The following is a 72,089-nucleotide window of genomic DNA, read 5'->3' as shown; positions in this document are numbered from 1 at the left end:
ATGTTTGCTCTCTACATCTGTGTCTCTATTTCTGCCCTGCAAACCGGTTCATCTGTACCATTTTTCTAGGTTCCACATATATGTGTTAATATATGATATTTGTTGTCCTCTTTCTGACTTACTTCACTCTGTATGACAGTCTCTAGATACATCCACGTCTCTACACATGACCCAATTTTGTTCCTTTTTATGGCTGAGCAATATTCCACTGTATATATGTACCATATCTTCTTTATCCATTCGTCTGTCGGTGGGCATTTAGGTTGCTTCCATGACCTGGCTATTGTAAATAGTGCTGCAATGAACATTGTGGTACATGTCTCTTTTTGAATTATGGTTTTCTCAGGGTATATGCCCAGTAGTGGGATTGCTGGGTCATATGGTAATTGTATTTTTGGTTTTTTAAGGAACCTCCATACTGTTCTCCATAGTGGCTGTATCCATTTACATTTCCACCAACAGTGCAAGAGGGTTCCCTTTTCTCCACACCCTCTCCAGCATTTGTTGTTTGTACATTTTCTGATGATGCCCATTCTAACTGGTGTGAGGTGATACCTCATTGTAGTTTTGATTTGCATTTCTCTAACAATTAGTGATGTAGAGCAGCTTTTCATGTGCTTCTTGGTCACCTGTATGTCTTCTTTGGAGAAATGTCTATTTAGGTCTTCTGCCCATTTTTAGATTGGGTTGTTTGGATTTTTAATATGGAGCTGCATGAGGCTGATTATATATTTTGGAGATTAATCCTTTGTCCATTGATTCGTTTGCAAATATTTTCTGCCATTCTGAGGGTTGTCTTTTCATCTTGTTTATGGTTTCCTTTGAGGTGCAAAAGCTTTTAAGTTTCATTCGGTCCCATTTGTTTATTTTTGTTTTTATTTCCATTACTCTAGGAGGTGGGTCAAAAAAGATCTTGCTGTGATTTATGTCAAAGAGTGTTCTTCCTATGTTTTCCTCTAAGGGTTTTATAGTGTCCGGTCTTAAATCCATTTTGAGTTTATCTTTGTGTATGGTGTTAGGGAGTGTTCTAATTTCATTCTTTTACATGTAGCTGTCCAGTTTTCCCAGAACCACTTATTGTGTATGGTGTTAGGGAGTGTTCTAATTTCATTCTTTTACATGTAGCTGTCCAGTTTTCCCAGCACCACTTATTGAAGAGGCTGTCTTTTCTCCATTGTATATCCTTTCCTCCTTTGTCATAGATTAGTTAACCACAGGTACATGGGTTTATCTCTGGGCTTTCTATCCTGTTCCATTCATGTATATTTCTGTTTTCCTGCCAGTACCATATTGTCTTGATTACTGTAGCTTTGTAGTATAGTCTGAATTCAGAGCGTCTGATTCCTCCAGCTCTGTTTTATTCCCTCAAGACCGCTTTGGCTATTCGGGTTCTTTTGTGTCTCCATGCAAATTTTAAGATTTTCTGTTCTAGTTCTGTAAAAAATGCCATTGGTAATTTGATAGGGATTGCATTGAATTTGTAGACTGCTTTGGGTAGTATAGTCATTTTCACAATGTTGATTCTTCCAATCCAAGAACATGGTATATCTCTCCATCTGTTTGTATCATCTTTAATTTCTTTCATCAGTGTCTTATAGTTTCTGCATACAGGTCTTCTGCCTCCTTAGGTAGGTTTATTCCTAGATATTTTATTCTTTTTATTGCAGTGGTAAATGAGAGTGTTACCTTAATTTCTCTTTCTGATTTTTCACCATTAGTGTATAGGAATACAAGAGATTTCTGTGCATTAATTTTGTATCCTGCAACTTTACCAGATTCATTGATTAGTTCTAGTAGTTTCCTGGTGGATATTTAGGATTCTTTATGTATAGTATCATGTCATCTGCAAACAGTGACAGTTTTACTTCTTCTTTCCCAATTTGTATTCCTTTTATTTCTTTTTCTTCTCTGATTGCCGTGGCTAGGACTTCCAAAACTATGTTGAATAATAGTGGCGAGAGTGGACATCCTTGTCTTTTTCCTGATCTTAGAGGAAATGCTTTCAGTTTTTCATCATTGAGAATGATGTTTGCTGTGGGTTTGTCATATATGGCCTTTATTATGTTGAGGTAGGTTCCCTCTATGCCCACTTTCTGGAGACTTTTTATCATAAATGGGTGTTGAACTTTGTCAAAAGCTTTTTCTACATCTATTGAGACGATCATATTGTTTTTATTCTTCAATTTGTTAATATGGTGTATCACATTGATTGATTTGCATATATTGAAGAATCCTTTCATTCCTGGGATAAATCCCACTTGATCATGATGCATGATCCTTTTAATGTGTTGTTAGATTCTGTTGCTAATATTTTGTTGAGGATTTTTGCATCTATATTCATCAGTGATATTGGTCTGTAATTTTCTTTTTTTATAGTACATTTGTCTGGTTTTGGTATCAGGGTGATGGTGGCCTCATAGAATGAGCTTGGGAGTGGTCCTTCCTCTGCAGTTTTTGGGAAGAGTTTGAGAAGGATCGGTGTTAGCTCTTCTCTAAATGTTTGATAGAATTCACCTGTGAAGCCATCTGGTCCTGGACTTTTGAGTTTTGGAAGATTTTAAATCACAGTTTCAATTTCATTACTTGTGATTGGTCTGTTCATATTTTCTATTTCTTCCTGGTTCAGGAAGTTGGAGAGTTATACCTTTCTAAGAATTTGTCCATGTCTTCCCGGTTGTCCATTTTATTGTCATAGAGTTGCTTGTAGTAGTCTCTTATGATGCTTTGTATTTCTGAGGTGTCTGTTGTAACTTCTCCTTTTTCACTTCTAATTTTATTGATTTGAGTCCTCTCCCTCTTTTTCTTGATGAGTCTGGCTAATGGTTTATCAATTTTGTTTATCTTCTCAAAGAACCAGCTTTTAGTTTTATTGATCTTTGCTATTGTTTTCTTTGTTTCTATTTCATTTATTTCTGCTCTGATCTTCATGATTTCTTTCCTTCTACTAACTTTGGTTTTGTTTGTTCTTCTTTCTCTAGTTCCTATAGGTGTAAGGTTAGACTATTTATTTGAGATTTTTCTTGTTTCTTGAGGTAGGCTTGTATTGCTATAAATTTCCCTCCTAAAACTGCTTTTGCTGTATCCCATAGGTTTTGGATCATCGTGTTTTTGTTGTCATTTGTCTCTAGGTATTTTTTGATTTCCTCTTTGATTTCTTCAGTGATCTCTTTGTTATTTAGTAACATATTCTTTAGCCCCATGTGTTTGTGTTTTTTACGTTTTTTCCCCTGTAATTGATATCTAGTCTCATAACACTGTGGTCAGAAAAGATGCTTGATACGATTTCAATTTTCTTAAATTTACTGAGGTTTGATTTGTGACCCAAGATGTGATCTATCCTGGAGAACGTTCTGTGCACACTTGAGAAGATGGTGTAATCTGCTGTTTTTGGATGGAATGTCCTATAAATATCAATTAAATCTATCTGCTCTGTTGTGTCATTTAAAGCTTGTGTTTCCTTATTAATTTTCTGTTTGGATGATCTGTCCATTGGTGTAAGTGAGGTGTTATAAAGTCCCCCACTATTATCGTGTTACTGTCTATTTCCTCTTTTATAGCTGTTAGCTGTTGCCTTATATATTGAGGTGCTCCTATGTTGGGTGCATATATATTTATAATTGTTATATCTTCTTCTTGGATTGATCCCTTGACCATTATGTAGTGTCCTTCCTTGTCTCTTGTAACATTCTTTATTTTAAAGTTTATTTTATCTGATATGAGTATTGCTACTCCAGCTTTCTTTTGATTTCCATTTGCATGGAAAATCTTTTTCCATTCCCTCACTTTCAGTCTGTATGTGTCCCTAGGTCTGAAGTGGGTCTCTTTTAGACAGCATATACATGGGTCTTGTTTTTGTATCCATTCAGCGAGGCTGTGTCTTTTGGTTGGAGCATTTAATCCATTCACGTTTAAGGTAATTATTGATATGTATGTTCCTATTACCATTTTCTTAATTGTTATGGGTTTGTTTTTGTACATCCTTTTCTTCTCTTGTGTTTCCCACTGAGAGAAGTTTCTTTAGCATTTGTTGTAGAGCTGGTTTGGTGGTGCTGAATTCTCTTAGCTTTTGCTTGTCTGCAAAGCTTTTGATTTCTCCATCGAATCTGAACTTACTCATTTTCAGTGGAAGTGGTGTTGGTGTTGGTGCTTTCCCATTACCCGTTGCACCTTTGTCTCATGGTCAATATGCCAACAAACTAAACTAGATATCAGAAAATTGTTTGGTGATCATGGAATAAAGGCAAAGGCTGTGAATAGCCTCGAAAGGCATTTTTCTAGGGAGTGTGAAAGTTGCTCCAGTACCAAGTACCACTCTGTTGTGATGAGAATACCATCTCTGCCAGATGGCATCTGTTGCACAATATACTGTTGTGTGTTCCATGCCCCACCTATTTTCCACTTTCGCCAGGTGCTTCCACGTACATCCACCTGTGAGCCCTAAGCTAGCCTCTCTGCCTAGGCTGTGAATCCCCGAGGGGAGAAGAGGCTTACTCATATTTGTACCTGGATGACACTAAGTCTCGTAATTTCTAGTGACCAGAGGGGCAGATGGAAGGATAGATGGACTGGGTGGATGCATGAATGAAAAGAAATTCCAGTTGCTCAGGCTCTGCCTGGGTTTCCAGAATCTAAGCTCCTGACCCCATTTGGGAGATGTTAAGGGTCTCACTCTGAATCATTACTAATTTGTTCTTTAGCTTTTATTTAATTTCTTTGCATTCAAAACTGGGTGTGTCTGTTACCACTGATACTACTTTCTTCCTCTCAAATAATGATTATAAAGAAAAATATACATTTGAAAAGGTAGTATATTATCTATTCTGTTAATTTAAAGTCAGTATTTATCAAGGGGGAGATGGTTGGGGGAGGGATGGAGTGGGAGGTTGGGGTTAGCAGATGTAAGCTATTATATACAGAATGGATAAACAACAAGGTCCTACTGTATAGCACAGGGAACTATATTCAATATCCTATGATAAACCATAATGGAAAAGAATATTTAAAAAAAGAATGTATAACTGAATCACTTTGCTGTACAGCAGAAATTAACACAACGTTGTAAATCAAATATAATTCAATAAAGAAAAGAATTGGGAAAAAATAAAATCAGTATTTATAATGTGTAGTCTATAAATCTCTTTTTAACTATATAGGGGATCACTCTACAAAGTTCAATGGCTTCCCATATTACACAGAGTAAAAGCCAGAGTCTTTGCAAGACAAAGCTGTCTACACTGCATCGCCATTTACCTCTGACCTCCTTTCCTACCACTCTCCCTTCCATCCTTCAGCACCAGCTCTGGGTCACCCGCTGCTCCACCCACTCTCACACCTCTGGACCTTTGCCCTTGGAAGGTCCCTCACCCCATTCAACTATCACTTCCAGTGAAGCCAGTCCTAATTACTCTATACACAAATTCACCGTCCCTAACACCAACCCTAAATCCAGGCCCCTTCATTTGTCTCCATAGCATGGATCATCCTCTGAGACGCTCTCTTCACCTCTGGCCCCCTCCTGTGAATTTAATTTCCATGAGGGCAGAAATTTAGGGGTTTTTTTTCTGTTTTTTTTGGGGGGGTGCTTACTGCTGTATCCCCAGTGCCTACAACAAGGTCTGGCACACACTTAAAGTATTTATAAATATTGTGGATAAATGAATGAATGAATGAGTGAGTGAATGAATGAATGAATGTGTAGAACATCAAATATCCTACAAGACTCATACTAAACAATAGCAGTCCCTGGCCTCCCCACTCCTGAATCTTCCTCTCCAAAATCATTTAACTATTTCTGGTATTAACCTGTACATTTCTAAAGAACATGCTTGTACTGCTATTTCTTGATTATGCAACTTAAGATATTAGAGACCCAAATTCCTATTGTGTAAGATGATACAGGATTCTTATACAACCCGAGACCCCCAGTCCCCACTTCTTCACCTTCCTAGTAGAATTATATCACATTATCTTACAATTTACTTATATGTCTCTTGTCTATATCCCTCTAGATGCAATGATACAATTGGATGTATCAATACAATTGATTGATACAATACAATCCCTCTAGATACAATTCTAGCTAGAATGAGGCTCCATAAACAGAAATTTGTGTCTGTTTTGCTCGCTGAAGTATCCTTATGACCTAGAACAATGTCACACTCGTAGTAGGTACTGAATAAATATTTGTGGAATAAGTGAATTATTTCTCAGCTTTACAGTATGTGACTTGCCCACAAGTCACTCATTACTGCATTCTCAGGATGCACTGGCTGTCCCCCACGTCCCTTTGGGTTGCCTGGCTGGTTGGGCACTGCACTGGCATGTGGCCACCACCAGATAACATCTAATAACTCCCTTTCATCCAGTTGTACTTGGGAATCTCTCCTCTATATCCTGAACTTTTCATTAACACTTACACTGACTGATTTATAATTACTGACATTAATCAGCTTCTCCAACTAGGCTACAGCCTCCTTGGCATCATGGAGTGTCTTGGTCATCTCTGAGCCCCATTGTCTTTCACAGCATCAGACCTATCGTAATAGATTCTCAAGAAGTTCTGAATGAAGGACACACAGCCCTGCTTGCCACTTTGAAGCAAGAGAGAAACAACTTCCTGTCCCAGGGGAGCCCTTATGACAAGACACTCTCACTATTTACAGAAATAAAGTGATGATCAACTGATTTTCCTCTCACTATACACTTCCCAGGGCTAACTAATGCCAGGTCATTTCATTCACTTCATTTTTCAACCATTTCGCTTCTTTCTATTCCTTTTTCTTGCTCAAGTCTCCATCAAAAATAAAAATAAAACGTGGGTTTCCCTGGTGGTGCAGTGGTTAAGAATCCACCTGCCAATGCAGGGGACACAGGATCAAGCCCTGCTCCGGCAAGATCCCACATGCCACGGAGCAACTAAGTCCGTGCGCCGCAGCTACTGAGCCTGCACTCTAGAACCCGCGAGCCACAACTACTGAACCCCGCATGCCTAGAGCCCATGCTCCACAACAAGAGAAACCACCACAATGAAAAGCTGGCACACTGCAACAAAGGGTAGGCCCTGCTCGCCACAACTAGAGAAAGCCCACACGCAGCAACAAGGACCCAATGCAGCCATAAATAAATAAATAAATAAAAGTTAAAAAATAAACATAAATTTCAACTAAGAGTTAAATCAGTCAGAGTACCATGGCTTCTTTCAAAGTTAGAAATGTTGTCTTTCTGAAATGTCTGATTCAACATTAAGCTCTGTAGGCATGGCGGCGTTTGCGGATTTGGACCTGTGGGAGGGTTCCAACCTGAAGGCGCTGGGCTCGTGGAGAATGCCGCTCACCTGGGCTATTCAGTTGTTGCCATCAATCATGTTGTTGAATTTAAGGAAACGAAACAGGAAATTGAAAAACCAGTAGCTGTTTCTGAACTCTTTACAACTTTGCTAATTGTACAGGGAAAATCAAAACCGATTTTAAGATTTTAACTAGACTGACAATTATCATTTCAGATCCATCTCACTGTAATGTTTTTGTTTTTGTTTTTGTTTTGTTTTTTTTGGTGGTACGTGGGCCTCTCACTGTTGTGGCCTCTCCCGTTGCGGAGCACAGGCTCCGGACACGCAGGCTCAGCAGCCATAGCTCACGGGCCCAGCCACTCCACGGCATGTGGGATCTTCCCGGACCGGGGCACGAACCCATGTCCCCTAGCATCGGCAGGCGGACTCTCAACCACTGCGCCACCAGGGAAGCCCCACTGCAATGTTTTGAGAGCAACTTCTTCAAGAGTCCGGCTGTACGATACCGTTGCAGTTTTTTGAAGACAGAAAACCTTTTTCATATTGCTTGTACACATTTAGATGTGGATTTAGTCTGCATAACTGTAACACAGAAGCTACCATTTTACTTCAAAAGACCCCCTATTAAAGTGGCAATTGAGTGAGGTGTGGGCTTTGAACTTGTCTATAGCCCCCCTGTCAAAGACTCCACAATGAGAAGGTACACAGTTTCCAACGCCCTCAATTTGATGCAGGTCTGCAAAGGAAAGAATGTAATTATATCTAGTGCTGCTGAAAGGCCTTTAGAAATAAGAGGCCCATACGATGTGGCAAACGTACAGTTGTTGTTTGGGCTGTTGGAAAGTGACACCAAGGCTGCAGTGTCCACCAACTGCCAAGCGGTGCTTCTGCATGGAGGGAGAAGCTAGAAAAACTGCTTTTGGAATTATTTTCACGGTGAAGAAGTCTCGGACATCAGAAGTAGATGATGAAAAAAATAATAATAATAAATAAATAAATAAAAGAAGTAGATGATGATTCTCTTCCAGCCTGCAAGAAAGCCAAGTGTGAGGACTGAAACGAGTCCCCCTTCTCTGTCAGCACTCCCTTCTGCCATCTGAGAACCCATCAGCCACAACAGAATAGGAACCTCCTTATGATTCACTATTTTCACTTAGATATCAGTGGTCTGTAAAAGCAGTCTTATATTTAAGCCATTAAAATAACAAAACCTGAGAGATTAAGATGGCGAAGTAGAAGGACGTGCTCTCACTCCCTCTTGCGAGAGCACCGGAATCACAACTAACTGCCGAGTAGTCATCGACAGGAAGACACTGGAACTCACCAAGGAGGATACCCCACAGCCAGAGACAGAGGAGAAGCCACAATGAGATGGTAGGAGGAGCGTAATCACAATAGAATCAAATCTCATAACTGCCGGGTGGGTGACTCACAAACTGGAGAACGCTTATACCACAGAAGTCCACCCACTGGAGTGAAGGCTCTGAGCCCCACGTCAGGCTTCCCAACCCAGGGGTACAGCAATGGGAGGAGGAATTCCTAGAGAATTAGACTTTGAAGGCTAGCGGGATTTAACTGCAGGACTTCGACAGGACTGGGGGAAACAGAGACTCCACTCTTGGAGGGCACACACAAAGTAGTGTGTGCGTCGGGACCCAGCGGAAGGAGCAGTGACCCCATAGGACTGAACCAGGCCTACCTGCTGGTGTTGGAGGGTCTCCCGCAGAGGTGGGGGGTGGCTGTGTCTCACCAAGAGGACAAGGACACTGGCAGCAGAAGTTCTGGGAAGTACTCCTTGGCGTGAGCCCTCCCAGAGTCTGCCATTATCCCCACCAAGGAGCCCGGGTAGGCTCCAGTGTTGAGTCGCCTCAGGTCAAACAACCAACAGGGAGGGAACCCAGCCCCAACCATCAGCAGACAAGGGGGTTAAAGCTTTACTGAGCTCTGCTAACCAGAGTAAAAGCCAGCTCTACCCACCACCAGTCCCTCCCATCAGGAAACTTGCACAAGCCTCTTAGATAGCCACATCCACCAGAGGGCAGACAGCAGAAGCAAGAAGAACTACAATCCTGCAGCCTGTGGAACAAAAACCACATTGACAGAAAGATAGACAAGATGAAAAGGCAGAGGGCTATGTACCAGATGAAGGAACAAGATAAAACCCCCAAAAAACAACTAAAGTGGAGATAGGTAATCTTCCAGAAAAAGAATTCAGAATAATGATAGTGAAGATGATCCAGGACCTTGGAAAAAGAATGGAGGCAAAGATAGAGAAGATGCAAGAAATGTTTAACGAAGACCTAGAAGAATTAAATAACAAACAAACAGACATGAACAATACAATAACTGAAATGAAAAATACACTAGAAGGAATCAATAGCAGAATAACTGAGGCAGAAGAACGGATAAGTGACCTGGAAGACAGAATGGTGGAATTCACTGCTGTGGAACAGAATAAAGAAAAAAGAATGAAAAGAAATGAAGACAGCCTAAGAGACCTCTGGGACAACATGAAACACAACAACATTTGCATTTATAGGGGTCCCAGAAGGAGAAGAGAGAGAGAAAGGACCTGAGAAAATATTTGAAGAGATTATAGTCGAAAACACCCCTATCATGGGAAAGTCCATGAAGCACAGAGAGTCCCATACGGGATAAACCCAAGGAGAAACACGCCGAGACACAAAGTAATCAAATTGGCAAAAATTATAGACAAAAATTATAGAAAGCAATGAGGGGAAAATGACAAATAATATACAAGGGAACTCCCATAAGGTTAACAGCTGATTTCTCAGCAGAAACTCTATGAGCCAGAAGGGGGTGGCACAGTATACTTAAAGAGATGAAAGGGAAGAACCTACAGCCAAGGTTACTCTACCCGGAAGGATCTCATTCAGTTTCGACGGAGAAATCAAAAGCTTTGTAGACAAGCAAAAGCTAAGAGAATTCAACACCAACAAAACCAGCTCTACAACAAATGCTAAAGGAACTTCTCTAAGTGGGAAACACAAGAGAAGAAAAGGACGTACAAAAAAACCCCCATAACAATTAGGAAAATGGTAATAGGAACATACGTATCGATAATTACCTTAAATGGGAATGGATTAAATGCTCCAACCAAAAGACACAGGCTCACTGAATGGATACAAAAACAAGACCCATATATATGCAGTCTAAAAGAGACCCACTTCAGGGCTTCCCTGGTGGCGCAGTGGTTGAGAGTCCGCCTGCTGATGCAGAGGATACGGGTTCGTGCCCCGTTCCGGGAAGATCCCACATGCTGCGGAGTGGTTGGGCCCGTGAGCCATGGCCGCTGAGCCTGCGCGTCCGGAGCCTGTGCTCCGCAACAGGAGAGGCCACAACAGTGAGATGCCCGCGTACACCAAAAAAAAAAAAAAAGCACAGCATAAAAGTCAGTAACTCAATATTCTTTCATTCAGTCACAGGATCTTAAAATGTTATTCAAAGCAAAAAAGAAAGATATCATCTACCAAGCAATCAGTAAATTGAACAGAGTGGAAGGTTTTTTTGCCGCACCTGGCAGCTTGCAGGATCTTAGTTCCCCAACCAGGGATTGAACCCGGCCCCAGCAGTGAAAGCACCTAGTCCTAATCACTGGACCGCCAGGAAATTCCAGTGAAAGGTCTGTCTTTAAGAGACAGAACTCAGGAGGAAAATCCTGCAAACGAAGACCAGGAAACTAACCAATCTGACATGAGAAGATGAGCACATGTTTTACTTAATAAAAATCTAGAGATTTACAAATGCCATATAAATAATAATCCTCATTTTGAATATTCTCTAAACCCTACAGAAATGGAAGATGTAATTCTTTTGAACAGTCACCCAAGTTGTAGTCGTATTCCTCTGTGCCTCAACTTACGTAATCATTTTGCCAACAAGCCCATTTTATACATTCCCACCTTCCTGTATTTTTACAGCTGTCAAAGGAATTTACTTTCACTTCCAAAAACTCTAAAATAGAGGCTTAATTATTTAGCTTAGCCTTCCCTCCCCCCACAAAAAGAAGCCACTGAAGAAGGAATATTTCTCTTTTCAACTTCTGAAGTTGCTCCCCATTCATAATTGGATTCAGAATAAATCTTGGTCAAAGCATACCAGTAAATTAGAGCAAAGTCATTTTCAAATGAAATGAATTTTAAATGACACATTCAAATACATTAAGGATTAAGTCCTTTCAAGTGAAGTAACTCTAAGCGTGCAAGAATGAAGTTTAGCCAAATACTAGGCTAAGACTCAGGATAAAAAATGAAGTAGACATAGCCCTTGCCTGAGAAGCCTACAGTCTACGATAATATATATGTATAGAAACACGAAGGTATAATGTGTAAACATAATGTATAGATATTGAACAAGATTATTTAAAATTTACATAGAAGCATTAGAGTTGGAAAGTATACATTTCAGCACTAAATTGATTCCAAGTTCAAAAATTCAAGTTAATCATATTCCCATATTATGTGATATCACGGAGTTACAATTCTGAATTTGGCACATTCCTTCTGACTCTGTAAGCAAGTAATAGTCTGTTTTCATTTCTAGGGCAATAAAATGGGTTCACCCTGTCTCAGGGGGTTGCTACTTGTGAGTGACTAATAATTTACACCCATAATGTCAAGTTGCTGGGTGGGAAGTGCAAGTTTAACTAGTACTTCATAAGATCTCTGGAGATGCGGTTACATGTCAAAAAGTATAACTAAAAACACATTTGCCTATAGGTTCCCAAGATTTCATTTGTGATGCCATTTCTGATAAACCATGAAGAGTAGATCACCAGGTCTCAGGCTGTACACTGAGAAATGAAATTCAAAGAGAAAGCTTTTTTGAAAAGGAAAGAGCTAAAACTCCTGGTTGATGTGCAGGGCAGAAACCCAGTCTCATGATTTGGGGGTCAGAGCGACCCTCTGTCCTTTTTGTTTTCACTGTAAGCAGCAGGGTTGTGTTGTGTATAGAAGGCACTGCAGACCCAGATCCTATCTTGGCCATCTCCTGGCTGTGTAGCCTTGAATAAGTCACTTAACATCCTCACCCTCCGATTGCTCTTCTGTAAAACGGGATAAAAATATTCACTTTAAGAAGTTGCCACAAAGGTTAAAAATAATGTCTGTAGTTCAACTGCCCAATGTCTAGAACATATTAAGTACACAATAACTACTAATGATTCAAACAAGGACAAGATCAGAAAAAAACGCTTGTAACGCCGGTGATAGTTTAAAGGAATCCGTATAATGCTGGGGCCCCTGGCATTTCCACTTAACAAGTTTCCATTCTCTCAAGGAATGGAACAAATGGATGGATCATGGCCCCTCTCTTCAAGCTGAGTCTGCATTGGATGGCTGCTTCCTCTCTATATCTATTGTGAATGAGAATATGTAAATTCTGCAAATTTCTTGCTTAAAAACCCCTTTATTTAGACATCCCACTTGCTTGCTCTTTGTGAAGTGTATAAGTTAGGAGAAAATATGTCCCTTGGCCTATCTCCCTTCTATGAAAAGGTAAAAGGAAGTTGTAGTTGGATTTCACTCTGAGTTCATCATTCCTGTTCCTAGGAAAGTGATAAAAAAAAAAAAGGGTCACAAGATCCTCCCATTTGCCAGAACTGATACTCTAGAGGTCTGACATGGGCTTCAAGTGCAACCTCTCTGCATTTGCCCCCAAATCACCAGTGGGCACAGCTGGCTCTAGCAGTTCACAGGACTATCCACAGAATTGAAGAACCTCACCTTCAGGGAGGCTGGAGTCAGAGCAGATAATATCTGGATATTTGGGGGTTAAGGGGTTGAGGATACGAGCACTGATACAATTTCCATAAACAAAAAGATCAATTGTTTTTTGATACACTAGCAAAGTTGGCGGTAGAGTAATGAACTACCAGACAAGGCTCCTGATTTCATGGAGTTTACTAGGAAGGTCAAACTTCATGTAAAGGAAGACCTGCTGGAAATACTATCATAGTCTACTCAAAAATAGCATTTTTCAATGTTTAAGAGGTCTTCTTTCTGAATCAGAAAAAGAGAAACTGGGCTTCCCTGGTGGCGCAGTGGTTGGGAGTCCGCCTGCCGATGCAGGGGACACGGGTTCGTGCCGCGGTCCGGGAGGATCCCGCGTGCCCGGAGCGGCTGGGCCCGTGAGCCATGGCCGCTGAGCCTGCGCGTCCGGAGCCTGCGCTCCGCAACGGGAGAGGCCAACCGCAGAAAAAAAAAAAAGAAAAAGAGAAACCATGCAACAACCTAATGACAAGACTTTCAAATCTTTGAAAATTTAAATTCCGGTATCAATCTGGAAAATGTGTTTGTTCCCCACCTTCCACCAGTGCGTTTCACAACAGTTTCGGAAACGATATTCTGCCAGAAGATACACTACATCATGATCAGATGGTTTATACTGAGTTTTCGAAAGGAAACAGGTAGGAAATATGAGTGAACTTTAAGAAGCTTAAGACTTAGAAAGAAATATTCATTACTTTATCCATTCAGCAGTCACTCTTTGCTTTCCTAATGTGCATAAGACACTGGGCAGTGCTGAGAATACAAGCAATGGAATAATTCGGAGACGAAAAATTCCTTATGACAACCTATCTGTACTCCACCCAGATTTCTTCTTTCTATCACAAATATGTAATGGGAACAATTATTCAATTAGTTCTATACCAATGAATTGTCAATGTGCGTAAACCATTTTCTTGTTGAGCTGGCCAAAAAAGGTTGGGGGGAGGGGAGACATATTTTGAATGGAGAGAGTGAACTTTTCAACGGCAACACCCATTCGGTGACCTATAAAAGGTTAGCCTTCCTGTCTTGCTGACACTGCACCATCCCTGGCTGTGGGTCTCTCGAGAAGCACCATGTCACTCTCCGCGCACACCTCTGGGATGCCCCAGTGGCTGTCCTCCCAAAGTGTGACACTGGGCAGAGCCAGGGGCATTTCTGCCTCAAGCATTGGAAGCAGCTACGGGGGAAGTGCCTTTGGCTTTGGAGGCAGCTATGGGGGAGGCTTTACAGCTGCTTCCATGTTTGCTTCTAGTTCCGGCTTTGGTGGTGGCTCTGGAAGTTCCTTTGCAGGAGGACTGGGCGCTGGTTATGGAGGAGCCAGGGGAGGTGGCTTTGGGAGCCTGGGGATTGGATTTGGGGGAAGCCCAGGAGGGGGCTCTCTAGGGATTCTCTCTGGCAACGATGGAGGCCTTCTTTCTGGATCAGAAAAGGAAACTATGCAAAATCTTAATGACAGATTGGCTTCCTACCTGGATAAGGTTCGAGCTCTAGAAGAGGCTAACGCTGACCTTGAAAACAAAATTCGAGAATGGTACGAAATACGAGGATCTGGAGACCCACCGAATGATTATAGTAAATATCAACTGTTGATCGAAGACCTCAGGAATAAGGTAACAAAATGGCTTTTTAGAGGGGCTTTGGGAATTATGTTTTACTTTTCTTTTTTGCTATTTCAATATTTTACAGTCATAAATCACCTAAAACTTAGATATCTTTCCATTCAACTGTATTTGGAATAATTTCTCATCTTAAGATATTTAGTTTCATTTTATCATTTACCATAAAGTGATTGTTTTTTACACTACCCTTTCTGGGGGAAATGTATGTTTCTTAATTTTTAAATAATATTCTCTATACATATTTTCTTTTAAAAGTTAACTGCCTTAAACCCTTAATAAAATAGCATTATAACATCACCTAAAATTTTCCTGTCAAAGATATATTTGCAGAACACTGTCTTGTACGACCTCACTTTGTGTGTCTTCCCCTGTTTGGCCAGATCATTTCTGAGAGCACTGCAAACGCCCAGCTGCTCTTGCAGATCGACAATGCGAGACTGGCTGCCGAAGACTTCAGAATGAAGTGAGTAGACTAAAAGAAAGACTGATGATGGTTGACAGGCCCCAGGATCTCTTCTTTTTCTCTATTTTCCTGCCTTCATTGACGGCAAATATTTCCAACCTTCTGCAGTTCACATGCTCCATGCATTTAATGTTTTGGTAAATTCACATTGGGCATTCTATCAGAAAGTAACGAGATTCAAACACAACTCACATTACACGTCCTTAGTTGTAAAGTACTTAAACCCAAGGCTACGGATTTTCATATTCGACATTTGTTATTGACTCATGTTGCGACATGATAATTCCACCAGAGTCCTAAACCTCAGTCTTCCATGCATCCAAATGAATGAATAATGTTTTTGCCTGGGCGCTAAATGAAGTGACCTTTTTCCCGATGACACATACAACTAAAGCATTAACCAGGCATTTATTTTTATATTGCCTCCTCCTTTCCCATACACCACCGTCAGACATAAGGAGAGAATACTAACGTCCTTTTTGCTCTGCAAAATTTCCTCACAGGATGTTGCAGTGGTGATGATCCTGAACCTTAGTACGAGTCACTAAAGAAGTATCACTGTTTTTAAATTAAACCATGAATAAAGGTTAAGCAAGATGACTAATTATTATCTAATTTTCAACCGCTTTTAGGATTCCATCAGAAACTCCACCTAGAGAGGGGCTGCTACTTACTGTTCATAGCCAAGGCAGCCAGCCAGACGGGAAGAGGTAGCCTGGGATGCGGTGCTACTGCGGTTCATCGCTGGTAGAAAAGTATCACTTCCTAATTTTTTCACTTCTCTCCCACTGAGTAGCAACCTGTCATTTAAAAAAAGGAAAAGAAAAAGTTAGAAAAGCAAAAACAGTCTCATGCATTACAATGCTGCTAAATTTATATGCAAAACAGCCCTGAAGATCGCAGGGGGCTTATTCAAATGGGTGTGTTGATTCCCTGGACTGTTTTGCACTTGGTTTTCAGATACGAAAATGAGCTGGCCCTGTGCCAGAACGTGGAGGCTGACATCAACGGTCTGCGCAAGGTGCTGGACGAGATGACCCTGGCCAGAGCCGACCTGGAGATGCAGATCGAGACCCTGAATGAGGAGCTGGCCTACCGGAAGAAGAATCACGAAGAGGTGAGCCAGAAAGCACAGTTCTCTAAGCTGCTTTTTTCTACCAGACTCAAAAATTACAATTTCAAATTTATAAACCTGGAGTTAGAAGAGATATGCATGATACACTATCCCCCTGTTAAGATGACCATTTGTTTTGAAGTTGTGGTGGTGGTTTCTGTTAAAGTTTCACACGTGAGAGGCACTTTTTGTCATTTTCATCATTTGGTAAGGACAATCAGAATTTTAATTGTCCTGATTTAGTGATTTCTTAAAATATAGTATTTTTATTCATTAGCTGGGGAAAAAATGTTAAAAGGCTGACTTTGCGCTATCTAGTGAAAAACGCTCTGGAAGGATTGAAGAATTAATCTTTTAGTCATAGAAAATAAAAGGAGATACTTATCAAGAAAAAGATATAGTATTTTTAAAGTTCAAAAATAAAAGTCTACCAATAATACAGACTGTTATATATGTTAGAGAAATGAATTATACCCAGTGTAATACACACATGGAACTCTGATATATCGCAATGTATATAAGTAATCATGCATGACCCTGGCACTAGGCTCCTAAAAAGCTTTCCACTGTAAAGCAATGACTATGGTACAAACAGTGGGCAAGCCCAGGGACCGTCTGCAGCCCTCGGTTTGGCAGCTGTAGTTGAAAACCCCGGGTACCTTTCCACCAGGCCTTCCCTTCTTGTAAAGGTTGTGGAGCCCCAAGAAGCGGGGCCAACTCATCCATCAGGCATGGTAGGCACGGCACCCAGGACCCGTGGTGAGTTTAGGGGCCCGTGAAAGTGTCTTAAGTTCTTTCAAAATCAGAATAAAAATACGAATTTTAGGTTAAAAATGTTTGAATATATTATATTGATAGGTTTGTCTTTATACCAACTATGTTTAGTGGAAGAAGAGGCCCACGAAAGTGACAATGGGCCCCTGTGCCCCTCTCTCTCACTCGCTGTCCCCAGGAGCTCCAAAGCTTCCGGGCCGGCGGCCCAGGCGAGGTCAGCGTAGAAATGGACGCTGCCCCCGGAGTGGACCTCACGAGCCTCCTTAACGACATGCGGGGGCAGTATGAAGCCGTAGCCCAGCAGAATCGGGAGGATGCGGAAGCCTGGTTCATTGAAAAGGTACCACTAACAAAGACAAAAGGCGTTGATACACTTGCATTAAAGACCGGGGAGAGGCGCAGGGCTGGCTCACGTCCCCTCCCCCCTCTTTGCTGTGGCAGAGCGCCGAGCTCAGGAAGGAGATCAGCAGCAACACCGAGGAGCTTCAGTCCAGCAAGAGCGTGGTCACCGACCTGCGGCGCGTGCTTCAAACCCTGGAGATCGAGCTCCAGTCCCAGCTCGCCACGGTACGGCGCGCGCCAAAAGACGCGGCTTCCTTTCGCCTTGCAAAGGAAATGTTGCATCCAAATTAGTAAGGCCATTGGCTGCCTTCCGCATTTCGGTCCCCTCCATTGTTACGTCTGTGCCATTTCCCTCCCCCGTGCAGAAGAAATCCCTGGACGACTCGCTGGCCGAAACCGAGGGCGACTACTACAGCCAGCTGTCCCAGGTGCGGCAGCTCATCGGCAACGTGGAGGAGCAGCTGCTGCAAGTGCGCGGTGACGCCGAGCGCCAGAGCGCCGACTACCAGCTGTTGCTGAACATCAAGGCCCATCTGGAGCTGGAGATCGAGACCTACCGCCGCCTGCTGGACGGAGAAGCCCAAAGGTGAATAGATAACTGAGGCTGAAAATAACCTCAATGGCTGACGGCCCGTGGACACTGATGCAGTCTGGGGGCAATAGAAGTGGGAAGGGTTCTTTAGTTGACAGAAAATAACACATCTAGTAAAGACATGCCTTAGATTTGTTAAATGCTCTACATTGTGCAAAGTGTTGTCACCCGTTATCTTCCCTGATAAAAGTTAATAAAATGCTGGGATGGACAATGGCATCGCAGACAGAGGCATACTGCAGATGAGTATTAGAAAAATCAACCGTCTGAGTTCTGATGTTAATGCCCCGATGCTGAGAATGACATCAAATCACAGCCACGCAATCACCTCAGACCTACTGTAGCGAACTTTCCAGAAGTAATAACAGCCCGCACTAGTGGGAAGAATTCAGGACTGTAAATCAGGAAACCAGATCTTCCATTAGTGGCCAGTTTGCTTCACTTTAAGAGCCCATTTTAGGCAGGGTTGGAAAGCAAAGGTGCACTGCACCAGCTGATTACTCTCAGGGTGCATCGTTCCATCATTCTTAATCAAGAAATGTATAATACTTTCTCCAGTTGGTCATTTTTTAAGCTCAAATAGCAAATTCCTTATTCCCTCTCGTTCCAGAAAGCATCATGTGATATCAACTCCCTTGTTTTCTTTACAGTGACTGTTTGGATGAAAGTTCCTCTGGGACAGCCTCCAACTCTCAAGCACCGTCAACTGATTCCTCCAAAGGTAGGCAGATTCCCTAAGAAGCACTTGGAATAAGTCAGAATCACATCTGTTGATGACCAAAACTGTAAGATCTCATTGAATATTGCAGTGTTATTAACTAATTTAAACTTAAAGTATATTTGTATTCAGAGCAAAGAAAAAATATTTATGCATTCCTGCAGAAAAATGAGTAGTCTGTTCTGTGGTAAAACTTTTGGCAAGCTCAGGAAGGAAAAAAAAATCTACAAAGTATTATGAGAACCATAAACACTTTTTAAATTTTAAGTAGAAAAATATTTTCATTTGTGCACAACACTGAATACATTTTATTAAATAAAATGCATTTCGTTTAGAATGCAAAAGTCACTTTTGAAAGTTGAAATTTGATGGACTGTATCAGTCAATACCTAATTTAGAAGCTTAAGTTAAACAACCAATTGTAGATGAGTATTTGAAACACTAACTTTTGCCCTCTTTGTTCCATTTTTATCTTTAGACCCTACCAGAGCCCGAAAAATCAAGACAATTGTGCAGGAAGTGGTGAATGGTGAGGTGGTCTCCTCCCAAGTTCAGGAAATTGAAGAAATAATATAAAATTTCACAAGATCTGCCCCATGATTGTTTCCTTAGGAACAAGAAATTTACAAGTAGAAATTATTCCTTTTAGAGCAAGATGATACTGCTCTAGATGATACCGGTCACAAAAGCATTCAATCTCGATTTCTGTTTGTTTGATTTTCTTTGGATTCCCTATTCACTTTGAGCCTTTTTTGGCCTTCTGAAACAAAATTTAATTACAAATAGTTGTGGAAATGTTGGTCTTTATAACAAATCAAAATTGCCTTACCTCTTCCTGGACCTAGAGTAGTCTTTTAATAAACTTTCTTCTAGTGACCTGGAACATATTTTTAATCACCGGACTTTGATCAAGTAGCATGTTTTTAAAAAGTTAATCTTAATAAAAGATGAATGGTAATAATGTGAAGTGTGTACCTCCTTGACTCCAACAATAGTGTCAAGGGCATAGAGAGAGGTTTGTGAAATACTGATTATTAGTATTAGATAAACACTGAGATAAAGATGTTGAAGTGGGAGATTAAGTTAAGAAGATTCTTTTAGAAGTTCTTTCCTTTTTACATCAGCCCATCAAGGTTACAAAAAAAAATTGTACTGTGCACTACACGGGATAACATTTGTCCTGTTCTTTTCCTAGCACTTTCTTTCATTCAATCAAGAAACACTAATGAACTCCCATAGTGTGCCCAACTCAAGCCTCGAAGGTGAATAAAGATATGGTCCTTGCCTGGAGGAGTTCCCAATTGAGGGCAGAGATAGACATCTACTGGGAACAGTGATACAGTGAGATAGGGCGGATGGAAGTTCAAAGGACGCTTGGAGGAAGAAAAATTTGTGAGGAGGCAACCAAATGCTTCATACAGAAACCAACCAGGCAGAGAAGGGAGAAAGGGAACAGAGGAAGCACATAAGAAAGGACACAGGGGCGTAAACAAACACTGCTTTGACGGCCTTCCTCCTATTGGGCACCAGCAAGGCCCAGGGTGGGGTTTCTATTGGGGTGGGGTAGACCCACAAGTCGATAACAGATGTCATGTTCTGGGTTGGGGCAGAAGGTGGCCAAAGTCTAAGCCTGAGTAGACTGTGGTTCAATCTGGGTTGCCAAATTCAAAACCCTAAAAGGAAAACGAAAGCAAGATTTAACAATTAAGAGCCTGATCTCTGAAGCCAGACTGGGTTCAAATTCTGACCCTAATACTTAATAGCAAGTAACTCAACCTCTTGCCTGCTTCTGTTTCCTGATCTTTAAAGTGGGGTGAGTTTGTGAAGCTTAAGTGAGGTAACATACGTAAAACAGTAGGAACGGTCCCTGGCACTTAGAAGTACTCAATATTTGTGTCCTATTATTATTTACTGTGTGTAACCAAAATGTTTTGGAGAAACCAGGGGAACTGATGAGCAAGGAGCGTCAAAGGAGCAGAATGGAGAGGAGAGAGTCAGGCAAACCTGGAGGCATTCCAGCACTGGGTGCAAAAGCCCACAGAAGATTATTATGTCATTTTCAGCTGACTTGCTTCCGTATGCAGCTTTCTGAAGTCACACTTCTTTTTAAATTTGCTAGTGATCTCAGATGCTCCATTCATCTTACTTTATTATGCACGGCAATTCAGCTCTCTGTCTAGACCTCACCTTCCAGAACTGATGCTAGGAGAACCTTACCTTTCAGACCTAAAGAGATTATCAAGGTCTTTTCCCGCACAAGCTCCACAGCCCCCAAGTAATAAATGATGCCACTTCCTGGTACTCAAAAGTGGCTGCAAATAGTTACTGCTTTAAACTGCCTCTGTTTTCCTTACATCTGAATTGTGTGAAACTCCAAGGAGAAAGGAATTTTGCACATGTGTAAAGTCGGTGGTCATTTCTTAGCTATTATCCTAGTTTCTCAGCCTTCCCTTCTTTTGGGAATATTTTCTCTACTGGTCTCCCAAAGGCATCACCTCACTGGAAGCTTTTTCTCAGACTCTTCTTTGTGACTTCTAAATGTTGACTTAATCCTATTGTCTTCTCTCTCTACACTCGCTCCCTAGGCGGCCTCATCTAATCCCATGGCTTTAAAGTAACCATCTATGGATGGCTGTTACCTAGACTCATTGTGGTGACCATTTCCCAATGCATACAAATATTAAATCATTACGTTGTATACCCAACACTACTAATATAATGGTATATGTCAATTATACCTCAATGAAATAAATAGATAAAGTAACCACTCCTTGTGGTAACCTCCAAGATGGTCCAATGAGCCTCACCTCCTGGTACTCATGCCCCTGAGCATGGTTCCCTTCCACAAGGAGTAAAGCAGACCTACTGAAGGAGTGACAGCGTGTGAATTCCAAGGTTAGGTCACAAAAGCATTTCTGTCTGGCTTGGTCTCTTGGATTGCTCATTCTGGGGGAAATTGGCTGCCCTTAAGTTATACTGTGGGAGAAAAACGTATTTTAAAAAAATCAGTGATTTCACAAAATTTCCCACTGAAGAACCAATAGCTAGCATCTCCTGGAATAGCCAGCAAGTTAAAAATCACAGTCCTATTCTGATAAAATCTTAGAATATTCTACAGTCTTCAGTTGGCAAAGGAAGCATTAGATTTCTTATTATTTAAGTTCTCTTTACCCTACTCTCACTGCCAGGAAATGCAGTTAGCATAGAATCCTTGTCATGAAAGTCTAGGCCTCATTCACTACACCACAAGCCGTAATTCAACACAGATGTAAAAGGTCCTTTCAGACTCAGCAATTAATGAATTGCAGAAATGAGAGGTCTGTCTTGAAGGAAAATAACTCATAAGAAAAAACCCAGGTACAGGATCAGAAAACAAAGACAAGCATATCATTATGATTATTTTAAAATCTAAAATTTTATTAATTTAAATTTTAACATTTATCTGCATTTACTGTGCGGGTAGGCTAGAGAAAGTTCTGGAAAATATTGTATATACTAAATTGTTAGAGTGGTTATCTCTTGGAAATTAATCAAGGTGTTTGAAGAATATTTTTTCTTTTGTACATTTTTTAAATGCTTAACAAACACTATATGCAACTCTGACAATTAGAGGGAAAATGAACTTTAGTTATCCAGAACAAATGGGTTTGCAAGTAGGTCACAGTAAAAAGGGAACCATCTAGAAAACGATCACGCATTGCCAAAGCAGTCAAATCTTCAGGCTTTGTAAGAGTGCCACCTACTGGAATCTCAGGATACGAACCTTAAAAAAAATTAACCCTGCTTTTTAAGCCACTTGAGATATGCTGGATACTACAAAATGGGTTCGGGATTTGTTTGTTTGTTTGTTTGTTTTAAGAAAGAGAGAAAGAAAAGAGAAGAAAAAAGCAAACCTGTTTAAAAGTATCAACTTAATAAATTAACACTTTCTTATTTAAATAAGTGGTATTAGTTTCCAGAAAGTCCACCAGTAAAGAGGCAAGTTCTATAAGGCATAAAGTAAAAAAGAAAGCTAGTAGTTATTTACAGTGTAGAGAACCAGACAGACAGTCTGAACTACCTAGCCTTTTAAAAATATACTCAAACATCAAATGAAAAAAATGTATTCATATACCTAAGTAAATGGCTTTTTAATGGGGTAGTAAATGTTTCTTAAATCTTGGTACTGGATCTAAGATTAAAATGTCATTGTTTAATATTAGTATCATAAACTCAGTATCAAACTAAAAACCATCAGTTTCCTAATTAAATGTATCCTCTCCATCACTACAACTTTTTAATAAAAGCTGTGGCTGCAACATTCAGCAACATATTTATAAAAGGATTTTTTATCTAAAATATATCTCCTTTTTTAAAATAAAATAAACCAGCCCACACAACTCTGTGAATATACTAAAAACTACTGAATTGTACACTTTAAATGGGTGAGTTTTATGGTATGTGAATTATATCTCAATAAAGTTATTAAAGTTTAAAAAATATATATGCAACTCCTGACTTGACAATTTCGCAAGACATACTGATACAAATCGTATTGCTCAGTACACTGTTGCTGATGACTCAGTCAAAAGTGATCTTCAGTTTCAATAAGCAGTCATTTAATACATGACTTTTTCTTAAGCAAATTAACCTGAGGACTTTTTCCCATCTATCTAAAGAGTACTAGGAGTTGTTTTCACAAAATAGAGTAACTTGATTTCTGTGCAGTCTTTATAAGGAAAAAAATGAGTCCGTTAATGTTTATTTGTAGAAGCAACCTCAGAATCCTCGTATTCATCATTAGAGGGTGGTTTGTGCGCAGGCAATCAACTAACTATGGATACAAAGCAGTTCTCTTGAACCAACTGATAGAAGACTGGCTTTCCATGAAAAAAAAATTAAGTCTAAAATCTTAATACTCCTGGCAATCTAGACCAAAATAGAACTTGTTCCCCCTTATTTAACCAAGGTGTTCTATCTAAAATAGTCTTTTCTTTCAATCGAACTAATATTTATTGGGCATTACGGAAACAACAGTGAGCAAACATACACATATATGCAAATAAACTTACCTTGAGGTATAAAGAGACGTACCTATGAGAGAAAGTGCAGATGAGGGACCAGAGAAGGTTGGAAAAGGGAGAGAATACACAGGGCTGGGGCATGAGGACCAGGGCCACTCTTTTGGCGGAAGAAGCATTTGAGCAGAGCCTAGATGAGTACATAACATCTCCACGTGTGGTGTTAAGTGGGAGTGGGTAGGCAGAAACAGGAGCAAAGAGCAACTCCCCTGGGATGCTTCCCCACAAGACTAAGAGGCCTTCTTCTGAGAACCCTATGTTCTTTGGCCATGGTGGTCTGAACTTTATTTTTGGATGAGTTCATGTGCCTGATTCCTCTTCAAAGGCTGGACCATGTATCTTTGGCCAACCAGAAATAAATTCCCAGGACTAATGCAGCGTCTGGCAGAATGTAGGTATGCCAAATACATGTTGGTTGAAGTGCTGCTTGGAAACATCACACTCAGTTTACACATTGTCAAAATGATTGAAAAATTCGTGGGAAAGTATTAGATAAAATCCAGTTAAAACTATTAATCAGGGCTTCCCTGGTGGCGCAGTGGTTGAGAGTCCGCCTGCCGATGCAGGGGACACGGGTTCGTGCCCTGGTCCGGGAAGATCCCACGTGCCGTGGAGTGGCTGGGCCCGTGAGCCATGGCCGCTGAGCCTGCGCGTCCGGAGCCTGTGCTCCGCAATGGGAGAGGCCACAACAGCGAGAGGCCCGCGTACCGCAAAAAAAACCCACAACAATTAATCAAGCCTATCATTTGGCACAGTTTAAAATAAAAGCATATGTTGATTGAATATTTCATTGGCACCAGTTATGCTGTCACATCAGTATGGTCCTAGTTCACGAGTCTCTCGAAATTCTCTAAGCTGGAAATAATAATAGAGTGTATTTTAATCACTATATAACAGCAAGTGAGGACACAGGAAAACAGAAAAAAGCAATACTGCAAAGTGCCCACTGATCGATCTTTATCAGGAAGAATGTCCTCCTCAGTACCTAACAATCTGGAAGAAAAAAGCATCTATTGTCAGGGGAAGCTGCTTAGAGGGAAATAAAGATCCAACGCGTATTATTCGATTTTGCAATAGCTCATGTTGTAATATAAAAATGTAATTTTAATTGAAGGAGGAAGATAATTACAGCTTAGGAGCCAACTCGTTAATCACCACCACAATCACAACTATCTGAGGGACAAGCCTTTGGTCCCACACCCAAGACAAGAGGGTGAACCCAAAAAGTGACTAAAACAAGTTTCTATTAAAATATGTTCAAGGCACCTGAGCCATTCTGAAAGCAAGCCCTGAAACCAAGAGAAGAGGAGAATTTTGTTACTAATGATTAGTTATTAAGTTTAAATAATTTCTATCGAATTAATAGGAAAACAAGAAATTCTGCACTGCATCATATCTCCAGAAGTAATATTATGCTGGAGGGTGATGCATTGGAATAAAACACAGTTAGCATGCATTGCTTAAATGAGTAAATACATATATATATATATATATATATATATATATATATTCCTTGAACTAATACTAGAGACAGAAAAAAAAGAGGCCAGATAAATCCTGCAAATTTGGAAGTGATCCAAGTTATGGCAACCTAGGTCATAACAGAAGTGTCATCTAAGGAACAACTGAATAAACTGGTGACCCTTTTGCTTAGAAAATAAAAGATTTAGAAGGACAAAGTATCCCTCTTCAAATATCTAAAAGACTCCAAAGCTAAGTTCCATGTGGCGTAATGCAAGCTATATTGTGTGGCAGATTTCAGTTCAATATAAAGACAAACTTTTTAGTAATTAGAGCAGCTCAAAAGCTCAAAAGATAAACCATCCTTTAGGTCCTTTCCAGCTGACTTCTGTAATTTTGATGGCCAGAATCCCTAACAACCCATCTAAACTAGACAGGGCAGAGTTTTACCTCACAAGGATCCAGTCTAGGCCACGGGTTGTGACTTCCTGCATTAACGTCATTAAGAAAAGTCCTAGAGTCAGTCTAGGCTCAGCGGCACAGAGTGTCACTACCACGACAGAAGAGTGGTAGCAAGCATGCTTTGTGCTTGTCATCTCTAATCTACACATTTCCTAAAACTATTCTTCATCATCAGTTCTTGAGCCTGTACAAGCTCTATCTTCTTTACCAACTAACTGTTGAAAGTAATGCTTACTGACAGTATTCCTAATGGAGGATACGGGAATACATGAGGCAGACAGAAGGCTGCCCACAAGACTGATTATCAAGAGGGTTTTTTAAAAATATAGATTAGAATGACTTTGAAAAACTTTCTACAGCCTAGAATCGGTCCCTCTCAGCCTTGCATGTCCAGAAACTTGACTTTACCAGTATACCCAAAGGTGACCTGGCACTTGACGACAGACTGACAATGATTGTATTCATACAATACTAATGTATAGATTAGAATTCCAGTTTATTAGTTAACACTAAGGGACATTTCTTTCCAGATGTTCAAGATAAACATCAGAAAGATGTTCTTTCCTGATCACTCACTTTCCTGCTAAAGGCTTACTTTGTAGGATGAATTAGGGATCGTAAAGTTGCTGCATAAGCACAGATTCAAGCAGAGGTTTGAGGAACACTTCCCCCAGATCTTACTGAGGCCAGGTGAAACATCCTTGCCCCACACTAGGCAATTCCTCTCTAGTGGCTGCATTGTCCATGTGCCCAAATTTAGCATGTCTCTGCCTAAGATGAAGCCAAAGGCACCTTCTCTGAATTCCCCTTTTGATATTCCCTGATGACCACACTCCTTACCCAGGTGTTGACTCCAGGAGATAGATTATATTTGGGTTTTATTAGTTCAGTTAGGAAGGCAACCATATTTTCCTTTTCTCCCAAGTTCACGGGGATACCTCAATGTCACATCCACATTTATAGCTGTAGCCACCTCTTTCAAGTATCACAGGGCAGCCCCTGAGTTCATGGTACAAGGAAATGAAGTCTATTATTCTAAAAGTACAAGGGAGAATGATACACACCTTCCAACTCAATGCCCATTCACCACAATGACTCTTCTAAAAAATAAAAAATTTTTTTCAGTCATTTTTTTAATGATACCACATATCTGTTCCTTATGAAAAGTTCCCTATGATAAAGGTTAAATTAGTCATCCAACAGGTGGTTTCCTACATCACTGAGGCTTCACTGTCTCTTGGATCACTATTATTTCTGATTACTCTTTCTTTCCAGGTATCTAACAGCTATCTCACTTCTTGGCTCCCTAAATTTTCTCCTTTTTGTTTGTTTGTTTGTTTCCCAGAAGCTCTAAGGAGCTCCAAAATTCTACTTGCTTCTGTTTCCAAGTGCATTCTACATCCAACAATCTTGCATTCACTCCACCCTTGCTTCCCTCTTCATCATCCTTTTGTCTTTTACGCCCATGCGGGATGCTGTAGCAATACAAGACACAGATGGCGTCATTCCATCACCATCCTCTCCTTCCCTAGTGACAGATGGTTTGGCTTCTGGGCCTAAACTGTCCAGAAAATTCTTGCTTTCAGATCTTCAAGGATCTTGTGGCCAATATCATAGACATTTTTCTAGACCTCATTTTCCTTGATCTCTCTGCAGAAGTTGAAACTCAAGACCTGGAAGAACTTCTAGGAGGTTCTGTAGACTCCACCAGGTGAGTCACCCATACTTCAATCCGTGCTGTGATTCCCTAAGGCTTTTCCAGCCTTCCAGATGACTCCTATTCACTTCCTTTACCAAGTACTTGCTTTTCCTCTGTGCTAAGCCTAATTCTGAGGGTTTCCTCAACTTCCAGTCTTAACCTTCTGCTCTTCTCTACATTAAAAATGCAGTTGTTCTCAAGACTTTGACTATCACCTCAATATTGATGATCCCTAAGCCTTAAGCTCTCTCCTAAGTTCTTATATCAATTTCCTTTAAAGGAAATTAAAATTTTCCTTTAATCTGTGCAAATTCATGGCATGTTATATAATTCACAAACTATAAAGAATGAGAATCTGTATGTATTTTAGTTAGTAGCTTTGAAAGAACTCACTCCCCAATACTTATACGGTCTTTCCAGAAGCCATAACAGCCATATTGAAAGCCCTCGTCCTACTTGACATCTCTGAACCATCGATATCTTTGATGTTGTTGACCACTCCATCTTCTTGAAATTCTCCTCTTCCTCTCCTTGGCTTTCTTGAAACTTCTGTCTCTTGGTTTTCTCTTTTTTTCTTTGTTACCTTTCAATCTCTTTTGTTTCTCCTTAAGTGTTATAGTTCCTCAAGGTTTTATTCTTGGTCCTCATCTCTACCCATTCTCCCTGGGAAACCTCATCCCATTCCACAGTTGCTCTTTGCCACTAAAACTTCCAAATCTAGTCACAGTTTCTGAATCCCAGAACTCACATTGCAAATGCCTATGGAATATCTATACCTGGGTGTTGACAGGTGTTTCATCCCTAATCTTTGTTATCCTGGACTCATTATCTTTCCTACAAAACCTGCTCCTCCTTGGCTTTCCCATATTAATTAATGGCACTCCCCACAGTCCAAAACTGGAAACCTCTTGTCATTTAAGGTTTCCTCCCTCTCCTTCATCAACCTGTAACTAGTCAATAGTCAAATGCCACCATTTCTATCTTCTAACTTCCCCTTCTTACCACCCCACTGCAACCTTCTTGAAGTTGTCATTGTTTCTTACACTCCCCACAGACCCTTGCAAATTCTCCTTTCTCATCTCCCTGCCTCCAGTTTCCCTCCAGTCCATACAGTACACTGCCAATAATGTTATCTTTCTAAAAATTAAGAGTATGTTCATCCGCTGCTTAGCAATCTTCAATGGTCCACCCCCTGACTATGGGACCAAGTCCAAATTCCTTAGAATGACATTAAAGATCCTTCCCCATCTGCCCCCAACCTATTTTTCCAGGCTATCTCTTGGCACTCACTCATACAAATTTTATGCCCTAGCCAAACCAAACTTTTCACAGTTGTTCAAATATGTCATGCATGTTTACACCTCCTTTATATATGCTGGTCCCTCTGCCTAGAAAAATTTTTTCCCCACTCATTTTTTTAAGACACCATTCAAATGAATTTCCCTAAGTCCTCCAGAGGCTGGTTTCTCTTTTTGGGGTGCTTCATATGTTTTATATAAATCTGTATTATTAAACTTTTCATCCTATTTTGCAATTATTTTTGTATTACCCCCTACCCTCTGCCCCCAAGATATGGCTTCCTTTAGAGCAAAGACCACATCTTACCTATCTTTGCATCTTCAAGACCCATGTAAAATTTCTGGTATATAAAACATGGTCAATGCACAAAAGTGGGGAAATCGGAGCCAGGGCACTTCCCCTTCCTTCCAGGTGAGGAAAAAAGACTACAGACAAAAACAAACAAAAAACCTTGTTACCCTCTTTCCTGATTCAGCTGATCTAATAGTCAAATTGTATTTATTGAACGAATACAGAAAAGTCTTTTCTCCAAAACTTTCATCATCACACTGCCTGAAATTTCACTTAGATAAAAGGTGCATTTTTAATGTAAATAGTTTTGGTGACTACTTCTCCACCCCTACCCACCTTTGTTGGTAAGTAACACCTTAGACTGAATTAGACTAACCAGATAGTTATCTTCTTAACACCTGTTCCCACACAAGCTGAAAAGTTTCAGAAGGGAAGGAGAAGTTAGGGAAATGGAACCTATCAGGGGAGGACAAACTCAACTGGGATGCATCTCTAGGGTACTGGGGAGCAACTTCAGAGCACAGGGTTACTAAGGGAGGTGGGAGAGGTGGGGCAGGCGGAGTCAAGATGGGGGGCTAGGAGGATGCGGAATTCGCGTCTCTGCACAACTAGGGCACCCACGAGGCACCAGTGGGGGACCACGAACACCTAAGGGGACAGGGGGAACCCCCAGTGACCAGTAGGACGTGGGGCGTGTGGGGGGGCCGTGGGGGGGGAGGAGAAGTGGAGGTGGGATGGGATCGGTGCCCCTGAGGCCGGCTCGGGGAGGGGAAGGAATCCCACTCCCAAAGGGGGAAATTGGGGGACCATTGGGAGGGCAGTGGATCAAAAGGGAGCTTGACCAGGTTTCCCCCACCCACGTGGGCGCGCAGAAGCCTGCTGAGACCCCAGGCCTGATCCTGTGCTCACCTAGGCCTCCTCCAGCCGCGCAGGTCCTGAGGGAGTGGGAGGGAGGGAAGGGGGAGCAAAAGTAAAGGCCGGACCTACGGGACTGGCACTCCTGAGGGGTGGCTGGGGGAGGCGGGGAGTTCCTACACTCAGCGGGACCCACCCACGGTTAGGGGTCCTGCGGGGACAGGGGAGACCCTGGGGGAGACCCTTGGGGGGGGCACAGAGGAAAGGAAAGGAACACAGCCAGTGCTTTCCCTGTCCACTTAGGCACTGTTGGGCCCCCGGGCCTAATCCTCTACCCTCAGAGCCTCCCTCCTACCGTGCAGAGCCCAAGCCCCGCCCCTACACCCCTACCCAGGGCCCCACCCCTACACTCGGGGACCCCCTCGGAGACCCCCTCCAACCACACTGGGCCTAAACCCCACCCACACCCCCTCACCCAGGGCCTTACCTCCACACTCCTGTAAGAAATACATTTGTGCTTTTCATTAAAGAAGGATTTTTGCATTGTTTGAGTTTTACTTTTCTACCTGACCTTAAGATAACTATATACAATGAAAGGACCCACACTGAATCTCAAGGCTCATTCTGGCCTGACTCACCAGTTCGATGCTGTGTATCCTTGAACAGTCCTTTTCTTCAGTTTCCTCATCTTTAAATAAGAGGAAGGAAACCTCTCTTCCTAATTCCCAGATTCATTGTAAGGTTCAAATAAGATAATATACAAGAAACCCCTTTGGAAGTTGTAAATCTTGATATAAATGTAAGGAAATTTTGTCTTTATATTCATTGTGCTCTGGACTTTGAAGAGATAAATGTTGAGGTTTCTTCTTTTTTTTTTTTTTGCGGTACGCGGGCCTCTCACTGTTGTGGCCTCTCCCATTGCGAAGCACAGGCTCCGGACGCGCAGGCTCCGCGGTCATGGCCCACGGGCCCAGCCGCTCCGCGGCATGTGGAAGGTTTCTTCTTAACAGGGGTGTAATAATTTCCAGCTGAGGGCCTGTGCGATGGAGACCGAAGTCACCCCCAAGAAACACCCATTTGCAGGTGAGCGCTGCCCCCTGGTGGAAATAGAAAGGCGGGGCAGGTGCGGTTAACCACGTGGGATCGCCCGGGGTGACGCCTCCTGGAAAGGAGAAACCACTTAAACTTACGCATTTAAAAAAAAAAATCTTCTTTCCTTTTTTGTCACACAGTGTTCCTTTGGAAATATTTTCTTTACATATGCAGAATGTAGACCTGTTACACCAATTACCTGTCGAATTATTGTTATTTACGGTTAATGATCAAGCATTGAAGAGAGTCAGGTTTTTAAATGTATTTTAATATCCTAATTCTTTGATATTTCAATTTTAATAATTCAATAACTTGATTAAAAGATAATTTTACAATCCATACAGCATTTTAAAACTGTTGGGCTTCCCTGGTGGCACAGTGGTTGAGAGTCCGCCTGCCAATGCAGGGGACACGGGTTCGTGCCCCGGTCCGGGAAGATCCCACATGCCGCGGAGCGGCTGGGCCTGTGAGCCATGGCCGCTGAGCCTGCGCGTCCGAAGCCTGTGCTCCGCAACGGGAGAGGCCACAACAGTGAGAGGCACGCGTACCACAAAAAAAAAAAAAAGGCTATGGAGGACCAGGAAATCAGGTAAACAAAAGCTGTGTTGAGCATTCAATGTTTATTTCTATATGTTTCAAGTGATGAGTTATTTCCTCTTTATGAATTTGATAAATTCTAACAATTCATATGTGTCATTTTACTTTTTTCTTTTTTTAATTGAAGTATAGTTGATTTCCAATGGGTTAATTTCTGCTGTACAGCAGTGATTCAGTTATACACATATATACATTCTTTTTTTATATTCTTTTCCATTATGGTTTATCATAGGATATTGAATATAGTTCTCTGTGCTATACAATAGGACCTTGTTGTTTATCCATTCTGTATATAACAGCTGACATCTGCTAACCCCAACCTCCCAGTCCATCCCTCCCCCAACCCCCTCCCCCTTGGCGACCACGAGTCTGTTCTCCAAGTCCATGAGTCTGTTTCTGTTTCATAGGTAGATTCATTTGTATCATCTTTTAGATTCCACATATAAGTGATATCATATAGTATTTGTCTTTCTCTTTCTGACTTACTTCACTTAGTATGATAAACTCTAGTTGCATCCATATTGCTGCAGTATGCATGTCATTTTAGATTCATCTAAAGCCACCATGGTTAAAACAATTGTTGAAGAAATAGATCCTCGTGGCAAAGTTCTCTCATCTAGAGTTCATGCTATGGGAAAGAAGTCCACCAAAGTCAACAATGTGAAGAGTGAACAAAGGGTGCCTTCCTGAGCCCAAAAAGGATGCCCCCAAATCAAAATATCAAATTGAAACTAGGTTCCTAAATAAGAGCCTTCTTATTTTTCTGCTTTTCTTCCAATGAACTAAAACAAGTTATTTTTAGAATAGTAACATCTCTTTGGCTTTCTCTATGGTGGTATTTCAATAAAAGTTCTTCCTGTTGCAGGTCATCCTCACTGGTTCTGGTCAATCTTTGCATTTTAAATATACCCCCCAACAGAAGCTGAATTTGTTTTTAATTTCTTCTCTTTAATGCAATGCTCTTCACAAATTAGGAGTAAGTTTGACAGGCAAAACTAGTTGGTGTCTTTTTCACATCTTTGTCAAATTTTAAACCTTCCTTCCTTCCTTCCTTCAATAAATACTTGTTGAGCATACACTGCACACCAACAATAAAAGAGTTAATAAAATCCAATCACTGAGTGCAACATACTCATAGAAGTGGAAATAAGGAATTGAAGAATCAGAAATAAATGAAATAGAGACTAGAATGACAATAGAAAAGGTCAACAAAACTAAGAGTTGGTTTTTTGAAAAGATAAAATTGACAAAACTTTAACTAGACTAACCAAGAAAAAAGAGAGAGGACTCAAATAAATAAAGCTATAAATGAAAAAGGAGACATTACAATGGATGCCTGAAATACAAAGGATCATAAGAAAATACTAGAACATTTAATATGCCAACAAACTGGATAATCTAGAAGAAACAAATAAATTCCTAGAAACATACAACTAACCTAGACTGAATCATGAAAAAATAGAAAATCTGAATAGACCAATAATGAATAAGGAGATTGAATCGGTAATTATAATCTCAGCAAAGAAAAGCCCAGGACCAGGTGGTCGGACCCCTATCATACACTATACACAAAAATCAACTCAACATGGATTAAGGACCTCAACATTAAGACCTGAAACTATAAAACTCCTCAAAGAAAACAGGGGAAACTTCTTGACATTGGTCTTGGCAATGGTTTCTCAGATTTGGCACCAAAAGCAGCAGGCAATGAAGCTAAACATATATCCAGGACTTTTTAACATAACTTCCAGGAAAAAAATCAAAATAATGAAAAATGAGCACTTACTACATGCTAGGCTCTGTTCTAAGCATCTTTTAATTCTCACAACAATGCTGTGAGGTGGGTACTATTATCATCTTTTTACAGATAAGAACACTGAGGCAGAGAGTGGTTGAGTAATATGCCCAAGGTCACACAGCTACTAACTGGAGTTGCTGGAATCCGAATCCAGGCAGTCTGGCTCAGATTCTGTGCGCTTAACCACAACATAATACTATGCTGGTGAGAACCTCATGCTTCCACCTTCCAGCAAAAAAAAAAAAAGGAATTTTTAAAAAAACTATTAAATGCATTCTAACTCCAATCAGTCTGAAATTAAGCAGTCATCAGAGTCTCCTTCCCAAACAAACCAGGGAAGCCAGTTTGTGAGAGGTATTAGCACACCAGAACCTGATTCTCAGAAAAAACTAAGAATCTAGTGACAAAACAAACCTCATTCATGTTCAAGAAATACACTTTTCTAAACTTGGCTAACAGAAATGTAGAATGTGAATTTTAAACAACAGCAAAAGACATCAAAGCTCATTGGAAACTAAACATTAATAAATTTATCAGGGGAAAAATTAGCATCCAATCATTAGAATAAGATAATGTAAGGAAAAACTTCATCCTAAGATAACCAGACATTAACACTGCATAACAAAGTTTGCAAGTCAATTATTTCTGAGTACCTACAATGTGCATGTTATATAATGAATGTTCTAATACCCAACAGATTCTCAAGACATGATAACGGTATGCAGCTGACTACGTGTTTCTTACCATGAATAAAATAATCACTGTCAGGGAAGAAATATACAGACAGAAATGGCTAGAGAATTTGTTAACTGTATCCCCACTTCCAAAAAGGACCAAAGCACGCCAAATTTTTGTAGTAATTGTTTGGAGGAAATCTATGATGAAAAAAATTCAAGAGATTTACCCTTATGAGTAAATAAATAACAATGTTTCATTGATATTAGCATCATACATTCCAGTCCTGCTTTGATATAGAAATGCTTTGTAATCTGTGTTGCCTCTTAACTTCACAGCCAACTTATCTTCAAAATGGTTTTAATAATATATGCTTACCTTATTACACAAAAGATTATCAGTTAATTAGTATTTATAAAAGATCTAGAGATAAGTAGATTATGTCAATAACACTTTGCAGTCTCATGATACCTCTTATCCAAGAAACTCAAGACTTACCAACTATTACACTGACAACATACTCTGTTTTTCTTGTTTTATTAGTGGGAAACATGGGCAAAAAGATTAAAATTTTGACCAAGTCACTACAAAACTCAGTAGCAAGTCTCTGAATATAACCTGAATCGCTTATCACATATTGTTCTAAACATGTACCAATGGTCTGAATTACAATTTTACGTTAATTATCTTTAAATATTTTTGATCAAAAAATATGGATTTTTATGGGTTCTGGTACACCAAATATTCTATATCATTTAGAGACAATAATGTTGGATGTTTTTCAAAGTATTTACTATCTACTACACTGAGAAATCTTATTCAGAAAAACTACTGTTTCAGGGATTCGCTGGTAGCGCGGTGGTTAAGAATCCACCTGCCAATGCAGGGGACACGGGTTCGAGCCCTGGTCCAGGAAGATTCCACATGCCACGGAGCAACTAAGCCCGCGTGCTACAACTACTGAAGCCTGCGGGCCTGTGCTCTGCCACAGGAGAAGCCACTGCAATGAGAAGCCCGCACACCACAACAAAGAGTAGGCCCCCCACTCGCTGCAACTAGAGAAAGACCGCCTACAGCAACGAAGACTCAACGCAGCCAAAAATTAATTAATTAATTAATTTAATTTAATAAAGGAAAACTACTGCTTCAAAATTATCTGAACCCATAATCTGTTAACCAATCAACTTGTACCATTGTAAGTGATGGAGAACTGACCGGGTCTGACATGTCCACTTTATTATAATAATTTAAATAGTTAACATTTACAAAATGTTTATGCCCTTCAGACTGTGTTATAGTCATTAATTATTGGAACTGCTCAACATTTATTTGAGACTATTCAACGTTATTTTCATTTGCCCAACAGGAAGAAGAAGCACAACCAGACGGGATAACTTCCCATGGGCATCAAAGCAAAAGAAGGAAGAGTCTGCTTACCAATGACAACTAATCTTCATTCTAGAGTTCGATAATTATTGGTTTTCTAGGTAGTGATGAATATACCCCTCTTTTTCATATATTTTACTCCCTCCTCACCAATATGAAGCTCACTTCTCAAAATAATTCATAATGTTTTAAATACATACATTTAAACTAAAAAACATTAAACAATATCTTTGAGGTAGAAAAATGAACAATTTAGAGACTCAGAAGTTAGTTGAATCGACATTCTGTTCCTGAATGAAACCAAGGAACCTCAATACAAGTAATTTTCTGTCACTGCCACATACTCATTAATTTTAGTTAAATTGATTAGCAAAATTCTGCAGGACTTTTATTATTTGTTTTCTATTTTAAAAATCAGTTAGGGAACTCCCACTACCAAAGGATCACTATATATTGAGAGTGTCTGATTTTAATAAGAAAGAAAACACTCAATAATGCATGAAGATGGAATAAAGATACTCCATAAGTATTTTCAGGACAAAAGCAGTAGAAATTGTCCATTAGAATTATGAATGCTTTGCTATATAAGAGGGAAAAAAAACCTAAAATCTTTTCCAGAGGTCAAAAAAGATGTACATTTACTCATAAATAATTTTGACGTTTGAAACTATGATTTGGTATTACTCCACCAGGCACCTTTTTCATATAGAAAGATATCCTTGGGGCAGATTTCCACCTACAGACTGGACACTATTAAAAATCACCCAATTATGAAAAACAACAGTTAGCATGCGGGTAATATTTTATGACAGATTGGCATAGTTAAGGCTGAAATAACCTATTGAATCCTATAAAAGGCCAATGGAGTTAACTTCCCATGGATGTTGTATTTTGGCTTTGCTCCTCTCTGAGAAAGGGTCGTTTGGCTGTGCTGTCACCATGTCTTTTCGACTTTCTAGTGGATCCAGGAGGCTCGGCTCGCAAGCTGGCGCTGGTCAGCTGTCTGGTGGAAGAACAGGCTTTGGGGCTGGAAATGTGTGCAGTGGGCCAGGAGCAGGAAGCAGCCATTCTTGTCCTCTTGGGAGCATTTCTTCTGGAGGAGGTTTCTCTCATGGTGGTGGAGGGTTGGAAAGTGGCATCTGTGCTGGTTTTCTTGAAAATGAGCCTGGCCTCCTCTCTGGGAATGAAAAGGGGACCATGCAGAACCTCAATGACCGCCTGGCATCCTACCTGCGCCATGTGTGTGCCCTGGAGGAGGCCAACGCTGACCTCGAGCAGAAGATCGAGGGCTGGTATGAGATACATGGGCCTGGTTCTGGCCAGGGACTTGCTCATGACTATAGTAGATATTTCTCAGTCATTGAAGATCTTAAAAGGCGGGTAAGAAAGATGGATACTTTTACTACAGACTTTGGGTGTGCATAACCTAAAAAATGACATAATAGAAAACGTGCTTAGCAAATTTATGTGGCGTAGAATTTGCTCACTCTACATTCCCAGTGCTTAGCGCACTGCCTGGCAATAAAAATTTGTAGAATTAATTAATGAAAAAGAAATTGTTTCCAAATAGATATAATTGCTTCGTTGATCTTATATTTAGCTCATACTTTTTGATCAAGAGTAATAAAAGTGTCTGTGATTGGAAAATCTTACACTTTGGCTCTTAAGCTCTGCAGAAAATCCAGATTTCTTTAATGTAGGAAAAAATGATACTAAAATAGATGCTTGATGGGTTAAGAAGATAAGAATCACACTGGAATCTGGAGTCTCCCTTGACTTTGGGGACTTAACATTTCACACCATCTACCCTGTTTAGATTATTCCTGTGACCACCTGTAATGCCAGCATTGTTCTACAAAATGACAATGCCAAACTGACCACTGATGACTTCAGGCTGAAGTAGGTAGACATAAAGTAATTAATTATAATAAATGTAAAAATACTATGGAGTAAAGAACATAACTTTTGCTTTAAAAACCAACATGTTTTTATAAAGTCAGACTAGATCACTACATTAAATTAAATTAAATATGCCTTGATAAAAAAGCTATCATACATTTTAAACAGTATTTTTCTTCAGCGGTTAAGCACACTGGATGCCAAAAATCAGCTCTGAAGAAACAACTCCTCCAAAATAATATTCATAAATCAGTAGGTATTCCAAAGTGTTTCATCACTTTGCTGTCACCCATAAGCTTCAGGAGTGTATACTGAACATCGATATCTTCCAGTATATGAAATGTCTGAAAAACTTGTGCTTTCGACCTGCCAACTATTGTAATTCTCAAGCACTTTAACAACCTCACAGGTATGAAAATGAGCTTACTCTGCGCCAGAGCATTGAGACTGACATCAACGGTCTTCACAGAGTTACGGATGAGCTGACCCTTTGTACGAGCAACCTGCAGATGCAGGGCGAAGCGCTCAATGAGGAATTGACATACTCCCAAAAAAGTCACGAGGAGGTAAGGAGCCCTGCAGAGTGCCTCCCTATGGTATCTGATTTCCTTCCTCAAGTCCACTGTGTGGATCTCAATCAAAAGTCTACCTTGAGGGCTTCCCTGGTGGCGCAGTGGTTGAGACTCTGCCTGCTAATGCAGGGGACACGGGTTCGAGCCCTGGTCTGGGAGGATCCCACATGCCGCGGAGCAACTAGGCCCATGAGCCACAACTACTGAGCCTGCGCCTCTGGAGCCTGTGCTCCGCAACAAGAGAGGCCGCGATAGTGAGAGGCCCGCGCACCGCGATGAAGAGTGGCCCCCGCTCTCTGCAACTAGAGAAAGCCCTCGCACAGAAACGAAGACCCAAGACAGCCAAAAACAAACAAACAAATAAATAAATAAATAAATAAAATTTCCTGACCGCCTCTCACGTTGCTCATAAGCATTTACTTCCACTCTAATACGTAGGCTGAAGGGTTGAAAAGCACAGAAGTGTTGTAGAAATGCAAGCATGTATAGCAGAAGAGATTAGACGAGAAAATGATTTCTTCTTTAAAGAGGCAAAAAGTCTTGAATCTGATGAGGCATTAGAACAAACTTGAAAAATGACACGATGCCAATTAGGGATAGTGGTGTAGGTGTAAGTATAGGTTTCCATGGTGATAAACACTCCTACAGTTAAGGCAGTGTCATGATGTAATGACTGGGATCTACAACAGCAGGCTTTTCTCAGGTGAAAAACATACCATCTGGAACCTCAGTTACCAGAATACAGGATAAACAAGCTGCTGATTCGAAAATCAAAATCCATAGAGATTTGGTCCAGCCAGAGATTACAGCGAACATTCAGTAATTGAAGAATTAATGAGTCAAGCAAGAAACCTATACTCCTCAACCTCTTTCCTAAAGGTAATAGTTTTGTGGGATTTTTAAAATAAAACCTAATGCATCGCAACATATACATAATCTTGCCTTCTATTTTTTAGGTAACTGCTGCTAGTGATCAAAATTTGGGAGCTATTTTTAAATGGTCAATGACATAGTGGTTATTGATTACCTCAACTTGTCATTAAAAACAAAAGCAGTCTTCTGTTCAAAAGGGGGTTGTATTCCAAGAGTTGTTTATAAACTTTTCTATGTAACAAACACATTTCACACTTACCATATGTCACGTATGATTCCTGGTCCTTTACGAATATAATTTGTTTAATCCTTATGACAACTCTATGAAGTAGGAACTAATGTCTTCATTTTACAGATGAAGAAACACCAAGGTACATAGATGTTAAGTAATTTTCTCAACATCACGCAGCTGATAAGTAGCCAGATAATAACTGGGGAGGTGGAAGTGCAAAAATGTGGCTCCAGGATTCTTTAGGCTCCATGCCATGCTGACCTTTGGGAACTTGAATATATTTTCTTAGAAACAATGTTATAAATAGCTATAAAATTCCACACTAGCTTATTTTAACCACACGTAGCTGACCTGAAATTCTGCAGATCTGTTGATGTACTATCCCTGGTTCCCAGCACAGTATCAATCAGAGTAAGTGCTCGATTAGAAAGGACATACCACTAATGACATTGGCACTCTAGAATGACTTGGAGCGCCCAATAGCAGGAACATAGGTGTTCTCCTCTCCAGCATTGCCCACGTTGGCCCCGACAGCTTTATGGTGGAAAGGAATTTGGACTAATGGGCCTTATGGAGGTGGCCAAGTCTTTGGCAGCAGGTGACAGATGGGGTCTTGGTTTTAGCAGCAGGGCAGCAGCTCAAAACTTCAGCAGCAACACTAGAGAGAGAATCTGGTTTCTGCCGGGTAGCAGGATATAATAGAAGTCTGTGACAGAAGGTGGTGTGAGGTACGTAGTGGGATGGCAAGGTGAGCTGAAAGGACCATGCTACACGGAAACTGGGTCTCTAACTAGGGCAGCTGTTTGTAAGCAAGGGAAGATGATAAATAAGCCATCAGCAACCTAGAGTCTACAACTAGGTCAACTATGGAGACAGTAAATAATCGCTATTGTTTCTTAGGAAAAAAAAGAAAAAAAAAGTGAATTATTTTTCTGACACTTTCTCAACATTGGGAAAGTTACATAAGAGAAGACTTGCTGTGATCATATAAAACACAACAAAAATTATTCACAAATTCTTTGAGATTAGGGACTGTGACTTGTCAGTTTTATTCCCAAGATCTAGCAGTGTATTTTTTGCAAGACGTTTAATTAATAATTGATAAAAATTGACTTATTACTGGTATATAAAATATAAGCTAATAATATAATAATAGAATGATAAATGATAAAATAAAATAAGATAAATAATAGAATGATAAATTATAGAATTATAAATAGAAATCAGGTAATAGAATAAACAAACAGAATAATTGATAAATAAATATAACAAATTGAATAATAAATAATAGACTAATTAGTGGATAGAGTAATAGGTGAATGGTAAATGAATGAAGCAATAACACCAACTATTATATTATATTCTGAATATATATATTCAGAATATATATATTCTATATATATTCTGATTATATTAATCAGAAACAATGCAATGAATTTGAAATAATCATATTACCTTGTTATACAATATATAATGTGAGCAATTAAGAAAGCAGTTATTAAACTTATCCTTTCCCCAAAATAACTTATTCTGAAGCTATCAAAATTCCCAAATCTAATTTTGAAAATCTTATGGTGCAGCAGGAAGACATGACTCCAGTTTATTCAGACAGACATTTTGCTCCCACTTCCTTTTGGAACACAACATCAAAATCTACAAAGCAATGTGATGGGGAATATTCTTTATCTTATGAATAAATAAGCAAATTAAAATGCAGATGCCTTGGAGCTTTATTTAAGCAATACCACTCACTACTTTTAAATCTTAAATCATCACTCTGGGTCTTAATTTTTTAATTTTAAAAGAAATAAATTGGTCTAAATTATTATGCATTCTTCATCCCTTTCTAAGTGCTAGAGAATTATTCAAAACTTGCCTAAAGTCTTTAGACTAGAGAGCAGAAAGTGCATATAATTTAATAGAAAACACTTTAGAAATATTCTTATTTGAACCAATTTTTAACCACTTTCCCAAAGCATTGGTATGAAAATAAGCTTTATCTACAGAACAGAATGGAGGTCAATTGCCCGGTTGATGTTTTGAAAACTTTGACGAGTGCTGATCTATAAATGAATATGAAAACCAAATTGAAGAAAAAGACATCACAAAATAGCATCATGCCTCAATGCCTTTCTACCTCACTTTCAAAACAATCATTTTCTTCTAGGTTCATTTTAACAAAAAGAATCAGAGAAAATAGAAGTACAGTTTTTTCTCTGTTTTAACTTAGTTTAAAAACCTTTCAAACCTTAATAGAATATGGTAAAAATCCATCCCAACGCAAAGGGGCATCCAAGCATCTAGCCAGTCAGGCAACTACAGATTTGGGCTGTGCAATTTAAATCCTCTACCATCTGCAGTTTGGCGCCACCTGCTGGCAGCTGTCTTCTATGTCTAAAACCAGGAGAGAATTCAGGGACCAGCTGACTTCCAAGAAAGCAGCAGTTCCAGGAATCCGCAGCCTGTTTAGCTGGCCTAACTCATCCTCAACTTCCCCATTCCTGAAACTCCCCTTCCCTAACCACCACCCCCTAGCCCTGCCTGTCCACCAGCCATATAGCCCCTCCTCACCCCAGAAAATTACAAGCTTTAGCCCACCTTCTTGGGGGCTGGATGCAGAATGAGCGCCAACACCCAATCACTTTATGTCTAATTTTTTCAGCAATGCCACATGGTACCAGGGGTTTCCACGGTACTTATATATGGCTGTTCAAGGACTGATGTCCCCAGTATATAAATTCATGAACAGATCTATGGGTACATGATACACATAAGTACTTCATGAAGTATGAATGGCCAACAAACATTAAAAAGTGCCCAATGCCCAACATCTCTAGTAATCAAAGAAAGGCATCAAAACGGGTCCAGTTTGTTTAATGATAATATTCATTTTAGCAAGGGTGTAGACAAAAGGCACTAAGACATTGCTGGATGGAATGTATCAATAAATTAACAAAAACTTCATGAGAACAACTCAGCAACAGGTATCAAAAGCCTTTAAGAAAAGAATATACCAGCAACTCCATTTCTAGGAATTTATTCTTAAATAATCAGTTATTTATTATATGTCCATTCCTCCTAGCAGTGTTTATCATAGTGAAAAATTAAACATAATAAAATATCCAACAACGAAGAATCAACAGACTGTTAGAAAACACCCATCAAAGTCCATCAGAGGAGTCTCATGCAGCCATTAAGAATGTTCAGGTTCATGTATTGACCTGAAAAGATGTCAGTCATCAATTGAGAAATGAAAAGTAGAGTTTCAAGACAATAAATACAGTGTCATCTACTTGTACAAGAAAAATAATTGTATGCAAATTATATACATGCTTATTAAAATTTGAAACAATATACATATAAATGTTAACAGTGACTATTCATGGGTAGTGGAAATATGAGTGATGTTTATTCCAGCTACAGGTTTATATACATTTTCTAATTTTTCTGAAATAAATATGTACTACTGGTAAAATTTTTAAATCTTCAACGAAAAACCATCTGTATATTTAAATGTTTTTTCCATGTTCCTTTTTTTCATTTTTAAGAAAAAAACTAAAAGAGTAGCCAAGCGGTAAGAAATGTGGTAGAAACTTTTAAGAACAATTAAGAACGAAGAAGTGCGTGGGTAAGAGAAGCTGGTAAATTAGGAATTTGTGGGTGGGGCAAGAAAAGCATTCTAGAAGAAGCAGGGTTTGAACTGTGGTAAAATGTGGATACATGGAAAGAAGAGAACAGGGCATGGTTTGGGTCCTTGGCTCCAGGACTAATCACGTCAAAGGGCATCTAGAAATACCCAGTCACCTACCATGAAGAGGTGACGGGTTAGTACATAAACATCGTCCATTTGCCCTTTTTAGAAATACTTGTGTCCACTCTGCACCCAGAAGGGCAATGGTAGGCCCTGGACTTGCTGTTGACGCCACTGGGGAAGGATGCTAGGCTTACCAGGTACCCTTCAACCAAGGATTCCCGGACACCTGGTTTCTCTGTCTCCCTCCAGGGCACAGGCATCGAAGAAGAACAACTGCTTGCTGGGAACTGTTTCTCACTCATCTAGTCATCAGAGCTGAATCTTGTCCCTTTTCTCCCTTCCTGAAAAGCTCTGGCTTCTGAGCCAGCATTCCCATGGGTTCCCTCCACAAAACAGTAACCATACAGGCTGGCCCCCTGGGTCCTAAGCCCACAGCCAACCCTCCCAAGCCTGGCCCAGATCTACAGCCTCTCTATTCAGACTTGTCCTGTGAGCCCTTCCCATCCGAGGCCACAGATCTGCAACGGTTTCTCAACAGCTCTGTTCTCAGGGGGTCTGCCTTGTGCCCTGGGGCCAGTGCAGGTAGACTGTCTATCTGAGCCTTACCCAGTCTCTGTGCCTGGGATGAGCCTTGGTGGGACGGGTCTGATGAGCACAGAGATCATTCATGGGCAAATAACAGTTTGGCTAAGTACTAGAAAGATCTCCAAAGTGTGTTCCATTAACTTGTACATGGCATTCTTTTACAATTATTTTAACCTTTCCTGTATGCATAGTTATGTCTCCTTTCCCATTTCTAATCTTTCTAATTTTTTTTCTAATCTTATACATTTTGAATCTCTCTCTCTTTTCCTTAACCAGGGTCACAAAGAGGTCATCTATTTTAATGGTCTCTTTAAAGAACCGGTTTTTGAGCGTCTGTATGTATTTGTTACTTTCTATCTCAATGATGTCAGCTCTTATTTTCATTAATTTATTTTTCATCCATTTGATCTTGTTGTTCTTTAAAAAATTTGTAGTAAGTTTCTTCATTATTAATCTCTCTTTAATAATGCAGCCATGTGAGGCTATAAATTTTCCTCTATAATTTCAGCTATAACCCGAAAGTCCAGGTACGAAGTTTTCTTCTTTTCATTACTTTCAAGTTGGTTTGTAATATCAGCTTTGATTTCCTTTGGTCCAAGAGTTATTTAGGAGAATGTATCTGCATTTACAAAATAAGGTTGTTCCGGTTGTCTTTTTATTATTGAATTCTTATTGTGTCAAATAAAAACAAATAAGGAGGACTTTCCTTAGAAAGAATCTTGCAATAGGGAGATTGGTGATCTCAGAAATCTGCAAGTGTGTCAAAATCATACAGAAAAAGGGTTTTTTGTGTGTGTGTGTGTGTGTGCGGTACGCGTGCCTCTCACTGTTGTGGCCTCTCCTGTTGCGGAGCACAGGCTCCAGACGCGCAGGCTCAGCGGCCATGGCTCACGGGCCCAGCCGCTCCGCGGCATGTGGGATCTTCCCGGACCGGGGCACGAACCCGTGTCCCCTGCATCGGCAGGCGGACTCTCAACCACTGCACCACCAGGGAAGCCCAAGGGGTTTTCTTTTATAGAGTAAAAGAGGAGGCAGGCAGAGATAAGCAGAATCTTTGGAGAGGAAGCAGGGCAAGCTAGGAGGAATTACCACTGAGGTCTGACAGGAAGAGGGTCTCTCTGTGGTCAGATGATTCCCAGGAGAAGTTGATAAGGGGGCATGTCCCACCTTTTGTGTGTGTGTGTGTGCTCGCTCAAGCCTGAGGGCAAGCAGATCAAGGGCCTGCGCAAAAGAGAGAAGCCGGACCAAACAAGGTCAAGACAAAGCAGAGAGTAAGAAACCGGCTACTGTGAGTGCTTAGTCAATTGTAACTCCGATTGGAAGGTTGCCTTGGAAGAATTCCTAGGCAAGCCCCCCTTCCTCAGTCAGCTATCTTTATCAGGTTTCCTCTCGGAATGGACATGTACAGGCCAGTTAAGGAGGACCTGTAACTTCTAACCTCTAATTTGGCACGATTTCTACCAAATAAGCATCACTCTACCCAGTTCTTAAGTACAAGTGCTGCCGTAAGTCTGCATCTTACGGGCTAGTAAAGGAAATCCCTCCTAACTGTAATATCAAACACTTCGTAAATCTGACCAGAAAGTGATGCACTTAGTCATCAAATTGCTACATATTAGAGCTCGAAGGGAACCTGAAAATTATAGAGTCCAATATAATAGTTTTCCAGATCAGGAGACGGTGACCTCATCCAGAGACACCCAAGATGTTGGAATTTGAGAACAATATTTATAAAGTGTCATAGTCCTGATGGCTGAGGACAGAGGACATGAACAGGTGAAGGTTTCCCCTGAGCCTATGAGATAAAATACCATCCCATTCCTTCCTATAAAATTATTCTTTTACCACTGGGACTCCTTGACCAAAAGTTTGTAGCCTCTCTGTGATCAGAAGGTCAGATCTGAGGGGTCAACCTCAGAGAGACAGAGGGGAGAATGCCCAGAGGATTGACTTAGCAGTGGCAGGAGCCACGGGAGGCTGGGTCTTGCCGCTCACATTACCATCTGGGTTATAGATGTCTGTGCGTTCTCTGAATAGAAGCTATTGGCTACCTGGTATGAAGAAAGGTCCAAAAGGACCTCTCAAGCGAAAAAAAAAAGTCCCTGTGCTTACTTCAATCTGTCTTAACTCTCCAACCCTACAAAGTCACTTGCCCATTCTCTTAACTCTCCATAAACTGGCTAAATGATCTTCAGGAAAATTTTAAAACTGAGCTGCATAAAGGGATTCTAGAGCATTCAAGCACGACAAGCACAAAGCTAAGTCATTTCCTCTTAGAACAAAATTTGGCAAAATGGTGCCAAACAGATGCAGGTGGGGAAGAGGAAGGCTTCAAACAGACACGCTTAACGGAAGCTATTAAGGGAAGATTGGAAAAGGTGACAGGGAACGAATTCAGGAAAGGAGAGGAAGGCGTCAAGGAAGAGAAACAGTCACAGCATGGGTGGATTTCTGCTCTATTTTTGTAGGTGTTTGTAACTTCTTTGGTGTCTGACAAGAACACTGGGTTGAAATCGATTTAGGGATGGTGCCAGATCCAGCTGGAGTGTCCTTTCAGGATACTTATTGTTGCAATTTTTGTTTCTTCCAAGTAGTTGAGCCTGGGGGGGCTCACAGTGGCCACCACCAGGACACTGACCTAAACAACGATTCCCTACAGGGGAGGCCCCGGCTCATTCTGGCAGGTCCTTCCCTGCCCTTTCCCCAAACAACACCTCCCCCCACCAACACACACACACACACACACACACACACCCTGAATTACAAACCCAGAAAGTGGAGAATAAAGACTTAGAAGGCAGAACACATGTCCTTTAGGACAAAAGTGATCAAAGTATTCATGAAGCAAGTCAAGCCGTGCTGTTTTTCATCCTTTCATTCAGTGAATATTTATTCTCTCTCTACAATATGTGGCATATGACAAAGAGGCTGTGCACACATCAGCTGGGAGCTTTTCCCTTTTCCGTACTGTCTGCCACAAAAATTTCTGCCTACACTCCACAAATACGCTGTGCCCACCTCCTTCCCTTAGCTATTCTGATCTTGTGTTTTTATTTGAAAGACTCATAACAGAATATTTTCTGGAGTGAACAGAAGGCAGAAGCCCTGAGTTCATTCTATTCTTAACTTGAAAGACTCATCAGGGGCAACATGCCATACCTTTCATTATTTGGTTTTCCTCCTAATCTAAAAACATGCAGTTTATTCCTCTGTAATCTTTTAAAATACAAATCTATCTCACCAAAAAAAATGCTGTTGGTTACTATTTGCAAATCATTCTGCACTTATAAAAATCATGTTCTATAGTGAAGTGTAGTTTATATGATTCTTTACAGGTAAAAATAAATGAATAAATAAACCGCTAATCACAAAGTATTCAAAACTACATGTAACTGAAGGCAGAGCATTGAACTGGGAGCCTGGACATCTGGGGTTCAGTCCATTGCTTCTAAACGATTATGTATTCAACAACCATTGGATGCCAGGCACTGAAGCCAGCATTTCTGAACATTCTGTTTCACTGGAGCCTCACCAGATTCCTGAAGTTTTCATTTTACAGATGAAAGAAATGCCGAGAACTCATTTGTGATCTTTGGCAAATCATTATTTCAAATAGAGTGCGTATTAAATTCGGGGATGTCTCGGAACAATGGAGACTAATGTTTATACAAGAATTGCTAACACTTCAGGCAAGAAGAAGACTTTATTTACATATGTGATTAAAATTCTTTAATCCACAAAATGCCAACATTCTAGACAGTTTGCAAATCACAGAATCAAGATTAGTCTGTTGGATTGATTCACCATTTAAAAGAAAAGGCACATAGATACAGAAAGCATAAAAATGCATTTAAGGAAATACACACGGAAGGAACTCCCATGAATTTATGCCTACATTTATTTACACACTGCCTCATTAGGCAAAGAATTTGAGGCAGTAATGGCTATTTTATTCATTAAATACCCTTCCCAGCGGTCATCTCCAAAGTATAGACTAAAAGAATAATGTCAGAGAAGTATCTCAGAATAACTTAATTTTTAAGCTGAATTTTAAATACCAAAAAGACATAGATACCAGCATTAAAAATTGTATTAAGAAGAAAGCTAAAAAATAGGAAACAAGACAGAATACCTGACATCACAAGCTTCCTCAGTTGTGACCCAAATGTCCAAATATCCCAAAACATGAGGTATATGAAGCTTCCAAACTGAAACTGCCACAACTCAGAAGACAACTCAAGAAAAATTCCACAAACCTCAGGCAAAATTCAGAGGCCAAAGCTACTGCTAAATTTTGTCTTTTCTCATTCTTTCCACCTAAAGCTCTTTCTACCCAGGATCTCAAATTTCTAAGTTTCATCAAATTTTTCACTTAGTTATTCCTTTCTTTAAACCTTTTAGCCAAATGCCAGCCTTTTTGAAAGTGGAAAGATTACATTTCATTATTTTAAGAGGGAGGAAAAGAAAGATGTTTTTCCTCCCATCTCTAATATTTGCATATAATTTAGCCATTAGTGTTTAGACTTCTTTGGTTTCATAGCTTTGGGGAGGGGTGAGGCAAGATGACCAACATACTGTAATGGGTGGTGCATTTTTTTAACCTACCTTAGAAGGATATGAGGATTACTCCCAGCTTAACGATTTCAAGCTTGGGAAACACCTTGTACCCCTCGAAGCAGTGGCACGCTAAATGTAAGAACAGTCACACACCACTACTGCAAAAACAATGTGGTAGAACCTAAAAGCTAAGAACTTAAAGAGTTACACAGTAAAAGGAATGATCACTATTTCATAAGGTGTCCCCATCAAAGGCAGTCTAAGGAAAATTAAAAGAAGGCAGAGCACTGGATAACAAATGATTGAATATAAAGATTCAAGCAAGCACATAGTTTAACAAGCCTGCCAAGATAAGCAAGAAAGTTGCAAATAAACAAAAGTCAGCGACTTGAGCTAAAGCTCAGAAGGCCAAGAAATATTTTTGGAAGCATCTATACTTTAAAAACAAAACAAAACAAAACAAAAACACTTTTTAAAAATTGTGGTTAAAGGCACATAACATAAAATTTACCATCCTGGGACTTCCCTGGTGGTGCAGTGGTTAAAAATCTGCCTGCCAATGCAGGAGACATGGGTTCAAGCCCTGGACCAGGAAGATCTCACATGCCATGGAGCAACTAAGCCCGTGCACCACAACTACTGAGACTGTGCTCTAGAGCCTGCGAGCCACAACTGCTGAGCCCACGTGCCACAACTACTGAAGCCTGCACACCTAGAGCCCGTGCTCCGCAACAACAGAAGCCACCGCGATGAGAAGACCGCGCACCGCAACGAAGAGTAGCCCCCACTCGCCGCAACTAGAGAAAGCCTGCGCACAGCAACGAAGACCCAGCGCAGCCAAAAACAAATTAATTAAAAAAAATTTACCATCCTAATTATTTTTCAGTGTACAGTTCAGGAGTGTTAGGTACATTGACATTGTTATGTGACCAATCTCCAGAACCACTTGCATCTTGCAAAACTAAAACTCTGTACCCACCGAACAACTCATTTCCTCTCCCCCGAGCCCATGGCAACCACCATTCTATTTTCTGTCTCTGAATTTGACTACAGCAGGTACTTCATATAAATAGAATCATACAGTATTTGTCTTTAAAAAAAGAAAAAAAAAAACCACTTTCAAAACAGAGAAACTACTAGCAGAGGCAAATGGAAATAATCTAAAGAACAAAGGGACAGAAAAACAGGAAGCAGAAAGTGAAAGACAGGGGAGGATTCTAGATTTTAGTATCTATAAAATATGACCCCAATCATAACATTAGTTATCGGAAGTGGATCCAGATCCTCTTTTCTAAATACCTTATAAACAAAAATAGAAAAAAACCTGAGCAGAGAGTAGACAGGAGACTCCAGGTTTTGGTATCCGCAAAATCACTCCAAGCCTAACACTGGTTCTCAGAAGTGATTCACATAGGGTCTTAGTTGCTCCGCAGCATGTGGGATCTTCATGGACCAGGGATCTTTGCGGACCAGTGATCGAACCCATGTCCCCTACGTTGGCAGGCAGATTCTTAACCACTGCGCTCCCAGGGAAGTCCACTTTATCAGGTTTTTATATTAATGTTATACTAGCTACATGACACGAGTTGGGCAGTGTTTCCTTTTTAAAAAAATTTGGGATACTTTAAATCACATTAGAATCATCTCTCAAAGATGGTGGTGTGGGAAGACATGGAGTTTGAGTCTCCCCACAACTAGGGCGCCTGCCGGACACTGGTGGGGGACCCCAATGCCCAAGGAGAGGGGAAGAACCCCCAAGATAACTGGTAGGATGTGGGGGGACTGAAGGGGGAGGAGAAGTGGAGGCTGGACAGGACCGGTGCCCCTGAGGGGTGGCTGAGAGGGGGTAGGGGTTCCCACGCCTGGAGGGACCCTCAGGGGCTTGGATCAGGAGGGAGCGTGCGCAGTGTTTCCCCGGCCCAATCGGCAAGGGAAATCTGCCCTGCTCTCCGGCTGGGTCCTACACCCTCAGAGGTCCCCTCTGGTCTGGGTTGGTCTTGGGGGCACAGGAGGGAGGCTGGGGAGATCAGGAGAGGTGGGTGGGAGGGGCCCTACAGGACCAGAGGAGCAGAGGAACAAGGGCATTTCCCCCTGCCCACTTGAGCCCAGGAAGCCTGCTGGGCTCCAAGGTGAGTCTCCCACCCTCTGAAACTACAGGTGGGAGGCACACCTGGGCCCCTTCTGTTCTGTTGTGCCTAAGCCTCAACTCCCACACCCCAAAGGGCTTTTTCCAGCCCTGTGGGTCCTAAGCATAGGCCCCGCCCACCGCCCGAACCTCACCCCTGCTTAGGCCCCGCCCTCCACAGCCAAGGCCTTTTCCACCTTTTTGTTTTTCTCCTCTTTTTTACTATTGTGGTTTTGTTTTACCTTCTGGTTATTGTCTCATCTATATTTTTATTTTTATTTTTTTTCTAACATACCTGTTAGTTTCCTAGTCTAATTTTATTTTTTACTTCGTTATTGTTCTTTTTTCCTTTTTTTTTGTCACCCCGGGCGGCTTGTGGGATCTTGGTCACGAGCTGGGGGTCAGGCCAAAGCTCCTGCGGTGGGAGCTCTGAGTCTGAACCACTGGACTAACAGAGAACCTCAGACCCCAGGTAATATTTATCATAGTGAGGGTTCCCGGAGGTCCTCATCTCGGCACCAAGACCCAGCTCTACCCAACAGCCTACAAACTCCAGTGTTGGAAGCCTCAGGCCAAACAACCATTAAGACAGGAACACAATCCCACTCATAAAAAAAAGGAAAAGAAAAATGAGATGGCAAAAAGATGTCACAGATGAAGAAGCAAGGTAGAAACCTGTGAGACCAAATAAATGAAGAGGAAATAGGCAATCTACCCGAAAAAGAATTCAGAGTAATGATAGTAAAAATGACCCAAATCTTGGAAATAGAATAGAGGCACGGATTGAGAAAATACAAGAAATGTTTAACGAAGATCTAGAACTAAAGAACAAACAAACAGACATGAACAACACAATAACTGAAATGAAAAATACACTAGAAGGAATCAGTAACACAATAACTGAGGCAGAAGAACGGATAAGTGAGCTAGAAGACAAAATGGTGGAAATAACTGCTGAGGAGCAGAATAAAGAAAAAAGAATGATAAGAATTGAAAACAATCTCAGAGACCTCCAGGACAACACTAAATGCAACAACATTCAAACTATAGAGGGTCCCAGAAGAAGAGAAAAAGAAAGGGTCTGAGAAAATATTTGAAGAGATTATAGTGGAAAACTTCCCTAACATGGGAAAGGAAATAGTCTCCCAAGTCCAGGAAGCACAGAGAGTCCCATACAGGATAAACCCTAGGAGAAACACACCAAGACACATATTAATCAAACTAACAAAAATTAAATTCAATGAAACAATATTAAAAGCAGCAAGGGAAAAACAGAAAATAACTTACAAAGGAATCCCCATAAGGTTAACAGCTGATTTTTTAGCAGAAACTCTGCAGGCCAGAAGGGAGTGGTAGGATATATTTAAAGGGATGAAGGAGAAAAACCTACAACCAAGATTACTCTACCCAGCAAGGATCTCATTCAGATTCGATGGAGAAGTCAAAAGCTTTTCAGACAAGCAAAAGCTAAGAGAAGTCAGCATGACCAAACCAGCTTTACAACAAATGCTAAAGAAACTTCTCTAGGTGGGAGACACAAGAGAAGAAAAAGATCCACAAAAACAAACCCAAACAAAGTGAGAGAGTGGCATGGACATATATACATTACCAAATGTAAAATAGATAGCTAGTGGGAAGCTGCCACATAGCACAGGGAGATCAGCTCGGTGCTTTGTGTCCCCCTACAGGGGTAGGATAGGGAAGGTGGGAGGGAGACACAAGAGGGAAGAGATATGGGAATGTACGTATATGTATAGCTGATTCACTTTGTTATACAGCAGAAACTAACACACCATTGTAAAGCAATTATACTCCAGTAAAGATGTTACAAAAGAAAACCAAAAACAATTAAGAAAATGGTAATAGGAACATACATATCAATAATAACCTTGAATGTAAATGGATTAAATGATCCAACCAAAAGACACAGACTGGCTGAATGGATATGAAAGCAAGACCCATATATATGCTGTCACCAAGAGACCCACTTCAGACCTAGGGAGACATACAGACTGAAAGTCAAGGGATGGAAAAAGATATTCCATGCAAATGGAAATCAAAAGAAAGCTGGAGTAGCAATACTCATATCAGATAAAATAAACTTTAACATAAAGAATGTTACAAGAGATAAGGAAGGACACTACATAATGATCAAGGGACCAATCCAAGAAGAAGATATAACAATTATAAATGTTTATGGACCCAACATAGGAGCACCTCAACACATAAGGCAAACGCTAACAACCATAAAGGGGAAATCGACAGCAACACAACAATAGTAGAGGACTTTAACACCCCACTTACACCAATGGACAGATCATCCAAACAGAAAATAAATAAGGAAACACAAGCTTTAGATGACACAATATACCAGATAGATTTAATTGATATTTATACAACATTCCACCCAAAAGTGGCAGAATACACTTTCTTCTCAAGTGCACACAGAACATTCTCCAGGATAGATCACATCTTGGGTCACAAATCAAGCCTCAGAAAATTTAAGAAAATTGAAATCATATCAAGCATCTTTTCTGACCATAACGCTATGAGGTTGGAAATCAATTAGAGGAAAAAAACTGTAAAAACCACAAATACATGCAGGCTAAACAGTGCACTACTAAATAACCAAGAGATCACTGAAGAAATCAAAGAGGAAATTTAAAAATACATAAAAACAAATGACAATGAAAACACAATGACCCAAAAGCAGTTCTAAGAGGGAAGTTTATAGAAGTTCAAGCTCACCTCAAGAAACAAGAAAAATCTCAGATACACAATCTAACCCTACACCTAAAGCAACTAGAGAAAGAAGAACAAAGAAAACCCAAAGTCAGTACAAGGAAAGAAATCACAAATATCAGAGAAGAAATAAATGAAATACAAACAAAGAAAACAATAGCAAAGATCAATAAAACTAAAAGCTGGTTCTTTGAGAAGATAAACAAAATTGATAAACCCTTAGCCAGACTCATCAAGAAAAAAAGGGAGAGGATGCAAATAAATAAAATTAGAAATGAAAAAGGAGAAATCACAACTGATGCTGCAGAAATACAAAGGATTATAAAAGACTACTACAAACAACTATATCCCAATAAAATGGAAACCACGAAGAAATGGACAAATTCTTGGAAAGGTACAGTTTTCCAAGACTGAACCAGGAAGAATTAGAACGTATAAACAGACCCATCACAAGTAATGACATTGAAACTGTAATTTAAAATCTTTCAAAAAACAAAAGCCCAGGACCAGATAGCTTCACAGGTGAATTCTATCAAACATTTAGAGAAGAGCTAACACCTATCCTTCTCAAACTCTTCCAAAAAATTGCAGAGGGAGGAACACTCCCAAATTCATTCTACGAGGCCACCATCACCCTGACACCAAAACCAGACAAAAATATCACAAAAAAAGAAAATTATAGACTGATGAACATAGATGCAAAAACCCTGAACAAAATACCAGCAAACAGAATCCAACAACATATTAAAAGGATCATACACCATGACCAAGTGGGATTTATCCCAGGGATGCAAGGATTCTTCAATATATGCAAAACAATCAATGTGATACACCAAATTAACAAATTAAGGAATAAAAACCATATGATCATCTCAGTAGATGCAGAAAAAGCTTTTGACAAAATTCAACACCATTTATGATAAAAAAAAAACCTCCAGAAAATGGGCATAGAGGGAACCTACCTCAACATAATAAAAGGCCACATATGACAAACGCACAGCAAACATCATACTCAATGGTGAAAAACTGAAAGCATTTCCACTAAGATCAGGAGCAAGACAAGGATATCCACTCTTATTAAACATAGTTTTGGAAGTCCTAGCCATGGCAATCAGAGAAGAAAAAGAAATAAAAGGAATACAGATTGGAAAAGAAGTAAAACTGTCACTGTTTTCAGATGACGTGATACTATATATAGAGAATCCTAAAGATGCCACCAGAAAACTACTAGAACTAATCAATTAATTTGGTAAGGTTGCAGGATACAAAATTAATTCACAGAAATCTCTGGCATTCCTATACACTAACAATGAAAAATCAGAAAGAGAAATCAAGGAAACAAACCCATTCACCATCACAACAAAAAGAATAAAATACCTAGGAATAAACCTACCTAAGGAGTCAAAAGACTTGTACTCAGAAAACCATAAAACACTGATGAAAGAAATCAAAAATGACATAAACAGATGGAGAAATATACCATGTTCTTGGATTGGAAGAATCAATATTGTGAAAATGACTATACTACCCAAAGCAATCTACAGGTTCAGTACAATCCCTATCAAACTATCAATGGCATTCTTCACAGGATTCAAACAAAAAACTTTAAATTCGTATAGAAACACAACAGACCTTGAATAGCCAAAGCAATCTTGAGAAAGAAAAACGGAGCTGGAGGAATCAGGCTCCCTGACTTCAAACTATACTACAAAGCTACAGTAATCAAGAAAAGTATGATACTGGCACAAAAACAGAAATCTAGGTCAATGGTACAGAATAGAAAGCCCAGAGATAAACCCACACACATATGGTCACCTAATTTATGACAAAGGAAGCAAGAACATACAATGGAGAAAAGACAGCCTCTTCAGTAAGTGGTGCTGGGAAAACTGGAACAGCTACATGGAAAAGAATGAAATTAGAACACTCCCTAACACCATACACAAAAATAAACTCCAAATGGATTAGAGACCTAAATGTAAGACCAGACACTATAAAACTCTTAGAGGAAAACATAGGAAAAACACTCTGACATAATCCACAACAAGATCCTTTTTGACCCACCTCCTAGAGTAATGGAAATAAAAACAAAAATAAACACATGGGATCTAATGAAACTTAAAAGCTTTTGCACAGCAAAGGAAACCTTAAGCAAAATGAAAAGACAGCCCTCAGAATGGGAGAAAATAGTTGCAAGCGAAGCAACTGACAAAGGATTAATCTCCAAAATATACAAACTGCTCACGTAGCTCAGTATCAAAGAAACAAACAATTCAACTAAAAAATGGGCGGAAGACCTAAATAGACATGTCACCAAAGAAGACATACAAATGGCCAGGAGGCACATGAAAAGATGCTCAACATCACTAATTGTTAGAGAAATGCAAATCAAAACTACAATGAGGTATGACCTCACACCTGTCAGAACGGCCATTATCAAAAAGTCTAGAAACAATAAAGGCTGGAAAGGGTGTGGTGAAAAGGGAACGCTCCTGCACTGTCAGTGAGAATGTAAATTGATACAACCACTATGGAGAACAGTATGAAGTTTCCTTAAAATACTAAAAATAGAACTACCATATGACCCAGTGATCCCACTACTGGGCATATACCCTGAGAAAACCATAATTCAAAAACAGACATGTATCACAATGTTCATTGCAGCACTGTTTACAGTAGCCAGGATATGGAACCAACCTAAATGCCCGTCGACAGATGAATGGATAAAGAAGATGTGGCACATATATACAATGGAATATTACTCAACCATAAAAAGAAATGAAACTGAGTTATTTGTAGTGAGGTGGTTGGATGTAAAGTCTGTCATACAGAGTGAAGTAAGTCAGAAAGAGAAAAACAAATACCATATGCTAACACATATATATGGAATCTAAAAAGAAAAAAAAAGGTACTGATGAACCTAGGGGCAGGGCAGGAATAAAGACATAGACATAGAGAATGGACTTGAGGACACGGGGTGGGGGCGGGGGAAGCTGGGGCAAAGTGAGAGTAGCATCGACATATGTACACTGCTGAATGTAAAATAGTTAGCTAGTGGTAAGCAGCAGCATAGCACAGGGAGATCAGCTCAGTGCTTTGTGACCACCTAGAGGGGGTGGGGTAGGGAGGGTGGGAGGGAGGCTCAAGAGGGAGGGGGATATGGGGACATATATATGCATATGGTTGATTCACTTTGTTGTACAACAAATAAACTAACACAGTATTGTGCAGCAGTTATACTCCAATAAAGATCTATTTTTAAAAAGTGATTCATATAAAATTTTTTTAAATAAAATAAAAACTAAAATAAATTTAGGGCATTCCCTGGCCGTCCAGTGGTTAGGACCCTGTGCTTCCACTGCTGGGGGCATGGGTTCAATCCCTGGTCAGGGAACTAAGATCCCATATGCCCTGTGGCACAGCCAAAAAAATAATAATAAATAAATTTTAAAAGAAGTGACTCAGATCCCCTTCTCCAGCTATCAAAGAAATCAACATTATCTCTTTGTTTCTTAGGATTTGATTCTAAAGAAGGAAATTGGTATCATTATATCAGAGTCAAATTCAATCAGAAAGAAAAGCATCTTTGTAGCACAATCATCTAAAATCACAAACTTCAACAACCTTAGAAATATGCTGATTGAAGTAATCACGGAGAAGGACAATTAAGTAAATCTGAAACAAATGCTGATTCTAAAGCTTATTTCAACTTTAAGAGAACAATATGAACAAAAAGTCACAAGTTTGATGAGAAATTTCCATTCTGGTCCTAGTAAGTATTTTAATTACATCTGTTAATCTGGGAATGTGCTCTGCAACTGGGAAATCATGAAGCAAATTTAACAGAACTGCTCTTTCCAAAAAGAATTATCACTCATCAAAACCTCTGAAAGATTAAAACTATAATTCTGAAAAATAGTTTTTTTTGCTTTGGTCCACCTTTTTTTTTTCTTTTTTTCTTGATATAGTAAATGCCCTGAGGCTCTGACCCAGCTTCAGAAAAAAAGCCAGTAGAGTGAATTCGGGAGGAAAAAAATATATATCCAATTGAGGATGAGCAAAAGGGTAACAGGAATTAAGAACTGACATGGAAAAGGAATACCCTAAAAGTATGTATATAAGGGCCAAAAAGGCAGCTTGCAAATAGGTTGTTTCCGATCTCCTCTCCTCACCTGGACGAACCAATCCTTTGCAGGAACACCATGTCTTGCTCATCTCTAGTGTCCTCCTCCAGGGCTGGTGGCAGCAGCTTCAGCAGCAGACGCAGATGCAGTCTGGGGGGAGGTTCTGCCCGGGGATTCCGAGGAGGGGCCGGCAGCTGTGGCCTGAGTGGGGGCTCCAGCAGGGGCTCTGGAGGCAGCTTTGGAGGGAGTTTTGGTAGCTGCTCAATAGGGGGCGGTTTGGGAGGAGCTTCAGGCTTTGGGATTGGCTTTGGTGGAGGGGCTGGATTCGGCAGGGGGTACTAGCGGAGGCTTCTACAGCTATGCTGGTGGTATGGGTGGTGGTGTTGGCCATGGGGGGCTTTTCTCTGGAGGTGAAAAGCAAACCATGCAGAACCTCAGTGACTGGCTGGCCAATTACCTAGACAAAGTCAGAGCCCTGGAGAAGGCTGATCTGGAGAACAAAATCAAGGAGTGGTATGACAAATTTGGGCCTGGGTCTGGAGTTGGTGGAGCTGGAAGAGATTACAGCAAATACTATCCAATCATTGAAGATCTTAGGAATCAGGTGAGACACTAGCCATGTCTGAATTTCTATTACTTCTGTAGCTTTCCCATTTATTCAGATCATGGACCATGTTGGTGAATTTAAATCAAGGAATTATTTGAAAACATATCTGTTTTGTTGTATATGTAAAATGGGACTTGGTGTGCTTTAACTATGACAGTATTGTATACACGACATCCAACCACATTAATTTTGTTTGCATCTTACATTTGAGTATTTCTACATAAGAGTAAAATTTATACAATGCCAGGTAGCTGATTAACATAAGAGTGATGGCTATGAGTTGACACAAGCTTCATCTAATTATTTCGTGATTAATTCTGGCAGGTTGATGTATTTTAGTGTCTTGCTAGATTTAAATCGTCTTACAACTATTTTTCTTCCTAGAAAGTCTGGTGCAAATATTGTATGAGAATGTGGTGGAATCTAAAATGTTTAACCACGGTTGTATGGGAAGTATATTTTTAAAGACTTTTTTGGAAGTGGAATTCATGTTTCACACTGTTTCTGAAAGAGCCCATAGAACAACTGATCTTCCAAAGCATCAGAAATATTCAGAGGATTGTGTTCTGTAAAGCAATGTTCCATGCCCATTCCAATAAATGTGCAAGTTGTTAATTTTTGCAGAAAGATGTCTAAATACATTAGGATTATCAATGCAGTGTCATTACTAAGCACATTTTCAAAGCAATTCACCTCTAAAAGCTAACTCAGGAGACATCTACTCTCACAGGTGGGCATGTAGACACAGGTAAAAAGCATCCATGATTTATTCACTATTATTGTCTTTTCTAGATCCTTACTGCCACTCTTGAAAACGCTGGGATTGTTCTGCAAATTGACAATGCCAGACTGACTGCTGATGACTTCAGACTGAAGTAAGAAAAACGAAGACTTGAAAACAAACGTCCTAAGGGAAATAAAATTCAATCCCTTGGCTTTGTTTACTCTAAATTTTAAAGAAACCTTTTAGGGGATCAAGACCTGAATTCACAAACATCCTAAGGGTACATTTTGAAAACCATCATTTCACCAACAAGAAAAGAAAGGCAGCTTCAGGATGAAATTTTTGTTATCAAAAATACTGGCCATCAATAGAATTAATGTAAGGCTCAGATTTTTCTTTACAAGGGAAAAACCCCTAAGAGAAAACTTAGCCTTCAATGATCAAATTGCTCAGGGGAGAAAATATTTTCATGAATATGAAAGGATGGACTGTACTCTTTGAAATGGGCTGTACTGTACCCTTCCAGATACAAGAACGAGCTGCATCTCCAGCAGCCCGTGGAGGCTGACATCAATGGCCTGCAGAAAGTGCTGGATGACCTGACCATGACTCGCTCTGACTTGGAGATGCAGACTGAGAGCCTCACAGAGGAGCTGGCCTACCTGAAGAAGAACCACCAGGAGGTAGGAACACGGTCCACGATTAAATGACTGGCCTACAGAGTTTCCCCCACGTCCATTCTATGACAGTAAATTCCATCTGGATGGATTTCCAACTTCTATAACCGGGGGAGAAAAGTAATGATGAGAAAATTATATGTGAATTTGTTGGGTTCTTTTTTTCCCCTTCAGTGTGCTAGTTTCAACCTTCTGTTGGCTTAAGCACATTTTAGGAAGGCATTGCTTTTCAGTTTTCATCACTCTGGTCTATTTTCCTTTCATGCTAGGAAATGAAGAGTATGCAACGAAGCTCCGGAGGGATGTGACCGTAGAACTGAACCCAGGGACGGACCTAAGTTACTGAATGACGTGAGGGCACAGTATGAGGACCTGGCTGAGCAGAACCACTGCGAGGCTGAAGAGCAGTTCAACGAGCAGGTAGATCATCACCCTGAGCCTCCGAGCCCTGCCCGCAGCCGCATACACACACACACACACACACACACACACACACACATGCACACTCGCCACTTCCGCTCATCTCATCAGCCTCATCTCATCAGCCCCATCTCATCAGCCTCAACTCATCATCAGCCTCAACTCATCATCAGCCCCATCTCATCATCAGCCTGCAACGAGACTGCATTTCATTTGTATTCAGAGCGCGTCTCTGCAAGCACAGACCTCTACCGATGCTGGTGCCAGGCCAGCCAGTTCCACCAAGAATGAGATCACAGAACTGAAACGCACTCTGCAAGCCCTGGAAATTGAGCTGCAGTCCCAACTGGCCGTGGTTTGTGCAAAGAGCTTTTCAAAAATCTCCAGTGGAGCAATTCGGTTTTCTTTGCCAAGATGTTCCACTTGGCACATAATAAATGCAGGATTCGGGAGGACTGTATTGTGGTTGTTGAAAGCATGAGACATTCCAGTTAAAAGTAATATATCTATTTCCATAAAAGATTTCATTTTAAAAAAGTAATGGCAACAAAAATTAAGGAAGCAATGATAGAGCAATAGAGCTTGTAACTCATGGAAAGTGCATTTCTCCTAGTATCTTATAAAATGTATTTTTTAAATCATCCAATGATTTATTTTCATCATGAAATTTTTATTTGCTTTTTCCCTTAGAAAAGCTCCCTGGAGAGATTAGCTCGGTGCTTTGTGACTGCCTGGAGGGGTGGGATAGGGAGGGTGGGAGGGAGACGCAAGAGGGAAGAGATATGGGGACATATATATATGTGTAACTGATTCACTTTGTTATAAAGCAGAAGCTAACACACCACTGTAAAGCAATTATACCCCAATAAAGATGTTAAAAAAAAAAGAAAAGAAAAGCTCCCTGGAAGGAACCTTGGCTGACACGGAGGCTGGCTACATGGTACAGCTGTCACAAATTCAGATGCAGATCAGCGGCCTGGAGGAGCACATCTGCCAGATCTGGGGTGAGACTGAACGCCAGAACACAGAGTATGAGCAGCTGCTGGACATCAAGACCCGCCTGGAGATGGAGATTGACCCCTACCACTGCCTGCTTGATGGAGAAGGAGGGTAAATGAAAGTCAGGAACATGCTAAACGCAGACCTTGGTGTATTTACATTATGAAACCAAAAAGGGGCTTGGGGACCAGACTTGTATTTATAAAGTAAAAGAGTCCAATCAAATGACAGCTGCCTTCATGGGAAAGAGCCCTCTGCATGGAGGGTTTCTCCTGCCTTTGCAAACTGCAAAGGAAAACAATTCTTTTTTTTCTCCAGTGGTTCTGGTTTTGGAGGATCTGATTTTAGAAACTCGGGATCAGAAACACGGGGTCCAGAAACACCGGATCCAGGGATTCATCCATGTCTAGTGACTCAAGATCTGGAAGCTGTTCTGTCCAAGGAAGAGGTAGATATTTTTTTCCTGTTCCTGATAATTTTATAATTGAAACGTAAAGGCACGCATTGCTTGTCATATAAAAAGTGTATACTAGTGTTCACGTCATCTTACCCAGACAGAACATACTCAGCGAATGCATTTGGATTTCTCTTGATGTATGTTTCTCTGACAGTTTCCAGACTGACATTGTGATTCTTTGATTTTCAGATCCAAGCTAGACTAGAGTGACTAAAGACCATCGTAGCGGAGGTGGTGGATGGCAAAGTTGTCTCATCTCAAGTCAGCAACGTTTCTGAGGTGAAACTTAAATAGGCAATTTCCAGATCAACAAGAGTGTCCTTCAGAGAAAACAATCTAAAAGACACGAATGAAGAAGTTGCATCAATCTAGCCATCTTTCCGGCTAACTTCGGGAAAAAGTTTCCATACAGAAATAGATGACTAACCAATTTTTCTGCATCTTTTTCTTTTCTTATTAGAATTCTCTTGAAAAAGTTGAAATGACAGCTTTGCTCTAATTGTTTCTATGCTTCAATAAATTTACTTTTGCAAGTCAACTAAATTATTTCTGAATATTTTTAAAGAAATGCAATATTTTACCCAGAAATGAAGTTCTAGATTATGATCTAGCTGCATTATCGTTACAAATAATAATGTACACATTATTCATTATTTACATAGTGTCTTCCTCATGAGAATGAAAATTATAGCCATTTTGTATGTGGGAATTTTTTTTTTTTTTTTTTTTTTTGTGGTACGTGGGCCTCTTACTGTTGTGGCCTCTCCCGTTGCAGAGCACAGGCTCCGGACGCGCAGGCTCAGCGGCCATGGCTCATGAGCCCAGCCACTCCACGGCATGTGGGATCTTCCCGGACTGGGGCACGAACCCGTGTCCCCTGCATTGGCAGGCGGACTCTCAACCACTGCGCCACCAGGGAAGCCCTGTATGTGGGAAATTTTAACATCACATTGGAACTTAGTGATAGCTGAAATTAGACCTCAGTGTCCCCAAAACTACAGCCAACAGCTTAGCCCACAAAAAAGGCTGAGATTGAATAATCAGTCTATAATTAATTAATGTCTAGTTTCTTTATGTCCATCACTGAACTGACTATTTCATGAGATAAAAAGAAACATAAGAGACTTCCCTGGTGGTCCAGTGGGTAAGACTTCGCTCTCCCAGTGCAGGGAGCCCAGGTTCCATCCCTGGTCAGGGAACTAGATCCCACATGCCGCAACTGAGACCCAGTGCAGCCAAAATTAATTAATTAATTGGTTAATTTAAAAAAAAGAAACATAAGATATACCTCCTACTTCAAGAAGCTTACATTTTAGATGGAGAGGAAAGCTAAAAACACAAAGAAGATAGCAGACAATACAAGATGTTAACAGTGAAGGGCTTGATTCCACAGTATCTACCAGAAGTGCCGCAGGAATCTGACAGTGCACGTTTGCAGAGCTTTTAAGAGACTGGTCAAAATAAAAGTCTTGGGAAAGAAGATGGGATATGTGATATGGTGTCAGATTTCCGAAAACCTTGCAAGTCCCAAAGGGAACAGATGCTCAGATATTTGCTCCCTTGTCAAATCTAGCCACACCTCTAACCAAAAATTGTCACTTAGCCAAGCTGGTGTTTCCTATTCCCACTCTCCATTGCTGAAGTCTTTTACCCCATGGGTGGTCCACAGAGCTCTGTCTTGTCTTGCTTGGGAAACGAAGCCTGTTAAAGTAGGGTAGGGGGTGGTATAGGTCAGTCTCAGGAAGAAACAGGCAAAGGACAAAGCCAGGCTGGGTAAGGACTTTCCCACTCAAGGAATTTAATATGACCAGACCACAAATTAGATCATCAATCCCACAAGCCAGTCCTTAAGAAAAGGACATGGGACTTGGCATAAAAACCCAAATTCAAAATTACAAAAGAGTAAACCTGAATGTAATTCATGTAAATTGTACCTTCAAATATAAAATCAATAAGAGCTGCATGAGAGTATCAAACCTTAATAATAAAAACAACCAAATAATGTAGTTTGTTTTCCTCTAGGCACACTGAATAAAACATAAAAAATGAATCTGTAGGCACTCTGTAACCACAGAATGAAGTTGATAGCTAAGCATCAACCACTATTCAGAGAAAAAGAGCAACACTGTCTTAAGCCAAACATATGTTTCCCATCAAAGCATTACAGCAAGTTAAACCTTGGATGTTTCTCCTCTACTGAAAAGTTCAGAAATATGAACTCGCTGATTCAGCCTGGATTAAACACAGAAGGACAGACATGGAAACCAGCTGTATGTGGCCTCCCATTGCAGTCACATCGGGAAAGCCTCTCTCCATGAGTCTTCCCACGTCCAGTCTTCTAGTCCTGTACCACCTGGGACCTATGTTTACGGCTAGTATTAGCCTCATGTCAGGGCAAAAGTATATGGCTACTCTGAAAATTATCTTGAGGTGAAACCCTCATTCTGGGTTTCCTTGGCATGTGTTGAGATGCTGTATTTGTACTAAATGATTGTTTACAGATATGGAAAGGGCCAGATCACAGGTGCCAACATACTGAGATGCAGTAGAATGTGCAGTAAAATGAGCTCATTCGATTTTAAAAACTGAAATGATTGAACCATTTTGGATTGTGAAATTTATTTAGAGTGCTGAATAAAATGTTAAGGACAGGGTGTTCACACCTTATTATCTGCCCTAAAATTATTTTAAAACCACACAACAGGCATAGGCTTTATTTTGAAACTCTAAAGTTCAGCTCTCCAGTCGACTTTTAAGAGGAATGTGTTTCTTTTTTCTGAGTTGGACTTATGGACAAGAAGGAAGAGCCAATGCCAACCTGCATATAGACGTTCATTGTTGACCTTGGATCCAGAGATTCATAAGGTTCTTCTTGTCTTTCTGACCTCAAAGGACAATGGACAAGAACAGTGAGGATGCTGGAGGTGGCGTCCATCCTCACAGAGATTAGAAACAAGAGACAAGGGACTTCCCTTGTGGCTCAGTGGTTAAGAATCTGCCTACCAATGCGGGGGACATGGGTTCGATCCCCAGTCCGGGAAGATCCCACATGCTGCTAAGCAGCTAAGCCCGTGTGCCACAACTACTGAGCCTGCACTCTAGAGCCCACAAGCCACAATTACTGAGCCCACATGCCACAACTACTGAAGCCCGCGCGCCTAGAGCCCGTGCTCTGCAACAAGAGAAGCCACCGCAATGAGAAGCCGGCGCACCGCAGTGAAGAGTATCCCCCGGGCTTACCTGGTGGCGCAGTGGTTGAGAGTCCGCCTGCCGATGCGGGGGACACGGGTTCGTGCCCCGGTCCGGGAAGATCCCACATGCCACGGAGCGGCTGGGCCCGTGAGCCATGGCCGCTGAGCCTGCGCGTCCGGAGCCTGTGCTCCGCAACGGGAGAGGCCACAACAGTGAGAGGCCTGCGTACCGCAAAAAAAAAAAAAAAAAAATTCTTAAAGTGATTCTATCAGAGATGAAGCATCCACTTTATCGGCTCTAAAAGGAGTTACTAATTGATACCTCTCAATACTCTCCTGGAGGCATTGGGTTTTGCAGGGTTGAAGCCTTTCATGTCACACTTTGCCCAAAAATCAAGTCTATGGCAATTAATCTCTGGTCAAGGGAAAGGAAGACTTGTAGGGGAGAAATGTGGTTTAGGTGGCTTCTGGCGAGCTTTTCCCACCAACTTCGGGAGTGCCAACTTGGGAGCAGGTGAGGGAAGAATCGGATAAGAAATCTAAAGGACCGTTTCACAGTTTGCCTGGACCAGGTGGGGCTCTGGAGCAGGCAAACAGTATACTTGAATATAAAATCAAAGCATCGTATAAGAAATGTTGGACCTGGAGCTAATGGTCAAGAAGCAAAACAGAACTACAAGAAATATTACAGGATAATTGGGGAACTTCAAAACAAGGTAAGAAACTTTCCTACTGCTGGATGAAAGAACTACACTAAAAATGACAAAATATTAAAAGATTAGGAACATCTTACACATATACCTGTACTTTTCTCAATTTAACCAGATTAAGGAATTTAACAAGCAACAAAATATACCTCTTAGCAATATTAGGTTTTTTTCTAATTAGCTCACTTTTATATAGTTCATTTTATGGAAGGAGTTGTAGAAATGTCTCCAAAATACTTAAATGAAATTAGACTAAGTAAATTGCCTACAGTTATTTTATTCTCAAAAGAAGAGATAAATGCTATAAAGAAATATTTAAGCAATTATTTAATGTATTTGTCATTAAGGAATCATATACATCTAAAATTTCATTGAAGACCCTGAAATTGTCATCGCTAAATACCAGTGTACAGAAGTTACAAATGTGAGTGTAACAAACACAACTTTTTTGTGTCCTGCTTTCCTAGATATCAGATGCAACCATTAACGACACCAGCTTCATGCTGCAGACTGACAGTATAAAACTAGTAGCCGACAGCTTCAGACAGAGTAAGACATGGTTACCTTCAATGGCACAATGGAAGACATAAGCCAAGGAGAGAAACGCTACGTGAAGTCATGCTTATTTTTATACTGGAGTCACAAGTTATGAAAAGAGTGTTTTTCTTTTTGGAAATAAATGAAATCCTAAAAATGAAAAAAATATTTTAGCTGAATACACTATAGAAGGCCTGTATTTACAAGAATGTTTTGTGTTCAAATAATCACTACCTAATTTGTGTTTCATAAGTAAGAATTATTTCATTTATGTAAAGTTGAAAAACATGTACTGTACCATTACGAAACGATGTATGGTTTAGTGATGCAAACAAAAAAGGTTAAACTAAAAAGAACAGCAAATAAAATATAAACACAAAATTCAGGGTCAGGAAGAGGACATACAAGTGACTCAATTGTACTGGTAATGACAACGTTTCATTTCTGAGTGTGGTTCATGGGTATCTGCTGCATTGTTTTTCTCAATACATTGTACACAGTTTATAATTATTACCTTGCATCTACTCAATAATGCTTTTCGTTTCAATAAAGTAAAAAGGCTTGAATTTTAAAGGAAGGATTTGAATAGGCAGACATGAAGCCAGTATGAATGAAGGAAAAGTGATAGGACTGACCATGATTTACATGGAACTATGACGTTGAATCTGGCAGAATAAAGAATTCACCCTTGGAGAATGACAGGGATAAGACTAGATACATGGAATAGGGTCAAACCATGGAGGGTCTTAGCTTCTCTGAGGAGTAGAAACTAATGTTAAGTTCCACAGAGAACTCTTGGAAGCTTTAGGCTTAGGAGAAACCTATCAAGGGTTGATTAAGGAAATTAATACAACTTCTGCATACAAGATGGATTGGAGTGGTGGGGATAGAGACTAGAGACAAAGTGAGTAGCTTACTGTAGCAACTCAAGGATAAATTGAAATTTTTCTGGATTGAGATAATCCTGGGAGAAATAAAGAATCTGGAGACAGGATTTGGACAATTACTAGACTTTAAAGAGCTAAGACAGGGTAAACAAAAATTTTTCCATTTTAAAGCAGAATAAAAATTGGAAAGTTGGGAGGGAAAGCAGAATTAGGAGAAAAGATAATAGAGCAAGTTGTACGTATATTGAGTTTGATGTAACAATGGAATACCCAACTGGAAATATCCAATAGACAACCAGAGATACAATGGACAGTTGCCTACAAGTTTCACTAAGGTAAGTATGCGGAGCATGAGAAACACAGTAGTCTTAATTGGTATGTGAAATTAATTATACACAGCCAGGGCTTCCCTGGTGGCGCAGTGGTTGAGAGTCCGCCTGCCGATGCAGGGGACACGGGTTCGTGCCCCGGTCTGGGAAGATCCCACATGCCGCGGAGCGGCTGGGCCCGTGAGCCATGGCCTCTGGGCCTGCGCGTCCGGAGCCTGCGCTCCGCAACGGGAGAGGCCACGGCAGTGAGAGGCCCGCGTACCGCAAAAAAAATCAATAAAAATAAATAAATAAAATTAAAAAAAAAAAAAATTACACACAGCCAAAATCCTAACCAACTGGTAAAAGGTCGGACTTTTAGAGTACACTTTAAAAATGACTTTACGACTAATACAGCTCTAGAAATTCAGAACTAAATATATTTTGAGGTATGAATTATCTCAAGAAGCACAACAGAGAGGTCCTTTCCAGAAGTGAGTCACACACAAAAATACACATATTCAGAACGGAATCATGCAGAATCTGTCTTGTAGGTACTCAACTCAACTCAAAAGACAGTTATTGATTGTTTAGAATAGGCAAGTACAGTAATAAGGTAATATAGCTGAACTATCAAAGGTATCATATAGCATCATACAGTTGAAAAAAGATCAAAGTTAATCCTAAAAGGTTAACATTTAGGATTCTCCAAGAGAACTGAAAATGTTGCCCTAATTCTCAATCAGTGCTGACTTCTGTGAAAATCTCTTTCAAGGTAAGAGTCGCTGGTTTTCTAACCACTTGGAGAAGTTTCAAAGATAATGATTTTTGAGGGTAACTGAGCTTGTGGTACCTGTGGTACCACATATCACCCAATTTCACTTCTGGAGTCAGAAATCATAGATGGTGTGAGCCGCTGGGGAGATGAGCCATTTGACAAAAGTGATTATGAAGGAGTTGAAGCTTAATGGATTACTATAATGATTTTTTTCTGAAGGCAACAGTGTGGAGATATTTGTAAAAGGTGCAGCAGAACATGGAATCACTAAATGGCAACTATTCTTGCCCTACCGACAGCTTTGTTTTCATATAGGCTGGACTAAATTTCAGAAAGTGTATTAATTTCCCAATGTGATCATTTGTATTTTAAGCCAAAAGACATCTTAAAATACATTAAAACTTTTTTTTTTTTACTGAATGCACCAGTGGTGTAAGAAGCAGAAGAGAAATAAAAGTCAAATTGAGAGGCCAAAAAAAATGAAAAGGAAATTTTTAAATGTTCACAAATTTCAGAACATTTTATACCGCAAATAGTATTGCAGACCACAGCCTTCAAGAAATCAACAACTGTGTTAAGCACAAAATCAGAAAATGAATCTTGCACATTTTAACCTTAACACCAGATTCTTTCAAAGATAGCTCAGAAGTTATTGTTAACTACACAAAGTTATAGTTAAAAGTAAGAAGGTAGCATAGCTAAACCATCAACGGTATCATATAGGATCATACAGTTGAAAAAAGAGTGGGTTCTGTTTTACTCAATCTTTGAGATTAATATTGAGAATTTGTCAAAGAGAATAGAAAATGTTTTCCTAATTCTCAAACAGTGCTGACTTCAATGAACAGCTCTTTCAAGACATGAGTAGCTAGTCCTGTGGCTGCTTGGAGAGGTTTCAAAGATAATGATTTTTCAAGGTTAAAATCTACAGACTCCAGCATTTCCTCCAAACGCTCAAAATTGTTCACGAAGGTAGAAGTATTACATTCATGTAAAATGATATGATCTACAGGTGTAATTAAGTTGCATTACACAAAAATTGCCAGTATGCTGTATTAGTGTCTTTAATCTGAACACAGCCCCACGCGCAAGAGGAAAAGATTATCATTCAATCCTAAATATACAACAGTAATCCCTAAGAGAGCAACTCCTCTCATGGTTATACAATAAGAAAGTCAAAACAAACCAGAGCTTTGCCATGAACATTCCAGAACTCAAACATACTTTTAAGAGAAGTTTGACAATAGCCACTCATTTTCAAGACAAGATATAACATCAATAAAAGATAATCTACTCTGGTATTCATTCGTTTGTTCAAAAGCAAGCGTTAAGTCTAAGGGGTTAGTAGGAAACCCCACTAAATTAGTGGGAGTTGGGGCAGTTTCCAAAGAAACAAGACATGCGCTCTTTGCCCTTGAGAAGTTCACAATCTAGTTAAGGAGAAAACAATTACCAAGCATTTTGAATCTCACTTAAAGGTTGTGAACAAATAAAATTTTTTTAATCTATATATATTTTAAATGCATTTATTTAATAGCCAAAGTCAGAGTCTACCTCCTCCAAACCTGTGGGGAAATATCATTTTTTTAATAACAGTACAGCTAAAATTTCTTTTGTAAAATGTCTTTTTATAAAGAGCCTAAATGTACCACTTCCGAGATTCCTGTTTTTATATATAAAGCTTACTTAGAAAGGGATCCACGTGTAGATACCAGCTGCCATACTACCAGCTACACACATTGCGTCCTTCAAAGCTGTACAACAGTACTGAGCAGCTGAGGGTGCTTGGATACTCAGAGACTGACTGGAAAGTTGAAAGCAAGGGAAGAAAAGAAGGATGGGGAGACAAAAACAGATGCATCTGGTAGCAGCTGTCAGAGAGCAGAGTCCAGCCCAGAAGAAGTTAGAGGACTCTGCAATGGCAGCAGAAAACTAAGGAGGTGATAAGCACCATGGGGAAGTAAGAAGGCAGAAGGAGACACAGGTTGTGGAGAGTTTGCTTCTAGAATAGACATGTTCATCTAGCCAGTTTGTGCAGTGGGAGAGCTTTTAAACCTGAAAATAGAACTCAGTAATTCAAGCCATTATGTGAAGACCAATAAGCAAAAATAATATCCAAAGATATATGAACTTGGGTTACAAATAAGTACTAAGTCATACATTTGAATGTGATCCACACTGTTCTTTTCCCAGTGCCCACACAATCTGTCCTGGGGAAGCTACTGGAGAAAACAAAAGAGGAAAACTAAAGCTGAGTCCTGCATTCAAGGCATTTGAAACACAAACATGCTCAATTCTGAGGACCAGACAATCGCTACTATAACAGTTGTGTATCCAGCATGTATCCAGGCCGAGGCAGCAACCAGCACTAACGTCAGAGAAGTTTCACACAGAGACACAGCTTGCTTAGCTAAGATGAATGTTCAAAGCCAAGCAGGGGAATTTCTGTAAACTTTTGTGTCCCCCACCATCAGCCACCCTCTGATTTTTCTACTTCCCACCAATCCCTCTTTACTGCTACTTTTTACCAGAAAACACTTTACATGAAGGCCACACCATCTGTGATAAGGGTTCAAAGTCTAGCATATAATGTCTACCGATATGTGCTAGAATGTTCCCTCCCAAAAAAAAAAATGGTTTTTTTTAACCGATTCTGGATATTTCATACAGACAGAAGCATGCAGCGTATGTCCTTTTGTGTCTGGCTTCTTTCACGTAGTGTGACGTTTTCAAGGTTCATGCCTGTTGTAGCATGTATCAGTACTTCATCCCTTATTATGGCTGAATAATATTCCAGTGTATGGATATACCAAAATTTCTTTGTTCATTCACCTGTTGATGGAAACTTGCGTTATTTCCACATTTGGGGTATTATGATTAGTGCTGCTACCCATAAAGACACAAAGCAAATTGATGGTTACGTAGGCTGGGGGATCAGATGAATGACAAGTGACTGCTTAATGAATATGGGTTTCTTTTGAGGTGATGAAAATGGTTTGGAACTAGATACATGTGTTGGTTACCTTACCTTGTGAATGTACTAAATAAACTGTACATCTTTTAATGGTTAATTTTATGTTATGTGAATTTCACCTCAATTAATTTTTTTTAATTGCAAGGCAAAGCCTCCATTGCCACCTGCCTAAAATAGCGTTCTAAGTGTGGGCTAAACTACAAATAGGAAATGTTAGATATTTTAAAATAGATTGCCTATGACATGTAGGCTATCCTTCATAGCCAAGATCAGAGACTGCTTACTCCGTTAAACTTCTTGGGGAAATATAATTAAAAACAAAATCTTCTCATCCAGAAAACCTCTCCACAAAAGTATTAGAGAAAGAAAACATTTTGCTATTGAATAAGCATTAAACCAGAATGTGATGAACATCAAATTCAATCCACTGAGACCACAGACAGAAGGAAATCCTACCCTTTTATAGCCAAGCAGGTAAAACCCATTACATCCCTGTTCTCAAGACAAATGATAACCAGTCCTCAAGTAAGAGGGCTTGACATCATCATTTGTCACATAGTTCATCTGGTAATTGGGGCAACTTTACCTGGTGATTGGGGCTACCATCTGTGTTCACTAATGGCTTCATATAAAAGAAAAGTACACTTCTTGTAACAGGAGGTAGTTCTGCAGAGAGCCTCCTACCTTCCCACAAGAACTGGGAGACAGGGGTGCTATATTCCTTGGATGTTCACATTCCAAAATACGTTCCAGGTCCTTGAGAAAGAGATTCCTGGGTCATAAACCTGGCCAAAGGCTTGTTTAGGTTTGAAAAGGATTCACTTACATTTCAAAGAGACAGAGAAAGAATTTACAAGGTTTCTAAAGTAATTGCTCTAAGAAAAGAGAGGCGGGGGGGGGGGGGGGGGGTCTCTTCCCTTATTTTCGGTAAAGAGAATTAAGCCTCTTATTTTTCATTTGTATTTGCCCTTATAAGCCTTCTCTGATCTCCTCAGCAGAAAGTAATTACTCCCTCCTCAGAGGTGCCTTTCTGTGGTACTTCCCACTTTCTATCTTGAATTGAAGCAGTTTCAACAGGATCAGTATCTGTTTCCTTTCTGCACCCCTCCTGGTGCCCAGCACACTGCCCAGAGCTAACACTCAGAAAAGGCCCTGGACGACAGGAGAGAGCCTTGTGGCGATGGAAATGTCCTGTATCTTGACTGCATCAGTGTCGATATCCTGGTTGTCATTTTGTCCCTTTGTTCGTAAGATGTTACTATTGGAGGTGCTCAGTAAAGGGCATGTGGGATTTCTCTGTCCTCTTCCTTACAGCTGAATCTACAATTACCTCAAAAGTTTCATTTAAAATTTTAAATGTCCTTGAATGAATGAACACATGTGAATTATGAACTGTCAAGTAATAGTTACAGAGTACTATCAAGAGAAATACAGACCAGGCTGAACAGAAGAAAACTCACAGCTGCATTCAGGGGAAGAGTTGAGCAGAATTAAGCGATGCCTTTAGGAAACTATGGGGACTATCAACCAGGATGCTAAAAACTGCTGTGCAGGGCAGGAAGCTATGAGAATGAACTAGGTAAAAGAAAAAAAAAAAAAAATTAACAAAATTAAAATGTTTAGCAACATGGGTGGACCTAGAGATTATCATACTAAGTGAAGCGAGTCAGAGAGAAAACGACAAATACCATATGCTAGCACTTATATGTGGAATCTAAAATATGACATAAATGAACCTAGCTACAAAACAGAAACAGACTCACAGACATAGAGAACAGACATGTGGTTGCCAGGGTGGTGAGGTGGGGGAGGGATGGACTGGAAGTTTGGGATTAGCAGAGGCAAACTCTTATATACAGAATGGATAAACAACAAGGTCCTACTGTATAGCACGGGGAACTATTCAATATTCTGTGATAAATCATAATGGAAAAGAATATGAAAAAGAATGTATATATATGTATAACTGAATCAGTTTGCTGT

At 40.2% G+C, this 72,089-nt stretch overlaps 3 protein-coding genes and 1 pseudogene across 4 annotated transcripts; all 4 read left to right on the top strand.

The window, feature by feature from the left end:
- Positions 1 to 7,256: 7,256 nt before the first annotated feature.
- Positions 7,257 to 8,345, top strand: LOC307177601 (ribonuclease P protein subunit p30-like; annotated as a pseudogene). Its single transcript has 3 exons — positions 7,257 to 7,513; positions 7,737 to 8,252; positions 8,299 to 8,345. The product of its transcript is annotated as a ribonuclease P protein subunit p30-like (transcript).
- A 5,573-nt stretch (positions 8,346 to 13,918) lies between these two features.
- Positions 13,919 to 19,614, top strand: LOC307177581 (keratin, type I cytoskeletal 12-like). Its single transcript, XM_079904856.1, has 8 exons — positions 13,919 to 14,690; positions 15,080 to 15,162; positions 16,123 to 16,279; positions 17,229 to 17,390; positions 17,492 to 17,617; positions 17,758 to 17,978; positions 18,635 to 18,705; positions 19,181 to 19,614. The coding sequence occupies exons 1-8, from the start codon at positions 14,154 to 14,156 to the stop codon at positions 19,276 to 19,278; spliced, it is 1,455 nt and encodes a 484-aa protein (XP_079760982.1). The 5' UTR covers positions 13,919 to 14,153; the 3' UTR covers positions 19,279 to 19,614.
- A 16,701-nt stretch (positions 19,615 to 36,315) lies between these two features.
- On the top strand, positions 36,316 to 38,675 carry LOC307177791 (keratin, type I cytoskeletal 26-like; the record flags this gene model as incomplete). The annotated part of the gene is made up of 4 exons (XM_079905222.1): positions 36,316 to 36,757; positions 37,194 to 37,276; positions 37,686 to 37,842; positions 38,580 to 38,675. Exons 1-4 carry the CDS (start codon positions 36,317 to 36,319, stop codon positions 38,673 to 38,675), a joined length of 777 nt encoding a protein of 258 aa, XP_079761348.1. The 5' UTR covers position 36,316.
- An 18,243-nt stretch (positions 38,676 to 56,918) lies between these two features.
- KRT24 (keratin 24) lies at positions 56,919 to 61,195 on the top strand (the record flags this gene model as incomplete). Its single annotated transcript, XM_079904864.1, is given in 14 exon segments — positions 56,919 to 57,169; positions 57,171 to 57,444; positions 58,240 to 58,322; positions 58,698 to 58,854; positions 59,118 to 59,145; positions 59,148 to 59,180; positions 59,183 to 59,268; positions 59,492 to 59,623; positions 60,161 to 60,378; positions 60,586 to 60,623; positions 60,626 to 60,715; positions 60,914 to 60,921; positions 60,925 to 60,936; positions 60,938 to 61,195. Coding segments are annotated over 14 exon segments (1,491 nt in total). The 3' UTR covers positions 61,019 to 61,195.
- Between the last annotated feature and the right edge of the window lie 10,894 nt (positions 61,196 to 72,089).

The sequence above is a fragment of the Stenella coeruleoalba genome, assembly GCF_951394435.1.
Source record: "Stenella coeruleoalba genome assembly, chromosome: 19".
In the NCBI taxonomy this organism is placed as follows: domain Eukaryota; kingdom Metazoa; phylum Chordata; class Mammalia; order Artiodactyla; family Delphinidae; genus Stenella; species Stenella coeruleoalba.
The sequence above is the reverse complement of the archived record's forward strand: the minus strand, read 5'-3'. Positions and strand labels throughout refer to the sequence as shown.

Excerpts from the sequence above, each read along its gene's own strand:
- LOC307177581 (XM_079904856.1), top strand. The coding sequence starts at position 14,154 with ATGTCACTCTCCGCGCACACCTCTGGGATGCCCCAGTGGCTGTCCTCC. Across the intron at positions 15,163-16,122 it reads GCCGAAGACTTCAGAATGAA|ATACGAAAATGAGCTGGCCC; the intron begins GTGAGTAGACTA and ends CTTGGTTTTCAG. Across the intron at positions 17,391-17,491 it reads AAGCCTGGTTCATTGAAAAG|AGCGCCGAGCTCAGGAAGGA; the intron begins GTACCACTAACA and ends TTGCTGTGGCAG.